This window comes from Helianthus annuus, chromosome 15, assembly GCF_002127325.2.
Source record: "Helianthus annuus cultivar XRQ/B chromosome 15, HanXRQr2.0-SUNRISE, whole genome shotgun sequence".
NCBI lineage: Eukaryota > Viridiplantae > Streptophyta > Magnoliopsida > Asterales > Asteraceae > Helianthus > Helianthus annuus.
This window is the reverse complement of record NC_035447.2, coordinates 144,861,254-144,933,342: the sequence shown is the minus strand read 5'-3', so window position 1 is coordinate 144,933,342 and position 72,089 is coordinate 144,861,254. Positions and strand designations below refer to the sequence as shown.

Genomic DNA, 72,089 nt, shown 5'->3' with positions numbered 1-72,089 from the left:
AATTCGTTTTCGAATCAAATGCGATTTTGAATAAAAATGCAGCTAATACTTTCAAATTACTTTGTCCTAAAAAATGCAAAAAAAAAAAACGAATTAATAACTAAAATAAATAAAAATTAACTATTTTATATAAAAAAAACTTAATTTACTACCGATGTGACTGTAATTTGACATGTAATGATCAATTTTACAATAAATACTACTGAACTTACCACCCTACCTACATAATAAATTTACTATTTTAATATAAAATACCCAAGTAACTACCTTCCATATTAAGACATAGAACACAAAAACACACACAACACACCCACAAAAAATGGCATCTGAAGATTTAGAAAAAAATAAAAAACATTGCAATAAAAGAGCTATTGTCAACTCGCACGTTGATAGAAATAAGCACCGATGTCACCTCTTCTCATTTGATTTTTGATGTGCAGGGGAAAATTCTTGAAGAAAACAAGACAAATCAAGAGATGTGGGAGAGACTACTTGAAGAACCACCATCAAGCTTCAGAGACGCAGCTTTGAATCACATAAAGGAGCAATCTCGAGCTGAAGACTTAGCCTTCTCTTTTCTGAAAGATGCTCTAAACACTGTGAAGGAGAAGATGGAGTTCAGCTCAGCTGAACGTGACAAAATCTTTGCTTCAAGTAACTAAATTTCTGTTTAATCGTTTTCTGGTTGTAGCTGTGTTAGACAATAACAACTACTTTATATTTTGGTTACATGTTTTGAACACATCTTATGCTTCATTATAATATAAAATTGCAAGAATGATTTAGACATCTTTGTCACAAAAAAACAAGATAACACAAAATCGCATATACTAAAAGTGAAATCGCATGTAGGACTAATAATAAACTGATGCATATAAAATCGCATGTTTATATACTAAATCGCATGAAAAAATGATATAAACAGATGAATATAAAATCGCATGTGTTTCGTATAAAATCGCATTTACATTAAAAAAATTTAATCTTCCTCATCTTCCGAAACCTCCTCCCATTGATCTTCTTCTTCAGATCCATCATCACTACTACCACTGTAATCTTCAAACTCATCTTCCTCTTAATCGTCTTCGACCTCGTTGTCTTTGTCTCTGGGATCTTTTTCAATCTGGACGCCCTTCATCTTCTTCTTTTGTTGTTTGCCTTGTTGTTTGCTTTTCAGTATCTCGCAAGTCCGAATATCATGACCTTTTTCATTGCATACATTACATGTCCTTGACCTTTTTCCTTTGCGGCTGATCATTTGTTACTTCTTGGATTTAATCCTTTTATGCGAGCCACGACCTTTGTTTCTTATACCAGCCGGCACACGGACAGTAGGAGGTGCATTAGTTACTGGTTGTTGGTAACCAAGCAACTTTGAAAATTGGTCAAATTTTGGATCAAGTTGCTTGGTTATGCGACTCTGATCAACTCTCTCTTTAAGCTGCATCATTTGATCCCTTACTAAAACAAGTTAATCAAGGTCGGAAATCAAATTTCTAACCAAATACTCCCTTGTGTGGATGATTTCACGAGCAATCTGTTTAGCCTTATGTTGCACATCCTTGTCACCCACCTTTAAATTGTACTTCACATTTAATTCATTCGGCACCACATCCTTTGTCCATCTCTTCATAACATATTTGTTTGGTATTTCTTTAACACCAAACATCTTGAAAAGAAAATAGATGTGTTTATATAGCAGCCCATACTGCTCAAAACGCAAACAGCTACACTGTGCATTTACATCATTTTCAAGATTCTTGAACCACACCTAAGAAAACCAAAAGAAAAAATATATATTAAAATTTAAAATCGCATGTGTAAATTAACAATTTCGCATTTCTAAAAATCATTTAATAGTATAAATTTAAAATCGCATGCATACATCAAAATCACATATTGCAAAATCAAGTTTTGAAAGTGAAATTCGCATATAGGTTTTCAAAATCGCATGTTTGAAATATATATGCTATAATACCTCTAATAAACCATCTCCATGGGCTTTAAAGTCTTTCAACGATATCCTGATCTGTGGACCCTCGATTTTGGTGTCCATCAGCAGACATTCGGAAATTATTCCATAAATCTCTATTTGCTGATCAAAGAATATAGACCTCGTGTATATCTTAGCAGCATCTTTTTCCAAAGTAGTTTCGCTCCAATCAGCAGGCTCAGTATATCTTGAAATATGATTATTCTTTCTATGATTGAACCTTTAGACATCCATTGCACCGTCAAAATGATTCATAAACTCTACAAGAGTGAGTTGTGAATTTGTCACCTGACAAAAAAAATGATTCTCGCTCTCTGATCTCGAAGTTGTTCGCATGAGACCAGACATGGGCTCATGCCGGGAAAAAGCCGGAATCCACATGTATCTCATCGAAAACATATCATCAATCCATTTGTTTTTAATGAGACCGAACTCAATCATCACCAACTTCCACTGTCTCTCGAATTCTTTAGGCTCAATGGAATCAGTCCATACAATGTCGCACATCCTCCTTTTAAACTCATCGTTATTGCACAACTCGTGCCCAACCTATACCGATAAATGCTTTTTATGTCAGCCTATAACAAAATCTATATTATAAAAAAACGCTAACGAAAGACAATATAGCATGTTATACCTTATCTGCCACTTTTTTCATTATGTGCCACATGCACAATCGGTGTCTGCCGCTAGAAAAAACCTCCTCAATAGCCTGTTTCATAGCAGGGTCTTGGTTCGTCACTACAAACTTTGGCTGCCGACCAAATGACTTTACGAATGAATTCAGAAGCCATTTATAGGATTCAATGCTCTCCGATGCCAACAACCCAGCTCCAAGGGTTACATTTCGACAGTGGTTGTCAATGCCAGTGAACGGAAGAAACACCGTCTTGTACCTGAACAAACACATGCGAAATACACATTGAAACATGCGAAATAGACAGATATCACATGCAAAAATATACAGTATAACATGCGATATATTCAACACCAACTCTTCAATGTCTACACATGCGATATTGCAAGTTTAGGAAATCATATAACATGCGAAAATAAATAAAGAACATGTTTGTCTTGAAACACTTACCTGTTTGTCTTGAAAGTTGCATCGAACGAAATCACATCCCCAAACTCCATAAAGTTAAGCTTGCATAACCCATCAGCCCATAACAAACCAGTTAACCGTTTGTCATCATCAACAGAATATTCAAACGAATAATCAGCTTAATACTGTTTTTTGTCGGTCATCCTATTAATCACCATGTCAGCGTCATATTCTCCTATATAGCTGTTAATTCGATTCCTAAAATTTTTGCTATCATCAACCGTGGCACCAACGTTCTCGAAACTACCATAACGTTTCCTCATTATATGGAAAGCTTTGACAGGACCAAGGTTTAAAGTACCTAGTTCCCATACCATCTCCTCCTGGACATCTGACAATTGTTTGTAAGCTGGCAGCATATGAATATCATGTGGACATACAAACTTATAATTATGGCCATCAACAAATCTCTTTACTGTATATAATCTACCATCCACCATGCAAATCATAAGATGAGCTTTGCATCCAGTTCTAATGGTCCCCCTGTTCCTTGATTTGTATGGCTTTTTTGACTTTGAATAACGATCTTCAATACACACTGCCTTATGACCCTCTTTAGAACAAACAAAATACTTAGTTTTGATTATACCACCACTGTGTACTTCACCACCCTTCCGAGTAGAAAAACCAGCTAACTTAGCATATGATTTGTAAAACGCATATGCTTGTTCAATAGATGTAAATTGCATTCCAACCACAGGTGTAGCTGATGCTTCAACCTCCGGAGTGTAAATCCTTTCATCTACATAAATCAAATAAAAAAACCACATGCGAATTATCATACTCCTTACATGCGATATATTAATAAATGTATAATTTCATCGTACGACAAACAACACGTGCGAATTGTATGAGCCATAACATGCGAAATGAGGATTTTGATGAATATGTTTTACACATGCGATTTATTATATCAAAACATGCGAAAATCCGTAACAGAATAAGCATCACATGCGAATTGAAAAACTCATAACATGCGAACTTATACATGTTGCTTTCAAATCAAAATATACTCAACATTCAAACTTCAAAAACAGTTACAACAATGCAAAATCATTGCTACGATTAAACAAAACAAGTCTACGAACAATTTAAAGATCAGCATTAACATAATTACCATTCGTCTCTTCGTTTACAGCACTTGTACTTGCATTTGGATTTCGATTTCGATTTGCAGGTTGCGGATTTAAACATCCTCAATCGAAACTCTCTGATATGCAGATAATTGAGCATGATCACCGATCGGTCGAGTTTCTTCAAAATCAACATTTGTTCGTCCAGTGCTGCTCTGTGGATCCATCGGAAAAAAACAATTGAATGAAACCCTAACGTAGAAGAACGAAAACTGCAATTTGAGAATTATGAAAAAATTGAAACTGATTCGAATGATAATTACCGGGATATTAGTGTAACGAACTTCTCGCTGATTGAATGAAGAGACGAATTTGCCCTCAGATGATTGAATTAATTGTCTGATTTAACCTTATCAAAGAAAACCGAATTAGGACACGTGTATGGCCACTACTTTCGCGTATGTAATGTACGATTAGGGGATTTGTATTCTACACTTTACCTATATATATATATATATATTTGTGTGTGTGTGGAGGGATCATGAGAAAACTTTTATTCGTGAAAAAACTAAAAATCTCAAAAAAAACACCTAAAAAAACACACCAAAATATTATTTTTTAAACATTTTTTGGCTGTAAATCTAACATTTATAAGAAACAAAAAATGAAAAAAAAATTGTATTACACTTGTGCAACACTATGAAAAAACTAAACCTCCAACCTCACCCCAGAAATACGTGTTGTCCAGAATGCTTAGGAAAATGTGTGATCTATAATTCTTCCTATATTTTTCAATTAGTCTAGTGCTTCTCATACGATTCTAACCATACATATCTATATCGGATAAATCCTTAAAACAAATATTATTATTCAATGTAAAAGCTCTTTCTCCATTTGTCAATCAACTAACACGTGTTGTTTAAAATCGAACAGAAAAATATTGTAAATGTCACTGGTATAAAGTATGGTTGTAATTGTGTTGATCCAACTAATATACATAAGTATGCAATTCATGATAATTACTAATATATATAAGTATGCGGTTTATGATAATTGGAGATGGTTCAAATGAAAACTAATTTTATTGTGAAAACTCGAAAACTAACTAAAAAAATCCTAAAAAACACACAAATTTTTTTTTTTTAATTTTTTTTATAAAAATCGCTGGTTTTTATATATAAAAAAAACTTTTTTTCAAAAAAAAAAAATTGTAGTACACATACACATGTGTAGTATTACACATGTGCACTACACAAATTTTATTTTTTTTTCTGAAAATTTTTTTATATAAAAAAACCTGCGAAAATTGGTTTGTAAAAAAAAAACTGGTATGATTTTTTGGCTTTTTTAATTAGTTTTCGAGTTTTCACAATAACTAACTAGTGGTTTTCATTTGAACCTACCCCTATGATAATTTGTTACGCATCTTATTTATTTTAGTTTTATTACTATTGTTAAGTCAAGGGATTAGGATATTATTTTGGTTTAGTTTGGGGGTGTCTTATGTAAGTTCCTTATCTATTTATTTGGATGTTACGTATGGAATGGAATCAAGCATAATTTGAGTCAAATATCTCTCTATCTCCTAGTTTTCTTCTTCCCCAAGGTTTTAACCCTATCAAGGGTATCAGAGCCGTTCCGATCTCCGGTCGGAATTACTTTCGATTACCATGACTAACAATCGCAATCAAGAAACTGACAGCACTCTCAAGGAACATGGCAAGGCAATCTCAAATCTCCAAGAAACCCTAGCCGCCATGTTGAAACAACAAGAACAGTCGATGAAACAACAAGAAGAGATCTTACGAGCACTCAAGGAGCATTCAAGCGGTGGCAGTTTTAGCGGCGGCGGAGGCGGCCCTGATAAAGGGCTGTTTAGCGATGAATCGCGGACGGGTACTCGGCCTATGCGGGTCGGGAAGGTTAAGTTTCCTCGGTTTTCAGGTGAAGATGTGGAGGATGGGCTGCAACCCGAAGATGTCAAAATAACACCTTCGGTTAACGCTTCAAAACTTCCGTTGCTTCCAGATCCAACAGGAGTCCCTGGGCCACCAGCTTATAAACCAGCAACTATTAACGCGAAGCGCTTGTCAGGTGAGGAACTAGAGTTAAAAAAGTCAAAAGGAGAATGCTTTTGGTGCACTAAAAAGTTCGTTCCAGGACACAAGTGCAGAAAGAAAGAACTTTTTGTGATTAACGTGGAAGGCGATGAGTAAACTGAACAAGACGACAAGGGTTAAGGATTGAATTGAAGAGCTTACTTTTTGAGGGCAAAAAGTAGGTTAAGGGGGGAGTATTGTTACGTATCTTATTTATTTTAGTTTTATTACTATTGTTAAGTCAAGGGATTAGGATATTATTTTGGTTTAGTTTGGGGGTGTCCTATGTAAGTTCCTTATCTATTTATTTGGATGTTACGTATGGAATGGAATCAAGCATAATTTGAGTCAAATATCTCTCTATCTCTTAGTTTTCTTCTTCCCCAAGGTTTTAACCCTATCATAATTTAAGATAAATATATAATGTAAAACAGGTAGAGGATCCTGTAAAAAGGCCTAAAGTGTGAGAAAGGTAAGAAAGAATCTTAACCATTAGATCTTTTGATCTAATGGTTGAGATCAATAGGGACCAAAATGGTTAATATTTTTCTTAATTTGGACTTAACTGAAAATTATAGGGGTAATAAAGTCTTTATATCCATTCAAAATAGGAAACTGTAAATCAAAATTTCTATAATTCCGATCTCTCTCCAATTGATCGTACAGTTTCTCTCTCTCTCTACAATTTCAAAACCCTAATACCGATAAACCTCCATATCGATAGAACAGCGGCGACGACGAGCGGCAGCGACGACGGCGAGCGGCGACGGCGAGCGGCAGCGGCAGCGGCGGCGGCGACGGCGACGGCGAGCGGCAGCGGCGACGGCGAGCGGGCAGCGGCAGTGGTTGTGCGGATCGGCAGCGGTGGTGCAGCAGTGGTGGTGCCGGAAGTGCCAGTGGTGGTGCCGGAAGTGGAGAAGATGATACAGAGGTGTTTTTTTGTACTGAATGGTGTTTTTTTTATTTACTGCTGAATGGTGTTATTTTTGTGCTGAATGGTGTTATTTTTGTACTCAATGGTGTTGTTTTTGTACTGAATGGTTTTTTATCTAATGCTGAATGGTGTTATTTTTGGGCTGAATGGTGTTATTTTTGTGCTGAATGGTGTTATTTTTGTGCTGAATGGTATTATTTTTGTACTGAATGGTGCTATTTTTGTGCTGAATGGTGTTATTTTTGTACTGAATGGTGTTGTTTTTGTACTGAATGGTTTTTTTATCTAATGCTGAATGGTGTTATTTTTGTACTGAATGGTGTTATTTTTGTGCTGAATGGTGTTTTTTTTATTTACTGCTGAATGTTGTTATTTTTGTGCTGAATGGTGTTATTTTTGTACTGAATTGTGTTATATTTCTTGTACTGAATGGTGTTTTTTTATTTACTGCTGAATGGTGTTATTTTTGTGCTGAATAGTGTTATTTTTAGCTGAATGGTGTTATATTTTCTGAATTGTGTTATATTTAAAACACCATGTATGAACATGCTCTGAATGGTGTTATATTTATGGACGGTTATAAGTCCTAAAATCCAGGTTTTTCTCTCTCCAAATCCTTAAATTAAGGATTCCCATATTTGAATTTGTTAATGCATTTACAATCCTACCCTTTTCAATTAATTTTAATCTAATGGTTAAGATTCTTTCTTACCTTTCTCACACTTTTGATATTTTTTACAATAACTCCACCCATCTAAAACATATAAACATAAATTAGTTTGACCACAGCGGTTTTAATAGGTGTGTGGGATTTTATGTTTGAAAGGGAGACTAATGAATGGACGGGTGCGGGACTACCGGATCGTGTCTGTTCCCAAAAGTTTAAAAGTATTCCCCTTTATTTTATTTCAAATCATTTCAAATATTCTCAATGGCATGTCGGTAAGTTTGTGACATGCAATTCGTTACATAACACAAATCTAACAAGGTTTGTGATATTTTTGTTTATATATGTTTGTTTCTGAACTGTGAAACCCTGATAATAAGGTATACATTTTATTTCAACCTAATATTATTTAAGGATCATAACCCTAATATTATTTATAAAAGTATTATGTAATTGTTTACAAAACCATTTTACGGTCTTTCAAGGGAAAATTAATCAAATAGTACCTAAGTTTCGTAATCCTAACTATTTAACTAAAATCATTCAAAGTTGTTTTTCAAGGGGCCGGGAGGGGCGTCCGACCCCCCGAACTTTTCGCTCAGTAGTGTTATGTATATACGTTTTGTGTAGAATTTTTTAGATATATACGTTTTCGACCCCCCCCCCCCCCCCGGTTTTATAAAAAAAAAATTACTTCTATAGAATTTTTAGATTCGGTGACTTCCGATCCTCCGGTGGAAATTTTCAAGCTTCGCCATTTCAACTTTAACTAAGTGTGTTATTCTTGTGTAATTAATTAAATGTTATCTTTTTTAAATAAAGTGACCTGATCATATATGAATTTAGAAAAAAAAAATCGAATTTAACTTGAAGTAAGAGATGATTATGATCAGAGCCGTTTTCGAAAACTCTTGAAAAAATTTGGGCCTCGGGCGACGAAAAGAATTGGGCCCAAAATTATGGTTAAAGGTAAATGAATTACAAAAATAAAAACTTAGTGCTAAAGCAAAGACTTGAACTTGAAACCTTTACATTATTTTGAGATGGTTTTTGCCACTACACAACCAATACTTTTGTGCATAATAAATGGATAAATATAATAAATATATAATATCATAAATATATAAAAGCTTATAAAGACTTTTCGGACCCTTTGAAATTTTGGGCCTCGGACGTCGGCACGGGTTTGCCGGGCCCAAAGCCGGCCCTGATTATGATGAAAAAAGTTATTAAATAATAGCAACATTTCAAAACTATTCAGTTTATCCTTGATTGACAAAATTTAAATGCTACTAGTTAGTATCATATCCTGGCGTACATGTAGCATAAACGATTGTTTGTGCATTATGTAGTGGTCACATTTGTTATTTGGGCTGGCTGTAAATCCTGTTGTTATATAAATGCAACGTCCTGCTTTTTCGTACTTTTCTTAATTTGAAAGCTTGTCTTATATTTCTATCTTTGGAAACTTATATTCCTTATAATCGTGTTTCCGTTGTATGTAAAATTCGAGATTTGGATCATAATAAAATTCATGATTTCATACCAATTTACATCTTATTTAATTCGTGCATGCTTATACGTTAAATTCATAATACATTTGATACCTTATTTGTAATTCTCGTAAACGTGTGATGAACTTGCAATACTTGACTTACATACTCAATTTATACGCTTACCACTCATGTTTATACACTTACGATACTTATTCACGATACGTACTTACATCATACTTATCTATACTTGATCTTATGTTAATGTTACTTAAAACACCCTTATAATATGCATTTTATACCTAAAATACTTTAAAACCTAACAAGACCAAACTTGACCAAAAACAAACTTGTGACCTAGATACAATGGGTCGCGGGCCGTGACCGTCCCACCCTTTCTCTCTCGCGCCCCGCTAGAGGCCCCATCCGCAGATTATTGTTTCTAGCTCGTGTATTGGGCGAAAATGTGCTAATTTGGTGTGTTTTTCTCATTAATTACCACCTAACTTAACCTTAAACCTCTCCTATAAAACCCACTTCATTCCCACACTTTTTCCACTTTGCAAACACACTGATCCTCACTCAAAACAACCTAAATTTGTAGCTTAATCTCAGAATATAATTAGTTCAAGGCAGATTACAAAAGTGAGTTCAAACTCATCTGTCTTCCATTTTCTTCACTTCTTGTTGCTTCTTAACACTTGGAACACCTCTAGGAGTGTTTCCATAGGTTTTCCATAGAAAACCATATGGAACATCACCACATTTGAGGTTAAAAGTGTAAGAAACTTTCTGTTTTGAATAAAATCTTTATAAAATGTTCTTAAACTTACGTTTTATTCAAACAAGCCTATGTCCTTATGCTCCTAATCAAGTCTATGATTAGTAAGCTTAAAAACAAGGTTGTTACAAAAAAAAATCGGAGGTGTTTAGTCATTCCAAACTTTCTATTTTGTAAGGGTTTTAACCCATAAGTGTTGTATCCTCCAAGCTTGTTCTTGTAACAAGACTTGTGATGGAAGTGTGTGATTATTTGGAAGCTTGGGCTATCCTACCTTCAACCCACCACGCTTGATGATTTGTCCCTTGAGTAGTATGTACATTGTATTCTTTTCATTTCCTTTCTAGTTCATTCATGACCATCATTGTTTTCTTTATGACAACTTGTGCATTGGTGAATATACAAAAGAGGTTTTAAATGAAAGGTTATCCTCCTACCTCCTTGCATGACTTATATGAGATCCTTGTAATAGATATTGGACTAAACTTATACAATATACTATATAGAACATATATGAAATATAATAACCGAACCCTCGATGATAATCAAGTGATTATTCGTCATGGTACTAGGTTACATCATCTAAAGTGCTTAACTCCTCGTTACGATTCTAATGGGTATTTAGCCCATGAAATCATTCTAACCCCTATGGGTTTTATAGTGTCAAGAACGAGTATTAAGTCTAGATGATTATTTTCTCGTATACTTACTTTTGTTATACCTTAAATTTCGAATCTAAATCCTCTGTTATCATCCAAATTACTCACACACCTATATTTCCTCGTGTAGAAGGACTCGGTGTACCCACTCCAAACCAACAACTCTTCACGGATTAACAAGTGGAAGCTTGTAAAACCGTGAGTACACTCGACCCGTTTACTTTCAAAACACTTTGGTTTGTAACATGTTAATATACCAAACTCACAAATGCACACTTAAACATGCTTTTATGCTCAATCCGTATACATGCTACTTGTCATACTTAGGTTCATGCTAGATTCATACTTTGCTTCATGCCATTAACTTAGCTAGCCCGAACTTAACATATATAGCGCTATAGGAGTAGCACGCCGCCCGTCAGGGTCCTGTTAAGTTTTTTATTCATAAACTAGTCTTGTTACATTTGTGGCGATGGATACTTAATTCTTGTGGACACTTGGATTTGACATTTGGTATCGCATGATAGTTTACCTTGTATACAATTACCATGTGGATTCGAGAAAATGCTTTTATACTTATGCTATATTTATATAAACTTGTGTACTCGCCAATGCTTTTGCACTGAACCTTTATTTCAAACATGTTACAGGTTGATGTTGATGCCATGATGAATCTAGTAGGGATGACTAGAAACATGCTCAAGATACTAGATCTGAATATATTTTGTTATGTTATTGTTGTATTTTTGTCGTTTCCATGTTGTACTTGAACTTTTTTTGTTGTAATCGACAATTTATGCTTATCAATAAAAATGGTTTTGAATTAATTATTGTCGCAAAATAGTGTTATCTGTGATGAGCAATCAGTTTTGTCTCACTCCGATATTATTACGTTCTACACTTTTACACAAAGTAAACTTCCAATTTTACATTTCCCATCATTTAATTTGTAAATTAGCACATGTAAAAAATCCTTAAGGTTGAGAAATCCATTGAAAGTTGAAGGGAATTTAAAATAATATACTTTTTTTGAGTAATTTAAAGTAAAATGTCGGAAATCTCGTGTTATGTGTGCATTACGCAATTACCACATATTTCTCTATTTATAACTAGTACTCGTTGATGAACTTCTGTTGTATTAGGAGGCCAGTTATCTTTCAATATGAAGGTTATAGGCTTAAGTCTTGCCTAGATTAAAATTGTTCTGGGTTGAATCAGGGTTTATATCACAATTAGTTTTCAGGCAATAGGTTTTTTTTAGAATGGTGATAGACTAGATATATCTGTCTACATTTGAAGGCGTGAGTGGCCTTTGCCATTAAGTTTACCATATAATCGAGCTTTTCCTAGTTGTTTAAAAAAAATACTATATCAAATATTTCTCCGTCATTAATCCGATCAACGTTTTTATATTACCTTACCAACTTCCAAATTAAAATGTTATTAGCTTTAAAAACGATTTCTAGTTTTTTACACAGTAATTTAAACTAGTGTTTTAACCTCACGAGATGCGGCGAGAATTTGATTAATAGTACAACACTGACACTTGATGTATCAACTGAAAGAGGTAACGTAAACTATGGGGAAAAGAACATTCAACCATAGCCAATGTACGTGTGAATAGTGGTGGTTTAAAAATGACATTACAAAATTTATGTTAAAACGTAAAAAAAATAATGTGTATATTAGTAATGTTAACAAGAAAAATAAAAATAAGAAGAAAAAGAAAAGAATTTAAAAACTTTATTAAAGTAGAGAGCCCGAACATGTTATTAGCAAAGCTATGAGATTAAAATTAACTTTATTAAAGAAAAGTTACTAAATATATATATATATATATATATATATATATATTATAGTAAAATTGAAAATTTAATTATATAAAAAGATAAAAGAATTTCAAAACTAGGGTGAGGATCAAATAAGAAGTTTATTTTGGCTAGAAAGGATAGGAAGCAATAGAATTATAGGATTATGAAATATGACAAAATTTAAAATAAAGAGTAAATGTATTTTAGTCAATGTTACCCAATCTTCTCCCTTCTTCTCTCTGTAACTTCAAAACCCATCATTTTCAAACCCACCATCTTCAACCTTTTCTTCATATTTTATCTCAATAATCACTACATTCTAGTGCAATTTTCATCACCAATCAATGATTCAAACACCAAATCAACGTGTTCTTCAACTTTTTTGAAGAAACCCAGTTTAATTTCATATAATATCTCATTTTTCCTGTGATTTTGATGCGAATCACTCGATTCGTTTGATTCGATAGCTAATAAGTGTTCCTAACGTTCAAATTTCGTCAATCGGTGAAAAAAATATGAAGAAATCAGCTTCGATCAATGTAAGATTTTTTTGAATTGCATTTTTACGATATGGGTTTTTGAATTGAGTCATTGCGTTTTACGATCCTGTCGGGGGTCCAAGGGGCAGAGCCCCTGGCTGGGGTCGAACTTTATTTAATTTCCTGGAAGATTGCCTCATTTTCGTAGACTGCATCAGAAAAATTAATTTCTGGAAATTGCCTCATTTTCGTAGACAGTTTTTGAAGTGTTTTTAGTCATTGCGTTTTAGGTAAAACACATTTTTATGTGTTTTCAGTCCATTGCGTTTTAGAGAGAACACTTTCTTTTATGTTTTTAGGCCATTGCGTTTTAGAAATAAGACATTTTTATGTGTTTTCTAGCGATTGCGTTTTAAAAAAAACACATTTTTGAAGTGTTTTTAGTCCATTGCGTTTTAGGTAAAACATTTTTTATATGTTTTCAGTCCATTAAGTTTTAGAAAAAAGAAATTTTAAGTGTTTTGTAGCCATTGTGTTTTAGAAATAAAATATTTCTTTGTGTTTTTGGTGCATTGCATTTTAGGTAAAACACATTTTTATGTGTTTTCAGTTCATTGTGTTTTAGAAAGTACACTTTTTTTGTGTTTTTAGGCCATTGTGTTTTAGAAAAAAAGACATTTTTAAGTGTTTTGTGGCCATTGCGTTTTAGAAATAAGACATTTCTTTGTGTTTTTGGTCCATTGCTTTTTAGGTAAAACACAATTTTATGTGTTTTCAGTCCATTACGTTTTAGAAAGTACACTTTATTTTGTGTTTTTAGACCATTGCGTTTTAGAAATAAGACATGTCTTTGTGTTTTCTGGCCATTGCGTTTTAGAAATAAGACATTTCTTTGTGTTTTTTGGTGCATTGCGTTTTAGAAAAAAAAGTCGTTTTTTACGTTTTTTCCATTGCGTCGCAACTGGGTTTTCGAAAAAAATTTCGAAAACATAGCAATAGTATACTCATTTTAAAGATAAAAAACGCTTGTTTTTTTGTTGCAATTTTTATAAAAAAAAATAATGTCGTATGAAAAATTTATTAACGTTTAAAAAATGGGGGGGGGGGATTGGATAAGAGAGAAACTATTGTCCTGAATTGACTACAATGCCCTTACACAAACCCACGCGCCTCTTTTTGATCTTCAATTTCACCCATTTAATCTTAGCTATTAATTAAATCAATTGATGGTCAAGATTACTTCCGAGCCATCCTAGCCAAAAAAAACTTCATATTATATCCTAACCCTTCAAAACTATACTAAGGTAAAGAGGCTAATAAAAAAGTAATTAATAAAGTTGAGTATAGATATAGTTGTCTTTTAATATATAGATATTATTAATATTAATAATAGGGTAATTACTTTTTGAGACCGTATGTTTTAGCGGTTTCAACCACTTATGTACAAAATCAAAATGTGTAACACCCTAAGTCTCTAGAGCCACTTTTTTTAACCATTTGAGTCCAAATTTTTAACACCATCCAGAATGTCTGTTAACTCTAAGGACATTTTGATCAATTACACCAAATGTACAAGTCTATAATGCACAATGTATTTACAAGTTAATTTTACTAATTTATATAATTATATTCACACAAACCTTTGTTTCTTTCTCTCCGCCTTAACCACACAACACTACCACCATCACCGTACTGGCCACCACAACCGCCGCCATCACCAATATCAACCACCACTCATACCATCAACGCCACCACCAACCACCACAATCATAAACCCCCATCATCAACGCCATCACCTTCGACCACCAACACCAATATATCACTTCTGCGCCGCCGCCCCATTCATCCGTCACCACCATACTCTACATAAAGTCAAGATTCGCGATTTAGTACTACCGTATTCTACATTGGAAATCAAACAAAAACACAGATCTGCATTAAGCGAACAACTGAATGTGCGAACTGAAATTAGATCTGGAAATCAAACAAAAATACACATCTGTACGAATAGAAAGAAAAGGAATCCTGATCAGTGACTTCAATAAGATTGCCATGGATGTCGTGAGTCGTCATCTATGGATGATTGTTTGATAATCGAATTGAAGATGATGAATATATAGGCTGATGATTCTGTTTGCAATTAAAGTTGTGGTAGATTAGTATGGGTACGACACCCTAGAACAATCTTACACTCTTGTCTTTGAATCTCAATTCCAACCACCTCCATACTCAGCTAATTTCATACTATGCTTCTACAAATGTTATTTACACACATATATATATATATATATATATATATATATATATATATATATATATATATATATATATATATATATATATATATATATATATATATATATATATAGGGGCTGCTAAAATGAAAATCACCTCCAGTTGTAAGAACCGCGAGAACCAGTTCCTAACCATTAGATCTTCAAGATCAATGAATGAGATTAAAAGTAGTTAATATTAATATTAAATAGTTTTTGTCTTATTATGTCTTTAATATTTTAATCCAAAAGGGTAATTTAGTAAAATTAATTTTTTTGTCTTTTAGTCTTTATTATTTTTTTATTACTTTTTTGTTTTATTATATTACTTTTTATTTTTTAAACAAAATTTTTTTATTAAAAACCATTTTTAAATTCAAATTTTTTAACAAAAACGATTTATTTTGCGCGCCGGTTTTTGCACGCCGTTTTTACGCCCGACTTTTTTACGCGTCGTTTTTTCACGCCGTTTATTACGCTCGGCTTTTTCAAGCGGCGTTTTTTTAAAAGTGACGTTTTTCACATCCCGTTTTAACGCGACGTTAAAATTTTTACGTTTTGCGTTAAACTTTTTATGTTTTACGATTAACGTTGTTAGTGCATGCGTCTGTCGACTTCGTCTTGTATCGAGTCTTGTATTAGAATGCTAAATCAGGGCACGTAGTTCGAGATTAGAGGTAATTTCGCTTGGGAGGGTAATTCCGCTTGAAAGTGGAATGCATGTAATTCCGCGCGGAATTAAGTACCGCTTGGAACCTTAATTCTGTTTGAAACATCTTCAAGCGGAATTAGAACCCTATATAAACCGTTCAAGCAAAATCATTTGTAATAGTTCCGGTTTGTGCAACGAAGTGCTGCCGAAGTGTCGTCTCGCTGTAAATTGTCATCAAATCAATAAAATTGACAGTTAATAAGTATATCTTGCTGAATTGAACTCAACACGACTGTTTCCGCCTTTCGTTTTGAGGATAAACTCTTCTGATCGACTCGTTCGGGTCCGAAAACGATCCTACAAGTGGTATTAGAGCTCAGGAGGAAGAGTTCATACCAATTCAGCTGCTAATTCTGATTTCTACACCTTCTTTTTCAAATTAAGCTTGATTTTACGGTCAAAATGTCTTGATTTTCAAACATCATGTGCGCTTTAGTGATTTAACAAACCTTAGAAAGTTTCAGAATTAAAAACGGTCTAGAACTTGATAAATTTGACAATTTTCACATCGAGATGATGACGTCAGCCTAATTCCGCACGGAATCAGGGGTTAATTCTGCTTCAAAAGTTAATTCCATTTGAAAATTCAAACGAAATTAGCTAATTCCGCTTCTGTTGGTAATTTCGTTTGGGTAATTTCGCTCGAAATAGTGATTCTGTTTCTGAGGTGTAATTCCGTTTGAGTGGTACGCGTGGAATTAGTAATCCCGCTTGAAAGGTCTAATTCCGTTTTGGTAATCTCGCACGGAATTATAATTCCGTTTGAAAGTGTGGTACCTCAAACGAAATTAGGTTAATTTCGTTTCAGTTAATCTCGTTTGGACTTGTATTCCGTTTGAAATTTGTAATTCCGCACCAAGTGATTCCGTTAGAACAGAACTGTTTTGTGAAATTTGAAAAACCGAAACATGGAAGAGGAATTTTGTAACGCCTTTGCTACCCCGATTACTATTACTCAGCAGACAATATTGGAAAATGAAACGGGGACGATGCAAAAACCACCTAAGCTCATGAACATTGAAGAATATAAAGGTTGGGAAGGACGTTTTGAAAACTGGGTTCAAACAAATTATTTGGATGCTTGGGAATGCGTTGAGACGAAATATGTTAGATCGACGAATGATGATGAAGAGGAGGTTGCTATTAAAGACATTAGTGCTGATGATAAAAAGAAATACAAGAATGAAAAAAAATGATGTTAAGTCTTTTACAACAAGCTGTGAAAGAAGACATCTTGGTCTTATTGCAACATAATGGAAGTGCTTATTCGATTTGGAAAGCTTTAATATCAAAGTTTGTTGGTAGTCAAGAGATGATTAAAAACAAAAAATCACTTCTGAAGAAAGAGTTTGATCTATTTCGTGGGTTGAAAAATGAGAGCACAAAGAAAATTTTTGAACGATATTGCAATTTATTGATGAACATGAAGAGATTAAGCATCAATAAAGATAATGAGGAGTTGATTGAAAAGCTAGCTGATGCTTTGCCATATGAGACTTAGGGCACATATCTCATGATGCTAAGGAACAAGAAAGGTTTTAGCAGTCTGACACTGAGCAAGTTCATTGAAAAGATTGAGGCTCAGGAGATGGAACAGAGAAAGATCTCAAGAATGAAATATTTCGATAGTGAGCAAGACATTGGGCTTTATTACAAAGCAGGGTTGAATGACAAAACTGCCAACATGTCACCAAAGGTTGAAACTGCTTTCAATGCCAAGAGTTCATCTGGAAGCTCATCCAAAGGATCAAACAGCAACACAAGTTTTTCATCATATACGTCATTTGAACCAAACATCTCAGCAACAAAGAATGGCAAGAAGTTACAATGCAACATTGTACTGAATCTAGAGAATGATCAGGATTATTCAGAAGAAGTTGCTAAGAGTCACATGTCTTTGTTGGGTACCGTGTTGGAATCATATGGTTGTTTAGTTGCAGGTCGGATCGGGAATCCAATGTGGACCAAAGAGGATTACGATCAGATTAACGCTGAGGAGATGGAATTGATGGATATAAAATGGTGTATGGCAAGTGTTTTGAGGAGAGCCGAGAAATTTAGGCAGATCACAGGAAGAGATGACTTTCGTGATGCATGTGTTTCTAATTTGGGTTTTGATAAATCTAAAGTTACTTGTTTTCGTTGCAGGGAAAAAGGACACTTCAAGAGGGAGTGCACTAATCGCGAAGCAAGTGGAGCTCAAAATCCATTCAACAACAATGATTACTATCGGAAGGCCATTTATCATCAAGTTGCTCAACAACAACAAGAACCACAAGTGGCACATGGTAGAAAAGTGATTGAAGAATCTTCAAAGAGAGCTTGTCTGGTGAATCAAGATGATCAAACAGCTTCAACAGGTTTCAATTGGGACAAATATGTTTCAGCTGATGGAAAAGCATGTTTGATAGATCAAGATGATGAAAAATTACCAGAAGGGTTTAGCTGGGAAAATTTCAATTGGGATGACTATAATCCTAACAAAACTTCAAGTCACAAAGCTTTTGTTGCTCGAATTGAAGAAGACAGTGATGATGATGATACTGAGTATTATGCAAAAAGAATGGCTAAGCACTTGAAAATGATGGCAGAAAGTGATAGTGAAGATGAAAAAGCTAAAAAGAAAAAGGTCAAAACACCGGTTAGCAGTGATGATGACGATGTTACAGTGATCAGAAGAAAGGTAATAGAAGTTCCAGCTTTCAAGATTGATGAAGAAGCTAATGCAAAGAAGAGTCCGGTGATTTGTGAAAACTGTGAAGCTGTAAAGAAACAAAACAGTACTTTGATTCACAACATGAACAGGTTGAAAGAATCTTACGATGTGCTGAACAAAGCCATGAATATGTACAATGAATCCAGTGAAGAACAAGCAACAGTAATGAAAACACTTCAAGGAGCTTTCACGACGAAGCAGAAAGTTGTGAACAATTATATCGAGAAGTGTGTTGTGCTGGAACAAAAACTAGAGACTCAAAGAATTGAGACTGAAAGAGTTAATCGTTTGCTAAAAAGTTACTCATGTACTTATGTCATTGACAGGATTTATCCAACTGTTGAAGGCATGAAGGCATTTGAGGATGATGAAGTAACTGAAGAACAGAAGGTTTCTGAAAAAAAGATTCCTGAAAAGAAGAAAGAAAAGAAGAAGGATATTGAAGTAAAGACATCTGGTAAGAAACAAGGTGTCAGTTACAACAAGTGTCCACCCCCGCTTGAAAATGGATATTCGCCAAGAAATCCAAATTCAGAAAGAGTCAAAAAGGCGACCAATTTAAAGTGGGAGTCTGAACCTTCAGTCAATCTGCCACAAAATATTGATGTCACGTTCACATCGTCTGACACTGATCAACAATCTCAATTGATGAAGAAAGTGGTGGATCATGTGTTAGATAACGATGAAACTGAGGAGTCAAAGTCGGAGTCTATGTCGGAGTCAAACTCTGAGTCCAGCACTCCGAGTCAAAATGACAAACAGGGCAAAAGAGTTCATAATAAAGAATTCCTGTTATCAAAATCTAATTTGGATGACGAAACGTTTAAAGTTGCATATACTTTGAATGATTCTGACAAATTATATTCTGATGAGGAATTTCCAATAAGAGGTGTCAAACCTGAAATGATTAAAAATGTTTTCAAATTAACAGAAATTAATATTTCTGAAATAAAAGATGTAAATCTTACTGAAAAACCTAAAAAATACACCTCAAGAGTTCAACAAAGAGAAAACAAGAAAAAAGGTTACAGTTCTGGTTCTGGTTATCGAAAGAAACCAAACCATAACGGTAATTTCAAAAAGAAAGGATTAGGTTTTATTCCACCAGAAAATCATAAAAATGAAAATTATGTTCGAGATTTTAAATCAAAAATGGTATTTGTTTCAGGTACATCTTCTGAAGAAGAAAAAGAGAAATTGTTCAGAAAGCAGTCAAACAAAGATTTCCTTGCAAAGAAGCAAGAAGAGATGCAGATTGTTGATCAGAAGAAGGAAACTCGAACCTGTTTTAAATGTGCAAAAACTGGTCATATTGCCATGAAATGTTCACAGGCAAATCAAACCAAACAGGGAGTTTCTAAACTGAAAGAAAAGGTGATTGAGTTTGAACCACAAATTGAGAGAACTAAACTTTTCAAAAATTCAAAATTTGAAATTGGTGAATGTTCGAACAAGTTTTATAAAAGAAGAGAAAACTCTGACAACTAGAAATGGGTTGTTAAGAAATCTTGTGATAGTTCTAGCAATGATTCTGATTCATCAAAATCAGAGGTGCTAACATCTGGCGATGAATCTGATTCCACAAAGTCAGAGGAGCCACAGGTTGAGGAAAAAGGTGAAAAATCAGTGCCGACTGTAGATGATGTGAATTTTCCACCACTTCGAGCTGAAAATTTTAAGAAGAAAATTGGTGAAGTTGAAATTTCAAACCAATTTTATTCTGATAAAAGGGTTTTTGATGTTGAAAAGGCCTTTAACCCCAAAGTGAAACACATCTTTGGAAAAATGATTGACAGAAAAGTCAAAGGGGTTAAAGAGTTCTATGAGAAGAAGATGAATGATAAGAAACCGAGTGTTGGTAACTCGGTATCACCCAAGGCTGGTCAGGCTTGGGTGGATATATTCTTTGACTAAAAACCTGACTTGCTGGAGCTCCCAGGTTGGTAAGAGTGGAGCAGGAATCGACATCATTCTTTGTATTAAGTTTGATTGTGCATACCTACAAGTGGTAGTTGATTTGACCCACAAGTGGTAAATCAGGGACATTAAGTTGTACTTGATTTTCTACAAATGGTATGTTTGGTAAGTGAGTCTACAAGTGTTTGGAAACAAGGTGATGAATTGATCCCCACCCTACAAGCGGTACAATCAACTAAACTTATTTTCCGGAAAAATCATTTTGATTAAAACAAACTTAAGTGTTTTGAAATCATAATGGGAAAATAGTTTGTTGAGAAGGGGAGTTCTGATTGTTTATGCCAAGTGGATGGCGAATTGAAGCAATTCATAACAGTTGTCAATTTTCTTGTATAGTTTGTTTTCAAATTTCTTTAAATGTGTTTGCATTTTAGGCGGAGTAAATATTTCAGAAAATCCAAAAACATTAGAAAATTTGAAAAATACAAAAACATGATAAAATAAAAAATGAGCTTTGTTGCGAAAAAAGGAAATGATAGTACATCAGTGGACTATCACAACACGCTAAAGAATTGTAAAGTCAAAAATGTGATAAACAATCTCACTGTGGATGTGCCAGTAGGTTTTTGCACATTCAGTAAATTGTTTTCGAGATATAAACATAAATTTCAAACTTGCTTATATCGTGGGGAACATTTCTTGGATATATGGGTAACCCCCGAAATCTTGTTTGAAAGGTCCCTCTTTCTAAGATACTAGGTCTTTATACTCAGTGATATCTGGGGTATTATTCCGGGACTTCTGATTTTGCGGAAGCAATGGCCTAGTCATCGTATAATACTTTCTGCTTGTTTGAGATATATCGCTGCCCTCAGTACAAAAAATGACGAAACATTGAAAAATGCTAATCATGTACTGTTGAAGAAAAGATTCTCTAAAGGGAACACACCTAAAGTCGAGCCGTCATCTCTCTGCTGAACGGAAGTTCTGACCTGAGCTCTCACGGTTTCGCATTTAACCCTTTTACAGATATCATCTAGGTATATTCACCTGTAAGACTGAATATTGGGATCTGGATATGGGAGTATATTCAAGTGGTGGGACACGCGAGTAAGTTTAAGTGCTTAAAACACTAATCTCGTATCTCGAAACAGTTGAACTTTGTGTGAAAATTTAAGTGGACAAGTATACTGACAATCTAGGTGAATTGTTTAGATCTTAAAATGTTTAAAGCTTAACGGTGTTAGTGATTTGTCTCAAAAACTGATATGATCCTCTTAGAGAAACTCACAAAAATATTGTATGTAAATAGTTCTTTACTGCATTTCATCCTATTAAAAATCCCAAAAGAGTTTAAGTATGTTTTATCATAATTTTTTGCAAAATCCAAAAAGATTTTCGACAACTTGTGTTGAAAAGCTGATTTTCAAAATTCCAAGTGCTAAACATGATGAACATTAATTTGAGGGGGAGTTTGTGTTAAATGAGTAAAAAATTTGAAGATTTTATCTGCAAGTGGTCATCAGAATTTTTTCAAATGAAAAATCATTCTTTGATTGATATTGTTTCCTGCAAGTGGTAAGTAGAGAACATAAATTTGTCAAATTATAAATTTGTAAAATTTATTGTGTAGTAGAAGTATGCAGGTTTGAAATCTGAGAAGAGCCAGGTTCCAATTCCTGAGGATTCTATGTTCAGAGAAAGCTAGGTTTTAATCCTGAGCAAAGTATGAGCCAGGTCACGATCTTGAACCTGTGGAAGCCAGACTGCGATCCCAGCTTATTGATAGGGGAATCTGTAGATGAAAAGAGTCAGGTTACGATTCGAAAGCTGAAGTTCACGCAAGCTGCTGATGCTGATGAACTTAAGGAATCAAGAGATCTGATCAAGAGAAGCAAGAGTCAAGTTCAGATCCTGGTAGAAGAGAAAGGGGAGTCTGTTGGTGCAGATAGAGAAGAGAAGAGAAGAGAGATTTGAGGATGCTTTACGTTGTTAGATACTTCAAAAAGAAGCCAGAAGACTGATAAAGACTGAAGATGTTGAAGACTTGACACTTAAGACTCGTCAACATTCGAGGGGGAGTCTGTTAGTGCATGCGTCTGTCGACTTCGTCTTGTATCGAGTCTTGTATTAGAATGCTAAATCAGGGTACGTAGTTCGAGATTAGAGGTAATTTCGCTTGGGAGGGTAATTCCGCTTGAAAGTTGAATGCATGTAATTCCGCGCAGAATTAAGTTCCACTTGGAACCTTAATTCTGTTTGAAACATCTTCAAGTGGAATTAGAACCCTATATAAATCGTTCAAGCGAAATCATTTGTAACAGTTCCGGTTTGTGCAACAAAGTGCTGCCGAAGTGTCGTCTCGCTGTAAATTGTTATCAAATCAATAAAATTAACAGTTAATGAGTATATCTTTCTGAATTGAACTCAACACGACTGTTTCCGCCTTTCGTTTTGAGGATAAACTCTTCTGATCAACTCGTTTGGGTCCGAAAACGATCCTACATACGTTTTACGTAAAACTTTTTCAAGCGTCATTTTTTTACGCGCCGTTTTTACGCCGAGCTTTTTCAAGCGTCGGTTTTTTAACGCGTTGTTTTTTACGCGCCGTTTTTTCAAGCGTTGTTTTTTAACGCGCCGTTTTTTACACTTTTTACGTTTTACGTTAAACTTTTTACGTTCTACGTTAAAATTTTTACGTTCTACGTTAAACTTTTTACGTTTTACGTAAAACTTTTTACGGTTTACGTTAAATAGTTGACGGTTTAACTTTTTTCTTTACGAAAACTTTTTTACGCAAAAACGAACGCACCCAGAAATCGCAAACTCGGGAGGTGTCTCAGATATATTGTTATCATCATCGACTAGGGGGGAAAATAAAAAAAACCAACAACATCAAAACAAAGTGTATCTCGAAAAAAATAAACGGGGTTTAGCTCAGATTATCCGATAATCAAGAGGCTGCAAAAGTGGGGTTGCAGGTTCAAAAAACCTAACCTCCGCCGTCCTTGCTGCGCCATCGTCAGCAAAATCTACGTTTTTTTTTGCCTCATTGCCACCCAATCGATCGTATCAAAACCCACAGATTCAAAGAAACACAAATCAAAACCCCTAACATATCAAAAAACCATCAGATTCAAGCAGAAAAATCATCAAACCCCATCGAAAATTTCACCAGAAAAGTCAAGAACACAGGCAACCAGAAAATCACTAAATCACTAATCAAAAATCACCAGAAAAGTCAAAAATCGGCACCGCTTTGCAAATAAATCAACAATTTCTCACCCACAACAACATCAATATCTATCAAAACAATCATACACAAATCATTAACTCAGCTAAATCAAGTTTCCAACCGATAACATACCTTTAACTTCTGACGATGTATCAGTGGCGGTGTATCGGTTGCGGTGGAGGCGTCGAGATCGGAAGACGGGGCATCGATTAACAAACGACGGTGTATCGGTGGCGGTGTTGGTGGAGGCGTCGAGATCGGAAGACGTGGCAGCAAAGCAATAGAGGAGGATAAAGAGAAGAAGCATAACAAGCAGCTGAGAGTTTGAAAAATGTGTGAAGAAATGAGAGTTTGAAGATGATGATCTTCATTAGGATACAGGCTGAAGATGATGATCTTCATCAGAGAAATGTGAGTTTGAAAAAACCGAAATGAATTGAGATGGGAAAGGCTTTTAACAAGAGGAGAGAGGAGATGAGTTTTAAAAAGGTTAGAGAGAAACATCTGACAATTAGGGCTGTAAACGAACCGAACGAACACGTTCGTTAAGGAAATAAATGTGTTCATGAACGGTTCATGAACACTTACCGAACAAGATTTTATGTTCATGTTCGTTCATTAAGAAAATGAGTGTGTTCACGAACGGTTCACGAACACAAGCGAACACAAATAAATTTGGCGAACGCGATGAAGGATAAAGGTTGATGGCCCAGAGAGTAGCACTAGAACTTAAATCCCTTATTGTGGGACGGACGTAGATCATATACATCGATGTAAATAGTGAGAAAAAAGGGAAATTGTGCATAAACAAGGTGAACGAAGGTTTCCTAGTTTAATTATTAGGGTAATGATATAAATAAATGTTTAATAGTATAAAAAGTATAGATAAAATATATGAAAGTATAAAAATATTTAATTAAAACACGAACATACGAACATAAACGAACGCAAATGAACGAATGTTCACGAACACCTTACCGAACGTTCACGAACACAACTGAACGAATGAGACCTTTGTTCATGTTCGTTCATTTAACTAATCGAACAGAATTTCTAGTTCATGTTCGTTCGTTTATTAAACGAATGAACATAAACGAACTTCCCGCCGAACGGTTCACGAACTGTTCGCTGAACGTTTGGTTCGTTTACAGCCCTACTGACAATTATAAATGAGGAGAGAGGGTGGGGAAATGACATTTGGTGTTAAATGACCAAAATAACCTTTTGAGTGGCAAAATCTGATTGGTTGAAAGTGGTTCTCGCGGTTGTTACAACTGGAGGTGGTTCCTATTTTAGCGGCTCTCTCTCTCTCTCTCTATATATATATATATATATATATATATATATATATATATATATATATATATATATATATATATATATATATATATATATATATATATATACAGAGAGAGAGAGAGAGAGATGGGGGCTAATTTTGGTCACTTGATGGATACCCAGGGATTCTTGTTTGTGAGTTGTGTCTGATAATAATTTATTTTTTAACTATAAGGGTGAATTTGGACTCAGATGGTTAACGAAAGTGACTATAGGGACTTAGGACGTTAAACATTTTGATTTTGGACTCAAGTGGTAAAAACTTCTAAAACACATAGAATCAAAAAGTAATTTACCCTTAATAATAATATTAAAACAGCCCAATAATTCTATAGAACAACAAAACCAATTGTGAATAACATTATTCACCATTGGTTCATTTTTAATTTTTTTTTTCATTTACATGTTGTACCCTTTGCATAAATGGTGTTTTACGTAGTAGGTATATGTACATTAGGTTTTTTGTTTGTAACTTTTGTTGTTGAAGACAGATGTCCGCTGAGGTGTATGTGTCCCAAACCATACATAGCTTCTTTCAACTCCTCTTGGTTATATGCCACAATTCCACCACCACAATCAGATGGCAAAGAAACCGGCAGAGAAGTCGCGAAGAAACCGATATGGATACCTGGTTGTTTAATTTCACTTCTCTTGCAGATACCTGTGATAACCCACCAAGAAACTAGGTTTACGTTTGCACTTCTAAGTTCGAAATTCACCTTTAGATGTTTAGTAATTAGGGTTTTGATGCTAATTGCGATGGTTTTTTTTTCTAATGATGCCATTGTTACGTATCATTTTTGTAGTGTTTGTTGTTGATGTTTATTTTCTTGAACAATATTTAAACTTTGTCACACAGGGTATTTGGGTATCTTGCCGCCGCCGACGATGGCGTTAGGGTTCCAGCAAAATTCTAGTTATTATTGTTTTAGTTAATTTACGTTTCTAACCCTTAACTTTAATATAGTTATTATAAAACCCTTAAACACTAATAATTACTTATTTTATAAACGACTTACGTTTATATCACTGAACTTTAATATATTTGTATACGAAAGTTTAATAATAATTCTTTTTTCCAATAAGTGATGTACGTTTCACCTCCTAAACTTTAATAGAATTATCATACGACCCTTAAAGTTTAATAAAGTTAGTTTTTTTTTTCATAAATATTTGTTCTTTTATCTTTTTTATAAGTTTAATTCTTTTTTTATATTAATTATTATATATTTAACTTTTTATAATTAAAGTTAACATTTAACTTTAATCATGTTTAGTTAATGTGTAACAATTTTAATTACTTTTTATATCATGTAACAATTTTAATTACTTTGATTATATCATGTAACAATTTTAATTACTTTTTATTTACCTTATTATAGTTAAAGTTATCTTTCAATTTTAAACGTGTTTACTTAAACCTATTGATTGCTTAGTTTTACTATCACATAGATTAAAGTTTGCATGATTTATTATATATCATTGATATATCACGTGATAAATACATTCTCGACAAAACTCTCCTACAACCCCTATGAAGTGCGGGCTCGAGTCGTAATTAAATATAAGATTAGATTTTTGTTTCAACCTATGACATTATAGCCTAGTGATATATTGTGGTGGGATAAGGCTTATGACCATTAGGTCATGGGTTCGATTCCCACAAAGGGGGTTTTTCCCAGATTTATTGGGTTTCCTCCTGAATTGGTGTATAGGCATTATTGTCTAGTGGAGATGGATATGATCGGATGGTTCTACTGGTGACACGATCATACTCAAATGGTTCGTCAGTGATCCAAATTTGCCGTTAAAAAAAAAAATTTGTTTCAAGTAATTTATTATGCAACCCTAACAGTGTCAGTACAACACATTAATGCGTCATGATTGAAATATATAAATAATCAAATTTCACCATATAAAAAGGTTTCACACATTATAGAAGCCTTTTAACCAACCCTATTTCAAAAGACTCCAAAACACCACTAACGACATGGACCACGGCCGGTACTGCCAGCCGGCATTCACCGCCGGCGACCCAAGACTCCATTTCCACTCACCGGTCCCGTCACTGGTCTCCGAAGTACCATTTTACATGAACCAGGTACTAAACCCTAATGCACCACCACCACCAGCAGCACATACTTTTCTTGACACCACCTCCGTCTCTCCTCCTCCGCCGCCACCGCCACCGCCTACATACTCACCTCAAACCGGATGGAACGTATTTAACGGTGGGATCAACCTGAACCAAGGTACAGGAAGTTATGCACAAGGTACTACTATCCGATGGCCAAGACAAGAAACACTTACACTTCTTGAGATCAGATCTCGACTTGACCATTGTTTTAAAGAAGCCACTTCTTCTAACCATAAAGCCCCTTTGTGGGATGAAATCTCCAGGTATGTTACTTACATAAACCATGTCAGATTTGAGTCTTGTAAACTAGTAAAGCATTTGGTAACTTAGTAGAGAACGGCGAGAAATGTTTAAAGATAAGGAAATATCGAGGGATGTGAATTTCACACATCTTTTCAGAGTCGAGTGTTGTAAACTTTTAAACCATTCAGATATCCCACCAGAAGCAGCCTCTCTATTCTTACGGGTAGTGGTAAGGCTGTCTACATCTACCCCTTAGACCCTATCTTAACTTTGTTATTGGTGCGATTTACTGAGTATTATGATGATGATTTTTAGAGTCGAGTCTTGTAAACTTTTAAACCATTCAGATATCCCATCAAAATTTAGTATTTCGATAGAGAAGAGTAAGAACTGTAAGATGATGAAATCTCGAGGTATCTAAATTGCATACATCTTATTAGATATAAGTCTTATAAGCTAGTAAACCTTTCAGATATTTTATAATAATTCAGTAGACATGAAAATACATCTTATTAGATTTGAGTCTAGCAAGAACCGTACAAGGATAATGAAATTCGGAGATTTTTAATTACATACAACTTATTAGATTTGAGTCTTGTAAACCAGTAAACCATTTTGATATCTTATCAGAATTTAGTACTGAACTATGAGAATCGAATAAAGATAAGGGAATCTCGAGGTATCTTCATTTTTCTAAACTATGTATTTTTGTAATCTTTTATTTCTGCTCGTGATCGATGTAGGATAATGAAGGAGGAATATGGGTACCAACGAAGTGGTCGGAAATGTAAAGAAAAGTTCGAAAATTTGTACAAGTATTACAAGAAGACTAAAGAGGGGAAAGTTGGCAAAACTGACGGTAAACACTATCGGTTTTTCAGGCAACTCGAAGCCCTCGTTGGAAACCATCATGATCCGGGAAGTACCAATATGAATACTGCAGTTTATCCAAGCAATCAATCTAATAATTCTTCAGGAAATACCACACCAAGCGATCATCATGAGTTTAAAAAGAAAGAAATGATAGCTGCAATTGAGGAGTCAGTTGAGTCACACTTTATGAAACTAATGGTTAAACAAGAACAATGGTGTGAGAAGATCTTGTGTACAATCGAGCAAAAGGAGCAAGAAAGGGTGATGATAGAGAACGAATGGCGGAAACATGAGGAGGCGCGATTGGATCAAGAGTACGAGGCGTGGGCTAGCCATGTTGCGCACATCAAGACTCGCGACGAGTCTTTACTTGAAGCATTGCAAAACCTAATAAAGGTTAGATCGGTTGGGTCAACTCATGGAGACATGGACCCCATGACGAATTCGAAAGAAACCGAGTGTTTAAGTGATCCCGACAAGTGTAAAGATTGGATTGAACCCGAGATCTCGAGCTTGATTCATATTCGAACTAACAAAGAATGTAAGTTTCAAGATGTTGATCAAGAACATGAAGATAGACTTTGGCAGGAGGTAGCTTTTGAAATGTCTCTTTTGGGATATGATCGAAGTGCAAAAGTTTGTAAAGAAACATGGGATAAGCTATGTGTTGAGAACACAATTAGTAGAGAGGTTTCTTCAGGAACAAGCAACCCGATGAACATCGAGTGTGGACGTTCGTGGGAAACTATGTAATCCAGGTGGGTTGTTCTTTCTTGATTCCTAATTAACTAGTCAGAGAAGCCCATAATGTAGAATAAGAATTGAGGTTTGACAAGAAATTTGATTAATTATTAAGATTAGAACCAAAAATTCATGAGTTATGTATTTGGTTGATCGGGATTTACTTGATTTTGTTGAAGTATAGGACAATCCAAACCACTAAAGCAAACACTTAGATTATTTATGGTTAATCGATCTAAAATCTTTTAAGCTCGAACCATATAAGGTTGTGCTCGATTGAGATAAGAAATAACTCAGCTAGACTTGCATGAACCACTGCATACAATAATTGTCGGCATTACGAACACATGTCATGATCAAATCATTAATTATAAGAATTTAGCGTGACTCGTAAGAAATTGATTTGTTGATTGGACTTGGTATTATTGTACAAATATGAAAAGAACATGATACTTTGTAAATGCACGTTGATACATGGCGGCCACATCAATTATTTTCTAGTTGGCATAGTACTTCAACATGATGTTAATTCACTTAATCTTAATGTGGCATTTCATTTAGGCCACCTTTACTTTTTAGTTTTTGAATTTCTTTTTTTTTTCTTTCTATAATTGTGAGTAAAATATATCAAAATTTTACATGCTTACCCATTGTCTACAAGAATATGATACCAATAGCGGCCACGATCAACATTTTTAGCGGCCACAAAAGTGGCCACTAAACCCTTGTTTTCTAGTAGTGTAGTGGTCTAGTTGTTTGATGCTTGGCTATCATAGAAATAATGAGAATTCAAATCCTTATAAGTGTAAAAAAACTATGTGAAAAATTGTTAACTATTATTTAGGTGTAAAATCTTGTTTTTTTTTTTAAATAAATGTAACATATTTTTAGTTTTTTATTTGATGCAACAATAATGCACACGATTATATAAAAATATAAGTATGTTACAGATATACTCATAAATATACATGCTTACAGATATGTACACATACACATATACAGTGAGAATGAACAACTTTAAATCATTTGATATTTTATTAATTCTTTATATTTTTAGAGGTTATATTTCTTACGTACGCATGTAGAGATTATGTATATAGTAGAAGTTTTAAATGAGAAAAAAAAGTTTGTAAAAATAGATATGCTTATTTTTAAACAAATAAAAATACTTCATTTAATATGCGTATTTAATGTTATTGTAATGCCATATAGATAAATTCACAATTTTAATTAATTTAATGTATTCTTACAAATTAATTAACTAATACAACTTGTAACTCGTTTTTAAAATATACTCTTTCAACACAACCTAATTTACAGTAAAGGATAATTTTCAACATGTGTATGATGAAGTGTAGGATAAATTTCGACATCTATAGGATATATGTGTAAGTCCCTCTTGGAGGATCAAGATAACCTACTTTGTTGTTGTTTAACACACACACGAGTGCAGAATCCAAGTGTGTATGCAAACCAAAGCAAGAACACTATCAATACAAGACACTCAAAGCTGATCGAGTATTGATTTCAGCAAAGTAACATTACAGAATCCAGTAAACATGGGTTGGTATTTACAATATTTGCCCCAACTCTCTGAACCGTGCTCTCTCTACAGAATCCAGTGAACATGGGTTGGTATTTATAGTCCATGACCCAGTAAGGTTCATGAAGAACCTAATGGGCCACGAAGGACTAAAGTCCCACGAAGAACCCATAATCCTTCGTGAAGTATGATTCTTCGTGAACAAATAAAAAAGGATTCTTCATGACATTTAGTTCATGTACAAACAAAGTTCAATTTATATTTGTAAGTGACATCATCATGATGATGTCATCTCGCATTATCTTCGTTCTCGTATCGTGAATGTCGGGTCGTACGACGGAGGAACGTCGTTGACTTCGGTCTCGAACCGAACTGAGCCGAGCCGAGCCGAACCGAGCTGCATCCACATAAATATGCATCAACAAACTCCCCCTTGGATGTTGCTCATGATGGTTCGTTCTTCACACTGTCGGATCTCCAGATGTCCTCATTTGTCACAATCAGGAGGTGCATCAGCAAACTCCCCCTTGGAAGTTTCTTGGGAGACGTTGTTCTTCAGATCTTTAGATCCTTGTAGTGTTGATGAGTGGTCAGCTATGAATTGATCTTCTTGATCCACGGCTTGCATTCATGTTGTGTCTCCACTCCCATAACTTTTCTTCAAACGCGTTCTCTTTTCCTTTAACTTGCTTTGATGCCACATATGCACACACTACAAAGCTAAACGCGTAATGAGAACAACCGCTAGGAATTTAATCAACCTTACATAATTTTCATTTGAAAACTTCACGACGGATTGACTTTAAACAGAATTAGCAAATGACACACATGAGACCAACTCTCATTCAACTACCAACCGACAAGACTTTGAAAGTTTAAAAACTGTTCAGTTTTAATCCTTTAACTTTCAAAATTTGTCAACTTCGAGCATTTATGAAGATGCAATTGTTTTCTGGCTTACAATCAGGATTTAGGTAGGATAGACTTGGGTTCCAACATCGGTCAATCAAAAATAAACTAGAACAAAATCTTTTTGGTTTTTATAAAATTTATATTAAAACTCACCTAAAATCTTTTTGATATTTTTCATTTTTCAAATGTAAAGACTGAAAGCAGTAAATAAATATTTACAGACATTCTTTTTATGAATTTCGAGGGTAAGAGAATCATATCAGTATACGGTCATGCCAAAACACACTTGTTGTTCGATTAGTTAGCATTTAGATAAGTATCCTATAACAATTATCTGTATTGTTGTTCACACAAGCTCAGCTTATCAGATGTACTCGCGGTCGGGGATACGATTAATGTATGATTTATTCTTACCGACCGGTGTTCATCCACTCACGACACATTCCCGTATAAAGGTATGCACGAGAGTTCATCTTACTGGTGAGTATACCATTTATCATCTGTTTTGACGTATATGATGTGAGATACTCACTTATTTGAGGATGAATACAAGCCCTATGTGATGAAATCACTTATTAATGAGGAACTTTATTTTCAACGCATGCAGGGCACATAAGCAAGTCCGTGAACAGGTTAGTACCATCGTACCGACAAAGAGATGAACTTGACTCTCCGATGATAGATGTGATTTACAATCACTTATTCAGGGGTGACTGTGATATTTTTATCACTTATTGATGGTCAATTGCAACATGTATTATAACATGTATGTATCGTATGTACACGTATATATGGTATCATGGAAGTTCTAGACTTGCGTCCCCGTTGTTTTCGGTAAAAGAAACAACCATGATACCCAGATGATAAACAACATAAAGACCACGTATCTCTGAACCTCAACAATCTATCAAACGAAATTTCGGTACCAAGACCATATACCAATGAGCGGTTCCCACACGGTCTTCATTCGATTATGTTTGTATCGCCCTGCACACTTTAAATTGATTGTAGGCCTAGATACATCGGATATAGAGCTACTTATCGTTTTTCATTTTAAGTTCAAAGAGGTTTTGACAGACCACTGATTTACTACCATTTTCTCATTTTCACGCTAGGAAACTCGTTTTTTTTTGTTTTTGTCCCTTTTTGATGTTTTTCAATGTTTTTGTATATTTCTGATATGAATTTACTCCCCCTAAAATGTAAAAATTAAATTTAAACTTTTAAATAACATCTTTTGGATTTTCTTCAAGAAAAATATTCACAAAAACGATTTCCCGATGTGGATTAACTCATGTTTTACCTTGATGCCGTTCACCAAAAAATTAATTTAATCAACAAAATGATTTATCAATTTTTTTTTTTTGGAAAAATGAGTTGGCATGTTGGTAATCGGTGTGGACCAAAACAACATTGACGAGTTTCATATTGAAACGATCACGTGTGAGGTAATATTCGAGATTAATGTGTTTGGTCAAGAGTGCTGTATGAGATTTTGGTAATCCGTAAAGCAGCTTAAATACCGACAAAGATAGGAGAGATCGGAAATTTAAAACCGTAATCATGCAATTTCTACGTGCATTATCAGGAATCTGTGTGCTCTCCCAATTGGATATCCACCTGGTATGGACTTCAAGGTCGATGTTGTAGCTACTTCAGATATCTGAGAATTTTCTCTATAACAACAAGAACAGAAACCTCCATGTCCGGCTGGTAAGAAGCAAGGGAGCATGTGGGAAAGGCTGTACACATCATCTTTGGACGGTCCATACATGATATCGTCCACATACTTTTGCACTAGCAAAGGTCTTCATCTTTCTCCTTGAGAAGTAGTGTGCGGTTGTTCAATCCACGCCAAGGCATCCGCACACCCGGTTGGTTTGTTCAACAAACACATTTTCTTCAATCACATCGTGAAGAAATGTACACTGCACGCTCATCTTGTAGACTTTGAACTTCTTGTGGAAGATATAAGACATGAATCTTTGATAATCTTCTGACGTGCTGCAGGCGCGTACATTTCGATTGAATCTATCCTGTGGACCCGATCAAAGCCTTCAACAATCAAACTTTGGTATGTTTTTCATTTTGTCGAAGTTTTCAATTTCTTTCATCATAATTCAATCACCGGACATTTTATCTTCTTTTCTCCTCTCCATCAAAGGCAACAACTCCTAGATATAACGATGTTTTGGAGCCGCATGTCGCCGATCTTGTGCCTGGATGTTCCACTATCAACAATCCTATGACTATCAATAGTTCCTCCTGGAACATCCTACACACTCACTAAAAGATTAGTTGAAGAAGGGGACCCAATCCTTCATTGACTGGTCGTCCGACATCATCGAGAATTGTGACTTCGATTTCCTGATGATTCGGAATTGATTGAACTCCCCCTTAAAACAGTTACCGGTTTTGGTTTCCAAATTTGTTTTTGTTTTTCATTTTTAAGTTCTGGTTTAACAAGCCGTGTTTGGATAGCCTCGGGTTTCACAGCATTTTCAATTTCTTTTCTTTGTTTTTTTTTTCTGTTTCATTTCTTGCTGTTTAACAAGACGAGGGTCCTATTTGGTGAAACAGATCTTGTATGGTAACCATTACCATGGGGGGAATCAACTTTTTCATTTCCCTTGGTGAGATATGGACAATTATTGACAATGTGTCCATACTCACCGCATTCAAAACATGATCTCCGCTCAACAAGCCTCGGAGTATCATAATTGTAAGAGCTTGATGAAGAACTTTGTGATCTTGAGGTACTTGGTCCTACATCACAACAGTTTGTGTATTGTGTGTAGTTGTTTTGACTATTTCTTTTCAAAATTTTACTTTGTATCACAAAATTTGTGTTGGATTTTGTAGGTCCACCCGGAGGATCGAGTTAAACCTCTTCCCTGTTTTCCGACGAACCCGAGAGTGCGGAATCCAAACGGGTAAGTTAAACCAAGTTAGAACACGAAAACGACAAACACGGTTCAACGATTAACACTCAGATGTATTAATACGTATGACGGTTACAATGTAGTGTTTACAAGATCTCCTTATAAACTCTCAGTGGGTGTGTGTTTTACAATGTGTTCTCTCTCAAATCTATTTAGACTTGCACACATCTGTTTGCCTTCTGTTGCTGTACATATACTGACAGGTTGACAAACCTTATATCTGGTCGACCAAGCTTGTTGACGAACAATCAATTACGACGAAGAGATGATTCTTCGTCATAACCTCATCTTTGACGCATGATGTATTGTAAAATACATCCTTTATTCGTGTATAGTTTGTACAATTTTCCGTTATTTTTAGTTTAGTTTTATTTAGAATTACGTGCTATTGATCATAATTCGGTTTTCCAGGTCTTGATACATAAAGTGGCTGAAAATTGAGTGGAACCGAGCTAAAATGCTAAAAAATCAAGTCCCAGAACTATTTGGAGTAAGTGTTAGAATTATTTTGGAGATTTTGGGAGTTAGAGCTGGATTCTACATGCAATATTCTGTGAAAAATTGCCCGTCATGTCGCGCCATGGCGAAACCTTATTCCAGTCGCGTAGCGCCAGCATCAAGCAAACAAAATCTGATTTTGGACATGGTGGCGTCGCGCCACCAGGAGCACCTTCACCCGTCACGCGACGCGATGGGCATGTCTGACATGTTTAATTCGTGGAAGCTAGGGTTTTGGTATATAATCATTAAGTTAATCATCATTATCAACAACTTACGAACTCAAGAACCCTAAGGCGAATTTCAGAGTAATTTTCACGGTTTTCAGAGTGCTTTAGCTTGCGGGAATCATTCGGTTGAAGCTTGGATCGTAGGAAAGAAGATTGTTTGGGTCTTATCTCCCGGTTTTCTTTATTTTCTTGTTTCGATACTTTTTCGATGAATTCTTCTTTGAACTGGTTTCGTTTATTTTAGACATCATGTTTTGTGGCTAAAACCTTCGTTACTACCTAGGTTAGATGATAGTTTAATGAAGTTTGGATCTTTTAACGGTTTCTATTGTTTTGTTATGGATTGATTTTTGAAAGTAAATAATTCTAGAATTTCTGATTTGGTGCATATGCGTATTTAGTTTTGATTGTTGATTGTTTGCTGTTTCACATAGATTTTGGTGAATGTCTTTCACATAATGAGTTTGTGTTGATAATTCGTATCTTTGCGGGTTCGGGTGATCTTTGGGTAAATTGGCAAATGGCCTTAGAAACAGTAATTAAAATACAATTAGAATTAAGTATTCTGCTTAACTTGTCACTGAGAGGCTCGAGTTAGTTAGTAGGTCATGGTGTGATATATAGCTAAGATAGGTTTTGAGAGAAGTCAATCTTAGTTCCCTAATTGCATCTGTGTCTATTAAACCAAGTTAAAATCTAGGATTGCCTTAGATTATCGCGCTGAGAGGTAGATAGTCGTATTAGGGCAGGAAGTCTAACAATCGGTGTTCACAACAGCCTTGTAGGGTTTCCTAGGTTTCTTCCTGAGAAGGGTCGGGATGTTTTAGCTTGAAATACCTTAGGGTTTAGTACTTCACGATCCCGATTCCATACCACAATAGTACCGTTAGAAATCCATTCATAGTTAAACTGGATTCAAGCCTAGGTAGTCGTTAAATCTCATCTGAATTAAACCTTAGTTCTTATTCGTGTCTTAGTCTAATTTTATTTTAATTTCAATTGTAGGATTTTAGTAAACCCCCCCCCCCCCCAAAACACAACAATAATTAAGTCGTGTCAGTGTCTAGTCTAAATAAAGTCTTTAACGTGATTAATTAGAGTCCTTGTGGGTTCGACATCCGGACTTGCTTTTCTTTGCTAGAGTCGACCGGTTCACTTGCCGTGAGTAGTTTAGTCAAGTTAGAGAGTCTAGATTATTATTACTTGAGTCTAAATTTAGGTTTATTTTAGTTTATTTATTTGAACTACTTAATCAACATCAAGTTTTTGGCGCTGTTGCCGGGGATTCTTGGCAATTGCGTTAATTACTTTGTTTGGATTTCGACTGATATCTATACGTGCTTTTTGTGTGTTTTTGATTCGTAGGAGTCCAAGTAACTTTAGTGTCTTTTTTATTTTTAGAGTCTTTTTTTGGAGTCGTCTTACTTGTTTGTTCTCGGTTTTGCAGTTCATGCCCCACACGGTTCTCAAGGACCTGTGAAGCCGCCAATCAACAAGTCTTCCTTCTCCACACCCAGTTTTCAGGTTAGAAAATCTTCAACTTCATCTACAGCCCCTTCTACCTCTACACTACAATCTAAACCACCGAACTTTGACTTCACCCCGAAGTCGTCACTCCACAACTCCCCACCACCCTCCCGTCCAACTAGTCCACCGCCAGTTCACCAAATGGCCGAAAACTAAACTGTCCACCAACGCTCCACCGCGGGTTTTACCGCAAATTCACCCATTACCATCCCTGAAATCACCAATGATAAGTCCTGGCAAATTCCCTCATACATCATGACCGCCATTAACAACTCTTGTCAGTTCCATGGTTGTGATGATGAGGATGCGCCTGCCCATATCAACCGTCTCACCTGTCTGTGTAGCACCTTCGGCATCGAATGGGTTAATCTTGATGCCCGCTATCTCCAAGTCTTCCCTTTTTCGCTTGCTGGCCGCGCAGCCACATGGCTCGATTCGCAGCCAGCAGGCACTTATACTACTTGGGCTGGACTTAGAGATGCCTTCCTTGCTAAGTATTTCCCACCTGCGAAGGCCTCTCGCCTTCGAGGTCAGATCCATTCATTCAGAATGGAGCCTGACGAACCATATCACTTAGCATGGGAGAGGTTTCAAACTTTACTTTCACGTTGTTCCCAACATGGGCTGTCAGATTGGGTTTTAGTAGAAAAATTTTACAATGGTCTCACCCCTGAGTGTATGGCCCGATTCGACACATCTGCAGGAGGCCATCTAATGGGAAAGAAAACTGTGGCTGACTGCAATGATCTCTTTGAGAGCTTCGCTCAAGCTGATATAGATCATAGTGCTACCAGCAGGAATTCCAATCCTGTGAATACTTCCTCATCTTCTCGAGGAGTAAACCAAGTCGTCTCAGACTCAAAGGTAGCATCTCAGCTTGACTATATCACCAAAGAGTTGCTAGAAATTAAGAAGAAAGTCGATAGGTGCGAAGTTTGTAGAGGTGGACATGACACCGTAGATTGCCCAACACTCACCCTAGAACAGGTAGAGTATATAGCAGGTCAAAATAGGGTCCAACTAATCCGTTCAACAATAGTACCTCTAATTGGCGTGCTAATAGTTATCGCTCTTCAGGCAACCCCCCTGGTTTTCCATCAGGTCAGTATCAAAGCAGGGGGCCAGGTTTCTATTCTAGTGGGGGGTCGGGTCAACTAGGTCAATTTGCTAGTTTAGGTTAAGGTGCACAGTTCAGAGGTGAGGGGTCAAACCAAGAGGTTCAACCTAGGAATGAGGGGTCAAATAGTAGTCTATCTAGGATAGAGGACCTTCTTACCCAACTAGTGGTTAAGGATCAGGCTACCCAACGTACCTTAAAAGAACACGCTACATTCTTAAAGAATAACCATTCAAATTTCTTAGATCTTCAAAGGCAAGTTGGGGATATTGCACGCTAGTTGCAAGAACGACCTCCCGGTCAATTTTTGGGAAACACAAAGCCTAACCCATCTGGCACTTTGAAGGCAATTTCGACCCGTAGTGGTAGGACCTTAGGAGAGGTAGTGAGACCCGATAGTGTTGAGATGGAAGATGAGGAGCCTGTAGATGAAGAGGTTCAAATGGAGGCGCCCGGTAAAGTGCAACCTAGCTTCATCCTAGCAAGTATCGCACACATCGGGGGGCCTTCAAGTGAGAAAAGTATAGGAAAGAGGCCCATTCAATTTGCTCCATCACCCACTGTCGATCTTTCCCGTGCTCCATTCCTTCCCGCCTTAAAACTAAACTTATTCCAAAGAGTACGGGAAATTTCTAGAGATCTTTAAGCAACTTAGAATCAACCTCCCTTTCATAGAAGCCCTTTAATCAATGCCTAAATATGAAAAATTTTTAAAGGACCTTCTAAAACGTAAGGATAGGTTAGGAGAGGTTTCTAACATTCCCCTTAGTGGAGGGTGTTCAACCGTAGTCTTGAACAAGGTCCCGGAAAAATTGACGGATCCGGGCCTTTTTACCATTCCATGTTTGTTTGGGAGTGATACCGAGTGTAGGGCCCTAGCCGATCTAGGAGCGAGTATAAACCTAATGCTATATTCCATGTATGAGAGGTTAGGTCTAGGAGAGTTATCCCCTACACGTATGTCTTTGTCTCTAGCCGATAGATCAGTGAAGTATCCACGTGGTATAATTGAAAACCTTCTAGTTAAAGTGGATAAATTCGTCTTTCCCGTAGACTTTGTCGTTCTTGATATGGAAGCCGACGAGAAGGTTCCTATCATTCTAGGACACCCATTCTTGTGTACCGCCAAGGCTATCATCGATGTCTTTGAAGGAAAAATCACACTCCAAGTCGGTGAGGAGAGAGTTACTTTCGAGATAGCACGCTCCATGGAACACCCTAGTGGTTCCGATGATCTTAGTAGTCCTAGTTATTCGGTCTATTTCATAGAGTCTTTCTTATCATGTGTAGACCATTGCTTTGACTATATTAGTGGAGCCGATTTAGTTGAGAGTAAGTTAGATGAGGTAGTTGAGAAGGTAGAGGAGGTTGTGAGTGAGAGCGAGGAAGTAGATGAGACCGAGTGGGTCCCCGAAGTGCTAGAGTTGAGTGAAGTGAAAAGTGAGGTTGAAACTAAATGAATGTAATGAATTCCTATGTAGTCTGGGTTGGGGATAGTGACTTTACAACCGGATTACCGCTAGGGTGTGTGAAATCGACCGTGCAAAGAAAAGTAAAAAAAGTACCGAAGCTTAAGTAATCCGAGTTGGGGATAGCGACTCTACAGCCAGATTGCCTCTTGGTTAGGGAAAGCATTGTCTATGTTCATGAAAGAAAAAAAAAAGAAAAGCGGAAAAAATGGAAAAAGAAAAAAATTGATTGTTAACTCTCTTGGTTTTGATGTAAGACGGTTGGGAATCGGTCCAGTGATCGCTCCTTTAGTCCTATAAGCATGAGGTGGGAGTAGGTGGACCGTAGATTCTAGTGTGAGGCCCTAGGTAATTCACATGATAAGGGCTTAGGATTGGATTCGGGTTTAAAGGGACAAGTATATTCGCAATCGCGGCTAACGCAAACTTTGGTTTTAATAAGATATAAATAATTTTTGACCCAAGTGATTTTTTGTCTCTGATTCCGTTGCATAATTCTTTTTCGGGGACGAAAAAAGAGTAAGTGTGGGGATATTTTATGTATTGCAAAATACATCCTTTATTCTTGTATACTTTGTACAATTTTCCATTATTTTTAGTTTAGTTTTATTTAGAATTACGTGCTATTGATCATATTTCGGTTTACCAGGTCTTGATACATAAAGTGGCTGAAAATTGAGTGGAACCGAGCTAAAATGCTGAAACATCAAGTCCCGGAACTATTTGGAATAAGTGTTAGAATTATTTTGGAGATTTTGGGAGTTAGAGTTGGATTCTACATGCAACATACTGTGAAAAATTGCCCGTGGCGTCGCGCCACGGCGAAACCTCATTCTAGTCGCGTAGCACCAGCATCAAGCAAACAAAATATGATTTTGGACATGGTGGCGTCGCGCCACACGGAGCACCTTCACCCGTAGCGTGACGCGACGGACATGTCTGACATGTTTAATTCGTGGAAGCTAGGGTATTGGTATATAATCATTAAGTTAATCATCATTAAGTTAATCATCATTATCAACAACTTACGAACTCAAGAACCCTAAGGCGAATTTCAGAGTAATTTTCATGGTTTTCGGAGTGCTTTAGCTTGCGGGAATCATTCGGTTGAAGCTTGGATCGTAGGAAAGAAGATAGTTCAGGTCTTATCTCCCGGTTTTCTTTATTTTCTTGTTTCAATACTTTTCCGATGAATTCTTGTTTTGAACTGGTTTCGTTTATTTTAGACATCATGTTTTGTGGCTAAACCCTTCGTTACTACCTAGGTTAGATGATAGTTTAATGAAGTTTGGATCTTTTAACAGTTTCTATTGTTTTGTTATGGATTGATTTTTGAAAGTAAATAATTCTAGAATTTCTGATTTGGTGCATATGCGTATTTAATTTTGATTGTTGATTGTTTGCTGTTTCACATAGATTTTAGTGAATGTCTTTCACATAATGAATTTGTGTTGATTATTCGTATCTTTGCGGGTTCGGGTGATCTTTGGGTAAATTGGCCAATAGCCTTAGAAACAGTAATTAAAATACAATTAGAATTAAGTATTCTGCTTAACTTGTCGCTGAGAGGCTCAAGTTAGTTAGTAGGTCGCGGTGTGATATATAGCTAAGATAGGTTTTGAGAGAAGTCAATCTTAGTTCCCTAATTGCATCTGTGTCTATTAAACCAAGTTAAAATCTAGGATTGCCTTAGATTATCGCACTGAGAGGTAGATAGTCGTATTATGTCACTTTTAGAGTCCTTCGAGGACTGAGAGGAAGTCTAACAATCGGTGTTCACAACAGCCTTGTAGAGTTTCCTAGGTTTCTTCCTGAGAAGGTCGGGAAGTCTTAGCTTGAAATACCTTAGGGTTTAGTACTTCACGATCCCGATTCCATACCACAATAGTACCGTTAGAAATCCATTCATAGTTAAACTGGATTCAAGCCTAGGTAGTCGTTAAATCTCATCTGAATTAAACCTTAGTTCTTATTCGTGTCTTAGTCTAATTTTATTTTAATTTCAATTTTAGGATTTTAGTAAAACTCCCCCTAAAATACTACAATAATTAAGTCGTGTCAGTGTCTAGTCTAAATAAAGTCTTTAACGTGATTAATTAGAGTCCTTGTGGGTACGACATCCGGACTTGCTTTTCTTTGCTAGAGTCGACCGGTTCACTTGCCGGTGAGTAGTTTAGTCAAGTTAGAGAGTCTAGATTATTATTACTTGAGTCTAAATTTAGGTTTATTTTAGTTTATTTATTTGAACTACTTAATCCACATCAACGCACAATGGAACTTTGCCAAGAGGGACTTCGCCACAAGAGACTTCGTGGACAGGAGATGGACGAACAAAGGAGGCTTCGCTGATGTCAAACTTCGTCCAAAGCCTTTAATGTTCATTGGTGTGAAGACTTCGTCACATTGAGTGTTTGCTGAGGGAATCATTGACGAACTATAACATTGTTCGTCAACACAACATTATTGTCGAACATTAGTCTTTGTGGGTGTATATACAGCAAGCAATTTAATTTGTTTCTCAAAGAGAATTCACGTGAACATGGCATCTATCCATTTATAAGTCTTCTCATGAGATAATCATGACATCATTTTGTTGATGTCAAGGTGATGTGGTGCCGGGAAGGTTCGCTGCTCTTCGTGCTTCGTGTGTCGAACTCTGGGGCACACAACGGAGGAATGTCGCAACGTTGGTCTTGAGCCGAACCTAACCGAGTCGAACCAAACCAAGTCGAACCGAACCAAGTCGCATCCACAAAGAGTATATCAACAAACTCCCCCTTGGACGCTACTCGTGAGGTTCATATTCCATGTCTTCCATGTCGGAGGATCTTTAAAGTCTTTACCTGTCGTAAGTAGAAAGTGTATCAACAAACTCCCTTTATCAAATAGGAAGTGCAATAACAAACTCCCCCTTTAACAAAATCCTTTGATTGTGCTTGTGAATCTTTTGATTTTCAATACTTTAGATCCTTGTGGTATTGATGAGTGGCCAATGGCAACTCGATCATCTTGATCATTTGAGTGCATCCATGTCGTGTCTTCATTCCGAAGCTTGTCATCTAATACGTTCTCTTCGCCTTTAGCTGGTTTGAATGTCGCATATGCACATACAAGAAAGCCAAACACGTAATGAGAACAACTGCTTGGAATATAGTTATCATAAACAAACAACACACATGTGACCAGTTTTCAATGAACTACCGTCCGACAGTTTGAAAGTTTAATAAATTGTTCAATTTTGGTTTTTAACTTTCAAAACTTGCAAATTTCGACCGTTTATGAAGATTTAGTCGTTTTGGTTTTCAATCAGATTTAGGTAACGAAGACTCGAGTTCCAACATCGTACAATAAAAAATAAGATAGAAATAAAATCTTTTTGGTTTTTATAAAGTTTATATTAAAACACACCTAAAATCTTTTTGGTATTTTTGAATTTGTGAAATGTAAAGACGGAAAGCAGTAAATAAATATATACAAAGATGCAAAAACTGAAAGCCTTAAATAAATATTTACAGACATTCTTTTTGCGAGTTTCGAGGGTAAGAGAATCATATCGGTGTACGGTCACGCCAAAACATTCTTGTTGTTCATTTTGTTAACAATTAGATAAACATCCTATAACGATTATCGGTATTGCTATCCACATAAACTCAACTTATCAAATGTAATCGCGGCAAGGGGATACGATTAGTGTATGATTTATACTTACCGACCGGTGTTCATCCACACACAACACATTCCCGTATCAACGTATGCATGAGAGTTCATCTTACTGGTGAGTATACCATTTATCATCTGTTTTGACGTATATGAAAATGTGAGATACTCACTTATTTGGAATTGAAAACAAGCCCTATGTGATAGAATCACTTATTGATGAGGAACTTGATTTTCAGATGCATGAGGGCACAGGAGCAAGTTTTTGAACAGGTTAGTACCAACGTACAGACAAAGAGACGAACTTGACTCCCGCATGAAAGTTGTGATATATTATCACTTATTTTTGTGGACATGTGATTGTTGATCACTTATTGAGGTCGTATGCAATATGTACACGTATGTATGGTATCATGGAAGATCTAGACTTCGTCTTCGTTATTTTTCGGTAAAAGAAACAACCATGATACCCAGATAATAAATAGCATAAAGACCACATATCTCAGAACCTCGACAATCTCTCAAACGAAATTTCGGTACTAAGACCATATGCCAATGTGCGGTTCCCACCTGGTCTTCAGTCGATTTAGGTTTATATCACCCTGCATACTTTAAAATGATTGTGAGCCTATCGATACGTCTTATATAGAGCTACTTAACATTTTTCATTTTTCTTTTTAAGCTCAAAGAGATTTCGAAAGATCACTGATGTACTATCATTTTCTCTTTTTCTTGCCAGGAAACTCATTTTTGTTTTTCTATTGTTTTTGTGTTTTTGAAATTTTTCTATGTTTTTGAATTTTTCAAATTTGGATTTACTCCCCCTAAAATGTAAAAACTATGATAAATTAAAAACACAAAGATATTTACAAAAACGATTTTCCGATGTCGGTTTTACTCTTGCTTGACCTTAATGCCGTTTACCAATACTAAAAAGTCAAATCATGATTTGTCAAATGCTCTGGTAAAAAGTTCGGCACGTTGGTCATCAGTGTGAACCTTAACAACATCGATAAGACTTTTATCAAAGCAATCACGTATGAAGTGATACTTAATTACGATGTGTTTGGTCTTTGAATGCTGCACAAGATTTCTAGTGATCTGTAAGGCAGCAGAATTATCAACGAAAATATGAGAAGTTGGGAATTCAAAACCGTAATCGCGCATTTGTTCTTGGATCCATAGGACTTGGGAGCAACAACTTGAGGCAGCAATGTATTCAGCTTCGCATGTTTATGTAGTGACACAAGTCTGCTTCTTGCACTGCCATGTGACTAGGCGATTTCCTAAAAACTGGCATCCAGCCGTTGTGGATTTCCCGTCTATTTTGCATCCGCCAAAATCAGAATCAGTGAAAGCGACTAAGTCAAAGCTATCATCCCTAGGGTACCATAGACAAGTGTCTGGGCATCCCTTCAAATATCGGAATATCCTTTTAACAGCTGAAAGATGTGAGGCCTTCGGGTTTACTTGATATCTGGCAAGCAGGCACGTTGGATACATTATGTCTGGTCTTGATGCTGTGAGGTACATAAGGGATCCTATCATAGTGCGGTAGTATGAGGAGCTAACAACTTCACCCTTCAAGTCTGGATGAATTCCATGATTTTGCTGAAGAGGGGTACCAATGGGCGATGTGTCGGACATCTGGAATCGGCTCAAGATGTCACTGACGTACTTAGTCTGATGGATGAATATCCCAGACTTCGTTTGTTGCACTTGTAAGCCCAAAAAGAAAGTCATCTCCCCCATAGCGCTCATTTCAAAATTCTCCTGCATAACACGCTAGAAATTCCTACACAACACATCGTTAGTAGAACTAAACAATAATATCATCTACGTATACATGTACCAGTAGAAGATCTCCATCTTGTTCTTTTATGAAAAGAGTGCAATCGATAAGACCTCTGCGAAATCCATTCTCCAGCAGATAATGAGATAAGGTTGCGTACCAAGATCGTGGTGCTTGATGTAGACCATAGAGAGCTTTGTTCAGCAACCAAACCCGATCGGGGTGAATAGGATCTTCAAACCCTGGAGGTTATTCGACATACACTTCTTCATCAACTACACCGTGTAAGATTGCACTTTTGATGTCCATCTGGTAAACCTTGAATCCTTTGAATGAGGCATAAGCCAGAAAGATCCGAATTGCTTCCAGACGTACAAGTGGTGCATACACTTCGTTGTAGTCGATCCCTTCGATTTGAAGGAAACCTTGAACGACTAACCTTGCTTTGTTGCGGATGACAATCCCACGGTCATCCTTTTTGCATTTATAAACCCAACGGGTACCAATCTTCTTGTAATCATCAGGTTTATCAACTAGCTTCCAGACACCTAGCTTCTGGAATTGCTGCAGTTATTCCTGCATAGCTTCCACCCAAGAATTATCTTTCAACGCTTCTTTAATAGATTTTGGTTCTTCTTGTGATACATAACACACGAAGGACCAATCGTTTTGTTGACCAGATTCTCGAATCGCTGCATACAAGCCTGCATTGTTGTTGTTTCGCAACTGGTTTCCCGTTTGAGCGCTACTTTGTACATTACTGATGATGTTTTGTTGAGGATGGGTATTATGAATTCTTGTTTCTGGATTATCTGGAACTTTAATATTTGTACCCAGATTGTTGAAGTTGAGAATAACAACCAAATCAATACCCTGAACTGGCGAAGAGGATGATGCAGTAGCTTCAGCTGTTTTGGGGGCGTCCACTGGAGGTGTAGCCTCTGAAGTACCATGAACAGCTTCTTGGTCTGCATCAAGAAATTCATCATCCTCTAAAGATTCGTTCAGTTCGGTAGCATCATGAAAATCCTCATTGTCGAGAGCATTATTGTTAACTGAAGATGGTTCTTGATTGGTAACAATAATTGGACGAACCAACGGTGAATCTGTTGCGTTGTCGCTCTCGAAAAACATCCTTGCCGCAGCGCTTTCTTCGACTTCTTGAATATTGATCGAATTGAAAAAGTCATCGTACTCAAATATCCATGGTTGACCTGGACATTTGACTGGCAATGTGTGCCTTTGTACTCTGACCTCAGACCATTCCTCGGCCCTTTTAGTCTCTAGATTCCAGACTCTTAAGTTCGGGGTGGCATAACCAAGAAAGTAACCTTCAATAGCTTTTGCCCCAAACTTTCCATTAGGATCAATCATTGTGCAAGGAGCTCCAAACGGTTCAAGAAATTGTAAATCTGGTTTCCGTTTTTGAAGAAGCTCATAGAAGGTCTTGCTGTGTCTTTTTACTGTAAGGACTCGATTCATCGTATAACAAGCAGAGGCCACAGCTTCACTCTAGAATGGAATGGGCAACTGGGACTCTACCAACATAGTCCTAGCAGTTTCGATCAATGTACGATTTTTACGCTCAGCGACGCCATTCTGTTGAGGAGTGTAACTTGCACTGAATTCATGAAGAATACCTTAGGATGTACAAAACTCCTCCATTGCATGATTTTTAAATTCAGTTCCATTGTCACTGCGTATCAGTCTTACTTTCAAAGTATACAAATTCTCAATCGTTATGATCAAGTTTTTGATAATTCCGAAAGTTTCACTCTTATGTGCCATAAACGCCACCCAAGAAAAACTTGAATAATCATCAGTCACCACGAGGCAGTATTGATCATTCCTGATGCTTTTATGCTTGACAGGACCGAATAAATCCATGTGCAAACGTTCAAGTGGAACAACCACCGTGTTGATTTTCTTTGTCGGGTGTCGCTTCTTACTTTGCTTTCCTTTCTGGCATGAAACACAGACGTCTTGAAGATGGAAATTTTTAAGAAGAACACCATTCACTAATTCATTTGACACCAAATGATTCATTTTTCTTAAGTGAGTGTGACCCATCCGTCTGTGCCAAAAAATTGAGTCTTTTTCAGTGGCTTTGGTAATAAAACAAGTTGCTTGTGCAGTCGTTGTGATTACTTGCTTCATATAAAGGACATACAAATCATTTATCCTTGGAGCAGATAAGAGAATCCATTCTTTAGGAATCTTGAAGCCGGATTTCAGCACATAACATCCATTTGAATCAAAGTGCACTGAAAACTACTTATCACAGATTTGTGAAATGCTGAGAAGATTGTGATCAAGTTGTTGTACAAAGTTGATCTTGTCAAAACTTACAACCCCGTTGGATACCATTCCTTCTCCCATTATATATCCACCCTTATCTCCAGCAACGGCAACATAACCTCCTCTAATAGATTTAACATCGTAGAGAAGCTTCATGTCACCTGTCATGTGCCTGGATGCCCCACTATCAACAATCCAATGACTGCTAAAAGTTCCTCCTGGAACACCCTACACATGAACTCACCTGATTAGTTAGAGATGGGGACCCAAGCCTTCATGTTCTTGGGTCTTCTATTTTCATCGACATAAGTTACTTCAACTTCTCGATGTTTTGAAAATTGTGATGTTCCCCCTGAATCATTAACCGTTTTAGGTTTCCAGGTCTATTTTGTTTTACCAGTTTTATTCTTTAAAATTTTAACTTCATCATTGTTTGAAGTTCTTGAATTTTCTAGTTTGACAGAAACAGATTGTTTGTTAACCACATCGGTTTTAATTGCTTTTTCAATAACCTTGACTTGTTGGTGTTTCTGTTTGTTTTGCCTTTCTTTTACAAGACGAGGATCTTGTTTTTGTAACACCCGTCATATATAATTGGGACTTTAATATAATTTACGCATTTTTAAAACAAAAAACTCAATTCATTAAAGGATACGAAATAGGAGTTTTTTTTTTCTTTTTTTTTTCTTAGTGTCAACTTACTAGTTAACTACTAACTAGTTTAACATCCCAAAAATACCAAATCAAGTAATTACATTATTAAAACATTGTTTTCAACAAGACTAGGTAAGCGCAGAAGCTTCAAAATGTAATGTTCGGTTCTTCAAAATATGCTTGATTGCCATCCGGAAAGTTCCCATCATTACCTAGAGTCAAAACCATTAATATTATTAGTTTTGACAATGAAATTCAGTAAGCAAACAAGTTCCAGCATCAGAATATAAAAAAATAATAAAATTTTTATCTCGGCTTCCGCGTATCGCGGGAGTTGCCAAGGTTTCTTCCGCGTGGCGCGGGGGAAACCATTTTCCAGCAGGTGCAGGTTTAAATCCTGCATTTCTGCCCAGCTCCGAATTTTCTAAAAATCCCACTTTAAACTAGCATAACTTTTTACTCGGTTGTCCGTTTTAGCCGATTCTTTTTCCTATGGGTTCGTAAAAAAATTTCAGACCCAACCATGTAAATTTCACACAATGAAAACCGGATTACGAACGAATAGTTCACAGAATCCTTGTTTAAATTATCCAACTGATTATCTATATACGCATAGTACCATTTTTCAATTCTAAAACCTTTTTAAACGTAATTACCCAATTTCCCGGGCTTATAATTCCTGGCGTATCAGCGCCATTTCATGGCTTTACGCTCACATTAAAATTTTCATGCTTGTTTTCCCAAAATTCAAGCATACCCTTTTTTTTAAGCAGCAAGTATGATGAAGTTCTATCGTTTGACCCAATATCTCGGATTCGTATACTTAAATTAACATAACCAATTCATCGATGTGTTATTATCCAACACTAACACAATACGAGACTCTGTAGTCTCTTCACACAAGATTATTGAAAAGCATAGTTTTGACCCGTTTGGTTGTCGAGTGAAAACCATCACTTTAATGACAAGCGAAACTAATTCCTACCATTATTTGATCCGTTGGGTTTGTCGAGTGAGTTACATCACTTCATTGACGTTCCAACATGGCTATTTTAAACAATAACATCAAAAAGCATATTTATTTAATTAGTTTGACCCGTTTGGTTGTCGAGTGACTTACACCACTTCATTGACATACCAAACGTCATCATTTTCACCATATCAATATTAAACATATCTACGACTAGGTTTATCTACATAAACGTAACTAGACGAAAAGTCACGTACCTTTAAAGCGCTCCTTCCAAACGCATGTCACCACCGGCTTGTCCGCTCGACGCTCCGGTATCTTTTCCTATAGAGTTCAACCATAGGTTGTTTAGAAATCCTTTTCAATTATATATATTACATAATCCGCCCAAACATCACAATACGCGTTTTTAACTTAAATTTCAGTTTCGAGCCTTCTTTAAGGCATTTCTACAAACACTTATAGGGCAGAATTTTATATCTTTTATTTTCAAGTTCATGGCTTGTCGCTTAGCCAAAACTAACATCAATCGAGTTATCACATATAGAATCAAACATCAAATATTTTTAGTAATCAGTTTCTATGAATCAATTTACACTAGATTAACATTCAAAACCCTAGTGTTCATCTAGTTCTATATAACCCACTAATCACCTACAATGGTGGCCATGGATTTCACTAAAATTTGGCATGATTTCAACATGTAATTGCCTAGGGTTTACTCCTAGACACTTAAATGTTCTTATTTCATCTACATAACACACATGCATTAACAGATTTCGAGTTCTCTAAATTCATGAGAATTTCAAGTAGAGAATTTTTATAAAATTTCGCATACCTTATGATCTCCTTCGATGGGGATCATTAATCTTGGCTCGGATTTCGTTTTGGATCAGATTTGAACCTTCAATTTGTGAGTTTTGTGATGAACTAGGGCTTTGGGGAAGGTTGGGGTCGCCCCTGCTTCTGGTCGATCTCAACAACACACAGGCAAGTGTGTTTTGAGTTTAGTTTTGTTATTTTATTAAAAATAGTTTTCATTTAGACACTTTTGGCCCCCATCTTTCATTCTTTATTTGTTTTAACTCTTAACTACTCATAAGTGATCCACTAACTAGGCTAGTGTCATTCCTAGTTAGTTTATTCTATTAATTTATTTGCAACCTAATTGCAAATTTAAGAATTTGTATTTTCGGGATGTTACAAGTCCACCCCCCTTAAAAAGGGTTTGGTCCCCGAAACCAGAGTACATACCGAATAGTGTAGGGTAGAGACGTCGCATCTCTTCTTCGGACTCCCATGCAGTGTCCGAACCTTCCCTATGCTCCCATTTGATCTTGACTTGATCGATTTGTTTGTTATAAGCCACCTTGCCAACCCGTTCGATGATTTTAAATGGCCCGATAAACCTCGGGCTTAGTTTCCCTCTTTTCTGAATCGGATAACACCCTTCCTTAGGGAAAAACTTTTAGCATAACTATATCACCTATTTCCTATCTTTTGTCGCCTTTTTGATCGGGTTGTCTTTTGACCATCCAGTCACTGAGTCCGTCAGCATATTTACTTCACGCTAGTCTTATATTAACAAGCGCTCTACATAGGTCACACCATTATTTTTTACTACAACTTGTTTTATTGCCTAGACTAATTGGTCCCAATTTTACCTCATACCTCGTCATTCAGGTATGCTATATTGTCGTCATCGGCCCTTTGCGTGTTTATCATTTCATATCTAGTAACTCATATTGCAACGTGGCTTGTATTCTGTGTCACTTTTGTTTCCGTGATCACATCACGCCATGTTTAGGTTTTCATCAGCTTTTCATTATTATGAATCTTCTTTCGAAAGCATCGTCTTACACCTAACGGCATTAAGACTTATATTCTTTAGTATTAACCATTTTCTAACTTCTCTCATAGTATTTATATTTATTAGAACGTCGTTTCTTTACTAAAACTAAATTTTAGTTTAACGTCTATCTCTTCAACTTATGTCAAATTCCCGTACCCAGGAATGGAGGACACGAATTTATTCTTTTCCGCTCTTATATTATGCGAGGAATCGTAACTAATCCCCATGCTTTATCCCAAGTGACTCGTATGTTCTTTTGATTAACCTCTTAGGTTATTTCGTTAGGCTTTCACCCCTTTTTGGTTTATTTCTTTCCATTGCTGTCGCGTGGTTCATTTAGCCCTTTAAACCCTTACCTTGTTTATAATCTCAAGGTTATGATGATCCCATAGATCATCTTTTGCTTGTGTCATTTCGTATTCTTAAGATTACACCTCTGGTGTTAGGGCACCCTTTTCAAGCCTAAAACTTATTCATTTTCATTTTCGAATTTTTTATCGATTTGACCATAGTCTAAGGCTACACCTGTTTCCTTTTGAACTATTCTTCCGACCCTATGACTTCTCCCATCATTTTTGCGCTGGTTTATCTCACTCATGCTGTTATGTGGTTTTCGCCCCTATTTCCCTTCAATCCGTTACCAGGTTCGTTATCTTAATGTTTTTAACACTCCGATTTTATTGGTTTGCGTTTTCCTTTCGATACTCTTTTATGACTTATCAAATAGATTCAGTAATATTTCGCACTTTCATGATTCGGGTTGCGCTTACTTGGAATATCAAGTGTTATACTTTATTCGACCCGTCCAGTATTAAAATAGTTGAACTTAGCTATCAAAATTTATGTTTTTGCGAAATTTAATTATTCTTTAGTCATAATTCTTAATCCAAGCCCTTTGACTTTTATTCTGTGTCACCTTCCCTTGGTTTACATATATATTCGTATTACTACCATCCATTATCAAACCAGCCATTCCGGCATGCATTAAGACTTCGTTTTGATTTATTCAGTGGTATTAGCGTATTCCGTTGCCCTTATTCCACCAAGTCCTTTATTCTTTCATTCATCTTGTTTGACTTGTTCGTGTGTACTTCATCACTTATGATAGTCAATTTTACCCTTATTCCCTAACATTCTTGTTTATTGGTTTATACTTTTATTTACATTGATTCTTATCCCTTCCCTTGGGCATATTACCTTAATGTAACACGCTCCCGTCATCCGACTTTCGTTTACCTTTATTATCAAGCATTTTGCTTATTTGACCCGAACACCACCTTCCTTTTGTTAGCGACCCTTAGGTCTGTTTCTCTTACTAATGTTCCGAAGGCCCATTTCTTAAGTCTTATTTGGTAACACCACTGTTATGGTAATACGGCTTTTGGGGTTTACCCGTTCTTATTCTAGCACTTTTCATAAAGTTTATTTTACTAGGCTTTTACCCAATCACACCCATTACTGTGATCATCGTTCTTCCTTATGAGGATTTGATTAATAATGTATTACTTGGATGGTTACCCATACCCAAGTTTCTAAATTTGCATTTATTGATACTTTATTATTCATAGTAGCGAATAATACGTATCATTCATTTAGCTTCTTTTTCGCGGATATTCTTGGTCTGAGTCTTAATTTCTCATCTTTAACCTTAATCTTATTGAAACAATAACAAAATTAATTCATTTAATTTTATTATTGTTCATCGTTGCATGAAACTTATCCACATCGTTTGCTGATGTAAATGACGCTTCTACGCGTTTTATTTAGTTCGGCCAAGTCTATAACCTTGTCTTCGCCGTTTATTATTATTGCAATTTCCGGGTTCGAGTGTAATTACACTCCTTCCCAATACAAAACTTATTCACTTCATTAATTTCCCGGGTTCGGGTGTACACGCACTCCTTCCCATTGCAATATCTATCGAGATTACTTTTACCTCGATGCTCAACGTACAGTTTCAACGCCTCTTATAAACAATATAACTTTTATTATTACCTATTTCTGTGTATATATATAATTTCGTTAACACTAATGTAGGATGTTGAATAAATCGATATAAAACAAACGATTCATTTGCACTCGTAACAATTAAAAATTCATGCTGAAATTTAATTTACAAGAGTATACCTGAAACGACATCAGGTTCAGCTTTAGCCTCTGTGGCTGTTATATAAAACAACTTTGTCCTTGATTTCTGGGCGTCAGACTTTGTGTCGGTTGTATCCTTGGTTCCAAACCTCTCTGGACATTAAAACTTTTTATGTCTTGGCTTACCACATGTGCCCTTGTGATTTTTTCCACAAAATCTACACTGATGTAACACACTTTTTGTAACTCCTTTCTTGGGAGCTTTATTAGACTTGGACTTCTTTAAGGAACTTGGATTCATATCCAACACCCTCCTTTCTTCTATTTCTTGTAATATGTTGTCCTTCAATTCGGCCATCATATCGTCCACCACCGGCATGATTGTGGTTTGTAATTTATCAATGTACTGTGATAGACTATTTTCTAGAGCTTTTCCGATTGCCTCGAAAATCTTAGCTTTCATTTGTTCAGTCAGTTGAGATGTCGAATCATCTCCTGTTACACTAGACATTTCTTTAACTGAAACATTCATCACGGTTAGTCAATAATTATTTAATTCATTTCCGTCTTATTATACGGAAGTTTATATCACTCTCACTCACTCAATCATAAGTAATGTGTTATTCTTTTTCGGTTTGGTCAAGTATATATCTTGCCTTACCTTTCTTACTTAGTGTATTTTCCGGGGTTCGAGCGTACTTATACACTCCTCCCATCTTTCCGTCATCTTGAAACTAAAATGTTTATACTAATTGTTAAACATTTCATCTATAACATATGCGTTATTCATTTTGATTTAGCCAAGTTCACCACTTGCTTAAACCATTTATGTTCAGTGCACTTTTCCGGGTTTGAGTGTGTAAACACACATTTCATGTGCATATCAAATCAAATTTCCTTTTTCTAGTATTCTAGTAAGTCTACTAAAGCAATTAATTCTTACCGGACGATCGATCAAGCTTGAACCGAACACTTTGTTGACAACCTTAAGCTCTGATTACCAACTTGTAACACCCGTCATATATAATTGGGACTTTAATATAATTTACACATTTTTAAAACAAAAATACTCAATTCATTAAAGGATACGAAATAGGAGTTTTTTTTTCTTTTTTTTATAGTGTCAACTGACTAGGTAACTACTAACTAGTTTAACATCCCAAAAATACCAAATCAAGTAATTACATTATTAAAACATTGTTTTCAACAAGACTAGGTAAGCGCGGAAGCTTCAAAATGTAGTGTTCGGTTCTTCAAAATATGCTTGATCGCCATCCGGAAAGTCCCCATCATTACCTAGAGTCAAAACCATTAATATTATTAGTTTTGACATTGAAATTCAGTATGCAAACAAGTTCCAGCATCAGAATATAAAAAAATAATAAAATTTTTATCTTGGGTTCTGCCGCGTGTCGCGACAAAAGACATCAGATCCGTCGCGACTCGCGACGGCTTCCGCGTATCACGAGAGTTGCCAAGGTTTCTTCCGCGTGGCGCGGGGGAAACCATTTTCAAGCAGTGCAGGTTTAAATCCTGCATTTCTGCCCAGCTCCGAATTTTCTAAAAATCCCACTTTAAACTAGCATAACATTTTACTCGATTGTCCGTTTTAGCCGATTCTTTTTCCTATGCGTCCGTAATAAAATTTCGGACCCAACCATGTAAATTTCACACAACGAAAACCGGATTACGAACGAATAGTTCACAGAATCCTTGTTTCAATTATCCAACCCATTAGCTATATACGCATAGTACCATTTTTCAATTCTAAAACCTTTTTAAACGTAATTACCCAATTTCCCAGGCTTATAATTCCTGGCGTATCCGCGCCATTTCATGGCTTTACGCTCACATAAAAATTTTCATACTTGTTTTCCCAAAATTCAAGCATACCCTTTTTTTAAGAAGCACGTATGATGAAGTCCTATCGTTTGACCCGATATCTCGGATTCGTATACTTAAATTAACATAAGCAATTCATCGATGTGTTATTATCCCACACTAACACAATACGAGACTCTCTAGTCTCTTCACACAAGATTATTTAAAAGCATAGTTTTGACCGGTTTGGTTGTCGAGTGAAAACCATCACTTTAATGACAAGCCAAACTAATTCCTACCATTATTTGACCCGTTGGGTTTGTCGAGTGAGTTACATCACTTCATTGACGTTCCAACATGGCTATTTTAAACAATAACATCAACAAGCATATTTATTTAATTAGTTTGACCCGGTTGGTTGTCGAGTGAGTTACACTACTTCATTGACATACCAAACGTCATCATTTTCACCATATCAATATTAAACATATCTACGACTAGGTTTATCTACATAAACGTAACGAGACGACAAGTCACGTACCTTTAAAGCGCTCCTTCCAACGCGTGTCACCACCGGCTTGTTCGCTCGACGCCCCGGTATCTTTTCCTATAGAGTTCAACCATAGCTTGTTTAGAACTCCTTTTCCATTATATATATTACATAATCCGCCCAAACATCATAATACGCGTTTTTAACTTAAATTTCAGTTTCGAGCCTTCTTTGAGGCATTTCTACAAACACTTATAGGGCATAATTTTATATCTTTTATTTTCAAGTTCATGGCTTGTCGCTTAGCCAAAACTAACATCAATCGAGTTATCACATATAGAATCAAACATCAAATATTTTTAGTAATCAGTTTCTATGAATCAATTTACACTAGATTAACATTCAAAACCCTAGTGTTCATCTAGTTCTATATAACCCACTAATCACCTACAATGGTGGCCATGGATTTCACTAAAATTTGGCATGATTTCAACATGTAATTGCCTAGGGTTTACTCCTAGACACTTACATGTTCTTATTTCATCTACATAACACACATGCATTAACCGATTTCGAGTTCTCTAAATTCATGAGAATTTCAAGTAGAGAATTTTTATAAAATTTCGCATACCTTATGATCTCCTTTCGATGGGGATCATTAATCTTGGCTCGGATTTCGTTTTGGATCAGATTTGAACCTTCAATTTGTGAGTTTTGTGATGAACTAGGGCTTTGGGGAAGCTTGGGGTCGCCCCTGCTTCTGGTCGATCTCAACAACACACAGGCAAGTGTGTTTTGAGTTTAGTTTTGTTATTTTATTAAAAATAGTTTTCATTTAGACACTTTTGGCCCCTCATCTTTCATTCTTTATTTGTTTTAACTCGTAACTACTCATAATTGATCAACTAACTAGGCTAGTGTCATTCCTAGTTAGTTTATTCTATTAATTTATTTGCAACCTAATTGCAAATTTAAGAATTTGTATTTTCGGGATGTTACAGTTTTTAAGAAATAGATCGCTTTCGGTCATTTTGTTCATGGGGATCATCAACTTTGGCTTTTTGTTTATGAAGGTGTGGACAATTTCGAATAATATGTCCAAATGTACCACATGAGAAACATGATCTTCGTTCTTCAAACTCCGAAGTATCATGTGATTGTCTTGTTGATGAACTTTGCGATCCCGTGGTACTTGGTTCTGAACTGTTTAGTTCATTTCTTTTCAAAATTTTAACTTGATTTACATGATCTATGTTAGATTTATTTTGAAAAGTTTCCAATTTATCCGTTCCCTTCGATTTTACAAAGTTCACCTTTTGATTCTTTTTCTTGTCTTGTTCCTTTCGACCTTGAGTTGTCGATTTTCCTTTTGGCTTGGTGTGGTTTTGCTGCTTTCTCACAGTTGGTAATCTTTGATTGCCATTTTGTTTGCGAATTTCAGCTTTCGGAATCGACGGACACTTTGTTACCACAACGTGTAAACCCGACTTTCCCAAAAACCTACTTGTTGATTCTTCAAAAAATTTACTGATTAAAGATTGAATAACATTTTTAATCGGAAAATCTTTGTCAGAATAAACTCTATCATCACCAACAAGAGTGTACAGCAAATTCACACTCTCAGACTCTTGTGAGGAAGTGGACGTGGACTCGGTCAGAACATTCATAGCAGGTTTTGCGGGAGGATCACATAGAATATGATTCTCGAGAGGTATGTCCTCTTCTTTGATTATCGCATCTGACTGTGCTGAGTCAGTATCATTAGATTCATCATCTGAAGAATCAACATCCTCAACAATGACCTGAGGCTCCTGATTCTGTTCAGCAGTTACAAATGTATCTGCTGACACATCTGAATCTTATGATACTTCCTGTTTGTATCCAAGTCCAGTTGCAAACTCTTCAAAGTTTAAAGGAACCGATGGCGCAAAATGAGTTCTATTTTCCTCATCAGGCATTGCGTCATAATTGTGTCTAACCGGTGGTGGACATTTTTTATATCCAATGCACGTGACATCTTTTTCTCTTTCTAAACATCGATGATGTGATCCAGTACATAACTAGAGTTTAAATAACTATTTAGCTTAAGATGGAACGTCTCACTTTCAGATTTAACACAAGCCATTTCGTTTTGCATTATCTCGAGCCTATTGATGTAACAGTTAATGGTTGTTTGTTTTCTTGAAACCATTTTTATTAGCTTGGATTTGTTTTCCCTTAATGTTTCAGTCATTGTTTTATACTCATTTTCATGGTTTGTATAAAACATGTTGGCTTCTATGCATTTAGAAAGATCCACAATCAACTTTTGATTGTGGATAAATGTCACATACTTGCTTAGCAAATCATCATATTTGCTTTGCAAGTCTGACAACTTATCACCTAAGTCTGCACAATTACTACTTAAATCAGCACATTTATCACATTTAACTACAGTTGGTTCATCGACACATACCTGACTTGATGAGCTGCCAACATTAGCCATAAAGGCTGAATGAAGGGAAGAAGAAGAATAAACAGCTTGATCCACCAAAATAGATCTTCTATCATTCCCTGCTGCAGTTTCTTCCAATAATTCATCGATGTCGGCATCGACTGTCACCTCGATAAATGGTCATCGCCTGACGTTGAGGTTTCCTCATCTGAACTCCTAGAATTGCCTGAACTTTCTTCATCTAAAGATTCACCACCACTGGCGGAAGATTCTCCACCACTGGCGTGATTCAAATCCTTAGCAACTTCAGCAAAACAAGTTGCTCCTCCCTGATTACCAATTCCTAATTGCATTAACCAGTCACAACCTTCATCCACTTGTACCACAAGAGCTTGATTATTGTTGTTTGATGGTCCTGCTGCTTGATTGTTTATAGGTATCAAGGTGCGCTCATCATTCCTGTTTTGATGCTGATTCTGCTGGTTGCCTTGATTCCTAAAAGGGTTTTGGTTCCCATGCGGAGCTGGCTTTGTGCATTCTCTTTTGAAGTGACCATGTTCACCACAATTAAAGCACTTTACAGATTGCTTGACAAACCCATACTTGGTGTCTTTCTTGCTTTCCAAGCTGGTTCGACCAGTCCTTTCCATGAAGTCCTTTGCTCGCCTTACAGCACTGGCAAAAGCCCATTTGATGTCCATCATATCCATCTCCTCTTTATCAATCTGTTGATAGTCTTCTTATGCCAGATTGATGTTGCCGATCTGACCTGCTATCAACCCACAGTATGCGCTCACCAGAGTGTTCAGTATCTCCATGTGATCCTTAGCTACTTCAACACTAACTTTGGAGAAACTTGACGTGTCTAGCCGAATTGTAGATGGTTGACCAGCAGATGACGTGCTTCCATAACAGGCTTGCTGTAGAACAGGTAGTGGATTTTCGTACATATCTGTTATTCCAGTAGATCGATAGCTTTGCTGTTGAGGAACTGATTGTACTGGTTGTATTGGATTTCCATACAAGTCTGTTGTTCTTTGCGGTTGGGCAACTATCTGTATCGGATTTCCATATAAGTCTCTGCTTGTGACAAATGCTGTTTGTAGCGGAGCATGTGGAGCGGGTTTTGCAGCTGTGCTAGAACCTCCACAGTTACCATAATACATATCCGGATTCTGTTGCACAGGAATTCTTTTCGCCTTCCGGATTTCTTCTTGATCTTTGTTCGCCAAGAGCTGAATGAAATCATTGATGTTGGTCGTAGCCAAGGTGCCGCTATTCTTTAGAATTTCCAAGAACCATTCCACTGAACTGGCAATGAGTCAGAAAACTTGATGACAACCTCTTTTGGAGTTGTTACTATCCTATAATTATTCAATTCAGTCAACAAGTGATAAAATCGACTTGTCAAATCTCCCAAAGATTCTTTTTCCATACATGTGAAACCATCAAAATCTTTCTTGAGTAAATCATGTCGTAATTTGCGTGACGCTTCATTTCCTTCACCTCTCGTCTTCAATGCGTCCTATAAACGCTTTGTTGTCTTGAAGCTTACAAACTGATGATAGATATCCTTGTTTAGCGCTTGAGTTAGAATAGAAAAAGCCTTCTTTTCTAAATCATAAATTTTCTTATCATCTGGAGTAAGATCTGCAAATGGCGCGGCAGTTGAAGCGGCAACATCAAGGGCTTGATCGAAGTCTATAATGAAATGTAACCATAACTCTGTGTTTTGCCCAAGAACATATGTATGGAATCTTTCTTCCCATCCAGGAGATTCGTTCATGTGCATTAGCTTCGGTGGACGATTATTGCTTCCAGTTTCATTTTTGCTTAAAAGTATACTTTGAATACTTTGATTTTGATTTTAAACGAACGCCCATTGACTTGACGAAATTTGATTTGCTTGAGATGGAACTGACGAAGATGCGGGTGCGGGAGATTCGGCCCATGATGACGATAAACCCGTGCTTCTATACTTGCTCTCCGTATTAGATGGAATACCCCACCAGTCTGAACTCATTTTGGATGTATGATAATGAATACCCGCTCAAAACACTCAAAACAAACACTTAAGATTGATTTTTAATGCTTCTGTTAAAAATTGACAAGTGATGTCGACGAAGTATATGATTCTTCGTCAAAATAAACTATGACGAAGGATAAGAGTCCGTCAAAGACAAATATGACAAATATTAGGGAGTTCGTCGCTGTCAAATTTTGACGAAGATTAGGAGGTTCGTCGATGGGAGCTTTGTTGACAAATGTGACACCAACGGGGATAGATATTTTCACAAAATAAAACAAGTTGCTAGATATTTTTAAAGGTGTACAAACAAGTTGCTAGATATTTTCAAAAATAATATTATCCTTATCCTCTTATCCTACTGACACAAATGCCCAATTTGTCAAATACACATTGCCTTTTAAGTCAATAGCCATCATTTCAAAGACCCAATTATCAAGTAATAATATAATAATCAAACTTCAATAATGCAATCTTCAACTTAAAAACCCAGAACAATGAAGATGACTCAAGAACTCAGATGAACTATATGAACTTTATGAGTTTTCTGGCCAAACATAATCACCAAAATAATTTCCGAAAAAAAGTTTTGCACTAGAGTTTAATTAAAACCTTTTCAAAGCATGTATAGATGAATTTTAACAAAGTTTTTATAGAAACAAATAGCAAATCAACAAGTTTTTCACAGATTTTAAAACCTTTTTCTAGAAAAATGTAATTTTCAAAACTCAAGAACACAAATATATTTCTAGAAAAATGCAAGAAAATCTTTCAAAACACAATAAAAACAACTAGGTTTTAACAAGGAATCGAGCCAAAGCTCTGATACCAATTGTAGGTCCACCCGGAGGATCGATTTAAACCTCTTCCCCGTTTTCCGACGAACCCGAGAGTGCCGAATCCAAACGGGTAAGTTAAACCAAGTTAGAACACGAAAACGACAAACACGGTTCAACGATTAACAATCAAATGTATTAATACGTATGACGGTTACAATGCGGTGTTTACAAGATCTCCTTATAAACTCTCAGTGGGTGTGTGTTTTACAGTGTGTTCTCTCTCAAATCTATTCAGACTTGCACACATCTGTTTGCCTTCTGTTGCTGTATATATACGGACAGGTTGACGAACCTTACATCTGGTCGATGAAGCTTGTTGACGAACAATCAATTATGACAAAGAGTTGATTCTTCTTTATAACCTCATCTTTGACGCATAATGGAACTTTGCCAAGAGGGACTTCGCCATAAGAGACTTCGTGGGCAGGAGATGGACGAACAAAGGAGGCTTCGCTGATGTCAAACTTCGTCCAAAGCCTTTAATGTTCGTTGGTGTGAAGACTTCGTCACATCGAGTGTTTGCTGAGGCAATCATTGACGAACTATAACATTGTTCGTCAACACAACATTATTGACGAACATTAGTCTTTGTGGGTGTATATACAACAAGTAATTTAATTTGTTTCTCAAAGAGAATTCACGTGAACATGGCATCTATCCATGTATAAGTCTTCTCATGTGATCATCATGACATCATTTTGTTGATGTCAAGGTGATGTGGCGTCGGGAAGGTTCGTGCTTCATCTGTCGAACTCTGGGGCGTACAACGGAGGAATGTCGCAACGTCGGTCTTGAGCCGAACCTAACCGAGTCGAACCGAACCAAGTCAAACCGAACCGATTCGCATCCACAAAGAGTGTATCAATAGATTTGTTTTCAAAAGATTCAATTTTTATCAGTCCCTCGGGATTTCACGAAGTTCACCTTCTGAACCTTCTTCTTGTTTTGGCTTTGTTTGCCTTTTCCCTTTCCTTGGGTAGCGTGATTTTGCATTCGTTGATTGTTTTGTGGTTGCAATTTTTTATTCCCGTATTTCTTTCTAACTTCAGATTTTGGGATAGGAGCACACTGAGTTACTACAACTCTTGGGCTTGACTTTCCCAAAAACTTACTAGTAGAATCCTCGAAAACTTTATTAATCAAGGATTGATCGACTTTTTTTATTGGGAAATCTTTTTCTGAATATATTTTATCAGAAACGGTGAGTGACACTATTCTGAAAACAGTGAGATACAAGTTGATGGGAGCAAAATTAAAGGACACTGGTCGGGTGCGCAAGCTGCTGGGAGAATGGGAGATTACAAAAGAAAGTGAAAAAGATGGCGGCTGATTAGTTTGTAATTTTTTGGTTTCCGTCTTTGTCTAGATGTTTGTCTAGGTGTTGTTTCTGGGATGTCTTTTCTTTTGATTTGTTGTTGGGTCTACTTTCATGGGGCATGTCTCATGATTGAACTAGTGTAGATTCTCTACACTACTTGTTTTGTTTTGGTTGTGAATATAGAATCAACGGGGTAACCCTTTACCCAAAAAAAAAGGTTTACGCTTTCACAACTCGCATATGAAGATTCAACAGACTTGACTGTAACAGTCATAAACGGTTTTGTGGGTGGATCACAAAGAATGTGATTTTCAAGAGGTATGTTTTCCTCTTTTGTTATCGTATCTGACTGCCATCTGAACTATCACAATCCTCAACAATGGGAGGACTTTGATCATTCACAGACTTTGAGTCATTGATGTCATCCGATTGACTTTGACTTGAGGATGTGCCCTTAGTGAACCCTAGACTAGTTGTAAATTCAGCTAGATCCAATGGAACGGTGGGTTCAAACTGTGCCATGTCTTCGTCAAATGGTATTTTGGTGTAATTGTGTCTAACTAGAGGGGGACAAGCCTGATAACCAATGCATTTCACATCACCTTTCTTCTTTTAAACATCGATGATGTGATCCAAGACATATCTTGAGTTCGAGTAACTTTCCAACTTGAGTTTGATCGCATCATGTTCACACTTTGCACAGGCTAACTCCTTTTTCGTTTCTTCAAGCATGTTAATATAATTGTTAATTGTTGTTTGTTTTCTCAAAACATTCTTTGTTAACTCAGATACATCTTTCCTTAAGGTTTCAATTGTCGTTTTAAATTCCTTTTCGTTTTTCTTAAGAGTTGTGTTTGCCTCAGTGCACTTTTTCAGATCTACAATCAAACTCTGATGATGTTTCTCCGTGTGATCAAATTTACCTTCAAGTTCTAAGTATTTGCCTTTTAAAACTATACATTCAAAATACTTAGGCAGGTTAGGTTTATCGAAACTTACCTGACTGGATTGGCAATCCAAACGAGCCATGAATGCTACACGAAGAGTGGAAGATCCGATTGATAAGAGATGCTTGGAAAACTCATCAGATGATCCTTCAGTTTCATGCTCCAAAGCTGCTTCGTCGCTATCCTTCGATTCAGTGTCAGTAATCACATCATCTACCTCAGCACCAATATCTTCAGATCGATCTTCACTTGAAGTCGATCATGCTTCATCTGAACTGCTGCTATCCCATGAACTGTCATCATTTCTGGAAGATTCTCCATCACTATCATTCTTTGCAATTTCGGCATAGTATGCAGTGCCTTCTCCACCACTGTTTTCCAATTGAATAGACCAATTACAACCTTCATCTGTCTGAACAAACAAAGCTCAGTTGGAATTTTTTGCGGGAACCATTGCTCTTTCATTGTTAGCAACTTGATTTCTGTTTAAAGGATATTGATTCCCTTACTGTGGAGGCTTCGTGCATTCTCTTTTAAAATGCCCTTTTTCTCTGCAGTTGAAACAGGTAACCTTCCTTTAAGGTTTTAACTATGCCCTGTGTTGTTTGTTCTTTTCAAAGTTTTATTTAATATATATGTTTTTCAAAATCAAGTATACTATTTGCTAAAATTAGGTTGTTGTACAATCATATAAAAATCACTAACCCTTGTTTATAAAAGCTTAGAACGAAATTGACTAGTGAAACAAATGAGTTAAACATAAGACAAACCATAGAATCCAAGTTAGGATCAAACATCTTACATCAATACCATATGGTAGGTAGGTTAGTCATGAAATTGCAAACCTCTAGGATCTTTGATCCTTCTCGAAAAGATTTGTAAACCTTCAATACTCTTGTAAACCTGTTAAGAACAACTTGGTACTAAGCCAAAAAAAATATGGGGATAAGCCCATAACAACTGGGGACAAGCCCAAAGATATCGGGATAAGCCTAAACATACTAGGGACAAGCCCATACCTAAATGACATGAAAATGCCAAAACCTTAGCTAACATGAAAATGTTAGAAACCTTAGGATAACGGAAGTATGGTACGTCTACCATTATACTTGGGATCCTACATATGGCCGACAACAATGAAATTGACAACCACTAAGCGTCTACTGGTCCCATTGCCTCAACCATACTTGGATAGCATGCACTACTGGCCTGGTCTCAAAACACAATTCGTGTGAAATGTGAAAACCTTTAAACCTTAGAAGGTATTAGATACCTTAAACATAGGAGAGAGGTGGCCAACCCCTTAAACCTCTGTTGATCTAGATGATGTCAAAGACTTCTGTAAAAATTTAAAACTTGGTGAAAGTATATGTTATATGTATTAACATCCTTTACTAATTGTAAATAAAGTAAGTATGAAATAAGACAAATAATAAAGTTAAATGTTACCAACATTAGGATCTATGATCCTTTAAGGATCCTTGATCCCCATTACATAAAATATTTTTTAAGATGGATGGCATTCCAAGCTCTTGGTAGCAGATCACCTTCCATGGATAACAAACGATATACCCCCTTTCCAGCTTCCGATTCTATCAAGTAGGGACCTTCCCATTTAGGCGCTAACTTGCCATCAGCCGGGTTAGTAGTATTTTGGAATGCTTTCCTTAATACTAAGTCTCCTGCTTGAAATCTTATGAGTATGACATTCTTATTATATGCCCCAGCCATCCTTTGTTGATAGCTAGCCATTCTTATCCTTTCTAGGTCTCTAAGCTCATCAACGGTATCCAGATCCTGGATCAGCTTTTTACTATTTGATTCAGGATCACAGATGCTTGTACTGGCTGTAGGAACCACCATTTTTGTAGGGATCACAGCTTCAGCTCCAAAGACTAAAGAGAATAGCGTTTGGCCTATGACATTCTTTGGAGTTGTTCTATCAACCCACTTTCCTTTTTTGGATCCTAGTTTCTTCTTCAAGTTGTTGATAATAATCTTGTTTCTTGATTCTGCTTGACCATTAGCTTATCGATGAACTGGTGTAGAAGTGATCATTTTGACCCCCCCCCCTAACTATCACACAAAAATTATTTGTTCTTTTCCCAATAAACTGGGATCCATTATCATATATAATTTTGGAGGGAAGGCCAAATCTAGTTATAATGTTTCTTTTAATAAAGGATATCACTTCCTTTTCCCTGACTTGAACGAATGCTTCTACCTCGATCCATTTGGAGAAGTAGTCAGTCATTGCAAGTATGAAAACTTTTCCACTTGGTGCCTTTGGTAACTTGCTCACTATATCCATTCCCCATTTCATAAATGGCCAAGGAGAGATAATAGGATACAGAGGCTTCGCTGGCTGGTGTAGAACATTGTTGTGCCTTTGACAAGCATCACATCTCCTTGAGTAGTTGATCGCATCTTTCTTCATTGTGGGCCAAAAGTAACCTGTCCTAAGTATTCTAGAGAACAATGCCCTGCCCCCTGTGTGGTTTCTGTAATCTCCATCGTGGAAGTCTTTTAACACTTCTTAAATTTAAGGATCCTCGATGCATCGTAAGTAGGGACCTATAAGAGACTTTTCATATAAAATGTCATGTAACATAATAAATTGAGATACTTGGCTCTGAAGGCTCTAGGATTTTCTCCTGTAGGGATTTCTCCATTTTGGATGAATTTCATGATTGGAAGGATCCGTGATCCTGAATCTGATTGCAAATCTATGGATGCTATTGGAGTATCCTTTCCCACCTCCATTGCTTCATGTTCTCCAATTGCAGAAAAGAGGATGTGAATGATAGGTATCTTTATATCCTCTGGGATTTTCAGGGACTCCTAAATTTGCTAAGGCATCTGCCCCTCATTCTCCTTTCTTGGTACATGTATTATGCTAAAAGAATTGAAGGATTTTGTATGTTCTTTTACTACTTCTTAGTATTTGATTGGTTTTTCACCTTTTACAGCATATGAACCATTAAAGTGGTTAATAATTAGCAATGAATCTATATAAACCTAAAGATACCTGACCCTCATTTGTCTGGCTAATTGCAAACCCGCTATTAATGCTTCATATTTTGCCTCGTTATTAGTGGTCTGAAATTCACAACTATAGATTGGGGTATTATGTCCCCCTATGGTGATTTTAGTAGTCTACCTAATACAGTTCCTTTGACATTTGAAGCTCCATCTGTGAAGAGTATCCAAGGATCCTTGGTTTCTCCAAGTTGTTTGACCTCGAGTTCAGCTTCTTTCTTCAAGTCACTACTAAAATATGCCACAAAGTCAGCAAGTGCTTGTGATTTGATGGCGGTCCTGGGCTCATATCTTATATCATAGGCATTGAGTTTCATTACCCATTTTGCCATCCTTTCTAATATTTCTGGTTTTCTAAGAAACTCTTTATTGGAGAGTTAGTTTTGATAATAATAGTATGAGTTTCAAAATAATGTCTTAGCTTAGTTGAAGCAAGAATTAATTTTTCTAAGTGAGAATACCTAGCTTCAGCATTAAGAAGGCTCTTACTTACATAATAGACAGGATGTTGTTGACCTTCATGATCCTTAACTAATACAACACTTACCGTATTACCTGAGACGACTAGGTATAAGGATAAGGATTCACCATCCACAGGTTTCATCAAACTTCTTATTCTTCCTTAAGATGTCATAGAAATCTTTGCATTTCTCGGAAGACTTTGAGATGAACCTATTTAAAGCTGTGATTCTTCCTGTTAGCCTTTGGACATCCTTTGCACTTATCAGGGACTTTAAGTTTATAATTGCCTTAATTTGTTCAGGACTAGCTTCTATTCTGCTCTTTATCACCGTGTATCCAAGGAATTTTCCAGCTTCAACACCAAAGTAGCATTTCGAAGGATTCAGCTTCATTTTGTATCGATCAAGTATGTTGAATGCTACTTCAAGATCATTGAGGTGATCCTCCGCCTTCCTTTTGACTACCATGTCATCTATGTAGACCTCCATGGTATCACCAAACTGATCTTTAAACATCTAGTTAACCAATCTTTGATATGTTGCACCTGCATTTCTTAGTCCAAAGGGCATAGCAATGTAACAGTAGATACCAGTAGGGGTCATGAATGCAGTATCCTCTTGATCAGATTGTTCCATCTGTATTTGTTGAAATCCAGATGAAGCATCCATAAAGGTAAGTAAGTCATGATCAGCTGTTGCACCCCCCATGGAGTTAATGTGTGGGAGTGGGAAAGGATCCTTGGGCCATTCCTTATTTAAATCAGTAAAAACCAACACATACCCTCCACTTTACATTTTTCTTTTGTATTACTACTACATTGGCTAACCATCTTGCATATTATACTAACGGGTGGTCCGTAGGACAACCCTTAAGTGCCTTAAAAAGATTAAAATCCCATGCTTTACACGTTTAATTGTTTGTCTACTAGTTATTTGGACGTGCAGGCGCAAATGGAGCTTAAAATGGAAGTAATTTGGAGCATCAATGAAAAAATCAATAATTTGGAATTGAAGAATTAAGAGGATAGCATGATAGAGGGCGGAATTACGAGAACGTAGGCGAAAACGGTGAAGAAAACGGAGTTGAAACGAAAAATTTATGCTGAAAACTTCATGCTGAAGCCAGCCGTAAGCTACGGCAAGGGCCGTAGCTTACGGCGCCGACTGGCACTTTTTATCACCGTATGACAGTTTAAAGCAACTGTAAGCCATTCCAAGCCACCGTAAGCTACGGTGGCCACCGTAGCTGTGACACCCCAGGAAAACCAGTGAACAATAGAGCTTACCTAGCTTCCTCAGTGAGTGCGTACCAAATTTCAGGACGAAATTTCTTTCAAGTTGGGGATAATGTGACAACTCGAATTTCCAAGAATTCTATTTCGCATTTATTGCACGTTCATTTATTGTTAGTTGTTTATTTGCACAAATAATTGGCTATGGAACTGTAACGTTTTAATACAATGAAGTGTATTGTGTGATTATGCATGGTTATGTGTGAATTGTGATAGACTTGTCGAATGCATAAACTTGGTGGTGAAACTGTGAAACTGTTTGTGATGGTGTACTATTGTAAGATATAGTAATTCAGGGTGTAGAGGGCAATTGGTGAAATCTAAATCATACTTAACCCTAATCTTTTTCCCTAATCATTCACTAATCATCAAAAGAATCAAAACACGTACCCTCACATTCTCTAATCCTCTCTACAACCATCTTCTCATCATTCTTGGCTTCACAAGTCTCTTGCGACAAGTTTAATCTTCCAATCCATTTAGAATCGATCAAGGTAATTGTTTAATCATTGTGTGATGTAATTGTTGATTGATTGATGTTAAAACCCTAGTTCTTCATGTTATAGGCTGTGATTATTGATTTAATTCTGAATTATTGTGATGACGATGATGATTAGTTGTATGCTTGATGGATCGCTCATTTTATGATAGTTGTTGTTAATCATCGGTTGTCTGATTATGATTCTGCCGTCTGTATGAATGAAATTAGGGTTTCTTAGTTGTGATGATGAGAACACGTAACTGTTGTATTCTATTGATTCTGTGCAACGATTCATGGTATTCACGCAGGATTGATGTCTGAGTTTTAGAATGATATGCAAGGTCCGAAGATTGTTTAAATGTTTGTCTGAGTTTTATAATGAAAACATTAAGTCCGAGCTAAACATGAAACATATAAGTCCGACTTTTAAACTAGTGAAATGGTCCAAGTTTTGGACCCTTGTCCTTGTCCGACTTTTGATGATAACTATGGGGTGTCCGAGTTTGTTTAGAGGTTGTGAGGTAGTCCGAGTTTTAGTGAACAAGGGGGTGGTCCGAATTTTTAAAGGGAGTCCGAGTTTTAACTCCCCACACCCCTGTCCGACTTTAATTCCCCTACCTTGTCCGAGTTTTAACCCCAACCCCATATGTCCGACCTTTATTAGTGTGTGTGGTCCGAGTTTTGGTCCCCACTTCCTTGTCCGATCTTTAAAACCTTTGAAAGGGGTCCGAGTATTGGTGAGCCTTGCCACTTGGTCCGACTTTTAACCCCATACCCCTTTGATCCGAGTTTTTGAACCCCCAAACCATAACCCATGGTCTGACTTTTAAACAGGGGAAGCCCCCCCCCCCCCCACACTTGTCTGAGTTTAGAAGGGTAAGGCCCTGTCTAATGTTGTGTGATGTTCAATTGGAAACAATGAATTGCATATTAGATAATGATTAATCTGTTAAGCTGTGTATGACACTTTGTTAAATCCATGACTTCGTTATACCTGTGAAGTTTAATAACGCTGCTAATGTACTGAGTATCTTAACGGTGACAATTAGATTATCATCCATGTTAAACTGAAATGTGAAAGCAAAGGCGTGACGCACGAATTATGTGAATATGATGAACTGATTACATGATGTATGATTCTATATGTGTATAATCGTATGATACGGAATGCAACTGTATGAGTCTGCATGCGTGAACATTTTATGTGATATCATCATGTACACAATAAACACACAAGACACAGCTGCCTGAATGTCAATGATTTGCAAACCCTAATTTGATGCAAACACTTACATCGTATCATGTGCAACATATCCTAGGTCGTGTGTAATGGACTTAGACATTTGATAAACCCTAGAGCATAGCATACCGAGCAAACCAAGGTGAGTTCACACTCTTACTAAGGCATGGGATTCCCAAGGGCTTGGGAATGGGATTGAAGGAATGAGATTGACTGGATTCGTACATACACTGTTACTAGACTACCATACCAGCGTCCTCGGTTGTGCAGGACACATACGTAAAATCTACGTATACTTATACTTACTACTATCCTCGGTTGTGAAGGATACTCACATAAAACCTACGTGTATTTATACTTACTACTATCCTCGGTTGTGAAGGATACTTACGTAAACCTACGTAAAGCTTGTACGTACTAGTGTTCTCGGTTGTGAAGAACACTTATGGTTACGAATAGTCTAGTGGTTATACAACATGGGAAGCCCCCACCAATAGAACGTACTATCGGCCCAGTAGAGCCACATGTTACAAACGAACTTACTATTACGCATTTACTTTCTGTGAACTCGCTCAACTAGTTGTTGATCCTCTGTTACATGCCTTGCAGGTCGTTAGATACATGGAGCTTGCACAGGGAGGACCTGGTCGTTGTGGGCTTGGATCGTGATTGTTTGCTGAACACTTTATGACATTACATACTTATTTATATTGGGTTTTACTTATACGCTTCTGCTAAACAGTGATAACTTACTTATGTTTTGGTTTGGTTTAATTGCTATTACTTTAACTATATACATTGTTCTATATGATTGGTGGCTTGATCCTGGTCAGTCAAGCTCCCAAGCGGTGATACTCCGCACGTGGATTTTGGGGGTGTGACAGTAGCTTACGACGCTGACCTACGTAAATGTGTAACTTCCACCTTTTAATGCGGATTTATGATGCCCTTTCACCTCTAATCAATCCCATTCGGTTACACAACACTTTGGAGAAGAATTTTGGTGGTTCTTGGAGCTTGAAGACATTCTTTTATCATTTTTTTGTGTTTTGAATTGTTATAAACATTGAAACTTTGTTGATGATGTTTGTTTGGGCCATGAGTGGCTAAATACTTTGTGATCATCTTTGGTTGAAGGTTATGTAAGACTTTATGCTTGAATTCCTTATTTCTAGAATAACAATCTTTATCTTTATTGAATTTCTTGTTATGGTGTGTGATTGATTGTTAGTAAATTGTTGATTCTTATGTTAAACTAATTAGAAACCATACGTTCTTGGTGCCGTTGGCAATCGAGATATCATGGGTATAGTTAGGCTTGGGTAAGGGTTGATTGGTCATCGGGTAACAACCTCACGTTCTAGGAATCTGAGTACTTAGTTCCCTTTCATCACTGCAATTAATCACACATGAGCTATGTCTATGTAGTTCTTTCTAGTGGAATGATAGCATAAACGTCGAAGCAAACCGGAAACTAAAGATGGTCATTTGTCTCTATTTTGTTTACAACCAACACTTTCATTTTGCAATTAGGATAGTAATTTTAGTTTTAAAAATCCAATCAATCAAACCAACTCTTGAAATTTACTTTGTTTGCAATTAGTTTAATTTTAGTCAATTTAGATAAACCTTTAAATAACACATATTCCACAAACTCCTTGTGTTCGATACCCACTTACCGCTATCTATTAGTAGTATTTGGATTAAATTTGATTGTGACCATGACATCACGTCAAATTTTGGTGTCGTTGCCGGGGAGTAGTGCGCAACGTGTGTTATTTGTGTTCTTTTTAAGTTTGTTATTTTTCTGGTTTACGCTGGGTGTGTTAGTGTGCAGGTATTTACAGGTGCATGCGTACTAGAAGCTCTCATAAGCTTTCACCATTAGCATTTGATCCGGAAATCGAACGAACTTTGCGAGCAAACAGAATTTTGTTAAGGGAAAACACAATTAGCGGTTCACCAACAACACCAATTACACCGATTACACCGCTAAGATACATGGATCCACCACAACCACCACCCACTACAGGTGAACCTGTACCACCTTTTATACCAACATCCACTCAAGCTTCACCAAATACCACCATTCCAACCACTACCACCGAACCCACTTTACTTCATAATGTTACACCAACTAATACCACACAAACCATTACCACTCAAGAAGAACCAACCATTACTTTTAACCCTGCTACTACTATTCCACCATTGTCCCATTTCTTCCCGGGTGCGGGTCAATCATATTCAAACTATACCATAGCACCAAACTCAACCATTGTCCATGCTACTTCTACCTTTAGACCATCGAACTAGTCGGGTTATCAATACTCGACTCTTCCATTTGGGCAATCTTCGGGAATTCAAGGAGATGGTTATGATGAGGGATATAAGGATTTTGAGGGTTATGATGAAGATGGGTATGCTTATGGAGGTGATGGAGATCAAGGAGAGTTTGGTTATGTGCAAGGTCAATCGCAAGGAATGCCAAGTGTTGGTGGAATGCCACAACAACAACTTATACCACAACACATTAGGCCAAGGCCACAAGGGCCACAAATGCAACGACCCATACCACTGCAACAAGTTCGTCCACCGAATGTTTAACAATAATTCCAAAGACCAATTCAAGACCCACCGATGCCACAACAACCAATTGCACCACAAGGGCATATACAGAGACCAGTGGGCCCAGTTCGTCCAAGGGGTCGGTTTGGTGTACCAAGAAGGCATCTTAGAGAACATGCGAGGGGTACTGAAGCACATTTTAGGCCGGTGATTACTCATAATCCTTCACCGGTAGTCATTCCTCGCAGCAACCAAGGAAGAACTTTTGAAGTAAGAACAAATTCCTTGCAAAGTTTGCCGAAATA

At 36.5% G+C, this 72,089-nt stretch overlaps 2 protein-coding genes across 2 annotated transcripts; both read left to right on the top strand.

The window, feature by feature from the left end:
• Nucleotides 1-27,229: 27,229 nt before the first annotated feature.
• On the top strand, nucleotides 27,230-29,442 carry LOC110912604 (trihelix transcription factor PTL). Its single transcript, XM_022157377.2, has 2 exons — nucleotides 27,230-27,685; nucleotides 28,409-29,442. The coding sequence occupies exons 1-2, from the start codon at nucleotides 27,276-27,278 to the stop codon at nucleotides 29,289-29,291; spliced, it is 1,293 nt and encodes a 430-aa protein (XP_022013069.1). The 5' UTR covers nucleotides 27,230-27,275; the 3' UTR covers nucleotides 29,292-29,442.
• Nucleotides 29,443-38,454: 9,012 nt separating this feature from the next.
• On the top strand, nucleotides 38,455-39,508 carry LOC110914296. Its single transcript, XM_022159098.2, has 2 exons — nucleotides 38,455-38,667; nucleotides 38,765-39,508. The coding sequence occupies exons 1-2, from the start codon at nucleotides 38,455-38,457 to the stop codon at nucleotides 39,506-39,508; spliced, it is 957 nt and encodes a 318-aa protein (XP_022014790.2).
• Nucleotides 39,509-72,089: the final 32,581 nt, after the last annotated feature.

Coding starts and splice junctions, on each gene's coding strand:
- LOC110914296 (XM_022159098.2), top strand. CDS start 38,455: ATGGAAGATGAGGAGCCTGTAGATGAAGAGGTTCAAATGGAGGCGCCC. Junction 38,668..38,764: donor AACTAAACTTATTCCAAAGA/GTACGGGAAATT, acceptor AAATTTTTAAAG/GACCTTCTAAAACGTAAGGA.
- LOC110912604 (XM_022157377.2), top strand. CDS start 27,276: ATGGACCACGGCCGGTACTGCCAGCCGGCATTCACCGCCGGCGACCCA. Junction 27,686..28,408: donor TTGTGGGATGAAATCTCCAG/GTATGTTACTTA, acceptor TGATCGATGTAG/GATAATGAAGGAGGAATATG.